Here is a 72,089-nt window from a genome sequence, read left to right as displayed (position 1 = left end):
TGAACCTTGTGTGATTGGAGGAGGGGGAGCCCCGAGAGTCCTTCATTCGATCGATTTACCACGGGGCCGGCGCAAGGCTAGTCGAGAGGCCATGTTGCTTACGGTGGGCCAAGGCCGTGTCGTCGGGAGAGGATGGACGGCGTTGCTTGGAGAGGTAGGCAGAGAGGTGGGCATACTGTACGCATGACCGGCGGGGTGCACATAGATGTACTCCGCCCCGCACACGGGCATCATGTGAAGTGTGTGTGAAGGACAGATTGGTTGCCGCTGCCGGCCTTGTTGCGCTCAAGCAACGTGGTCATGAAGAGAGGGGAGGAGCACCTACGGGGATCTGCCCCAAGCACCATCCGACCACCACGCACGGGAGGGCGCAGATCTGGGCCCTACACAAGCTCCGGCTATGCGAGTGGGTGGCAGAGTGGCCGGTGCCGGCGCCGGAGGATGGTGGAGGGAGGCGGGTGGGGGAGGGCCTCGCCTTATGACCCATCAATCAAAGGCAGGGTGTGGCCCGATTCTGCGGCGAGGGAGGCGGCGGTCGACGCGATGGCCCGGGATGGCTGGTGTGGATGGTGGGCCGCGCCGATGGGGAACCGGTATAGATTTGGGTGGAAATCGGTGGCCCGGGTGGGAGGCTCGTGGATGGGGATCGTGTGGAGCTAGGAGGAAGAAGGTGGGAGGAATGGAGAGATCAGGTGAAATGCACGTTTGCATGTCACCTGTGCCTTGTGGTCTAATTTTAAATTTAATCATTGCGAATTTTTTAAAAAAAATCATACATGTTCACAGCATATATTAAGATAACCCCTACAAAATTAAGATCAAAATTCAAAACATACATCGAGAAACAAAAAAAAGAAGCTCAGATGTGAATTTTCATCTGAATTTTTTAGGGGTTATCTTAATATGTGCTGTGAACATGCATGATTTTTTTCAGATTTTTTCACAATGTTTAAATTTGAATTTAGGCCGCAAGGCACACGGTGACATGCAAACGTGCATGTCACCTCATCTTTGTCCGGGAGGAATGGGGGGAGTGGGCGTGGGGAAGAGGGGTAGGTGGGTGGCGTTTTTAGAGCTTGCTCGCTGTGTGCGCTTCGGTAGCACGGCAGTTTGTTTTTCATGCGGTGCATACCTGGTCAAACGGGCCCCGACACGGCCCGTGCTAAACGTGCCTGGACCAACACGGTTCGCTGAGGCACGTTTAGTAATTGGGCCGTGCCGTGCCAACCCGTGGGCTGCGCCTCCAGGCCCAGGCACGGCCCGGTTACTAAACGGACAGGCCTGTTGGCCCGATTAGCACGCTGGGCTGTATAATTTGTCTCATGGGCTTATTTTTAGGCCTATTAGGTCATATATTATGTATATATATATATTAAAAATATCTAAAAATATGTAAAAAATAAACGGGCCATGTCGTGCCGTGCCGCGTGCCTGGCACGGCCCGTGTCATGCGTGGCCTGCGGGTTGTTGGGTCGGCCCGACTAGCACAACCCGTTTGGTCAGGTATGATGCGGTGGTGTCAGAAGAAGGTTTTGGTGATAAAATAAGGTCTTATGAGGTGATGTTAGAATAGGCCCACCCTATATATATGTTAAATATCTTTGGATTTGATCATCACATACTACATTAAAGAATGCAAGTTCTTACTGTAAGCATGAAATTTAACACTAGCAAAGCATATAATTGGATTCACACACACACGCGCACACACATCCACCCACCCCCCCCCCCCCACACATATATATATATATATACATATAAACACTATGTTGATCACGGGATGAGAATAATATTCCGATAACTACCCCAGTCGTTCGAGCAGTAGGAGTTGAACTTCCTTGAATGCTAGGTTAAACTTTTGCTAAAAATTGCATGAATGGGGATTCTGATATACAGTTGGAAATCTATGAACAGCCTAGGTTGTATTTTTGTCAAAATGTACATGGTTTAATAGAAGTTTATAAACTGTATTTCTTCATACAAAAAACGTGAATTATATTTTCAAGCCTATTTCTAAATCGTTTATCGGAATGAGGCAAATGAGATGGCGTTGGATAGCTGCTGCATATACGCTCATTTCACATGTTAAAAGTTTTTCCAAATTCCCTATGGTTAAAGAAGATTTTCAAAAAATAGCAGAATTTCTGAAACCGAACAGTCGGGTCCATATTTCGAGGTTAATTTGAAAACGGCTACTCCGATCAATGCAAATGATATGGCGTTGGAAAGCTTATGAAAATGTGCATCTTTTCATATAAAAATTTATTTGAACTTGTCGAGACCCCGATCCTAAACCATAAGAATCTAGCATGTAACTTATCACATCACTTTGCGGCCTCACGCACAACTATCCCCACGGCTGCCACCTCACATTGGCCAGGACCGTTTGCGTCTTTTGGCTCACGTATGTGTATATGTCTCTAGCATTAAAATGCCAGAGAACCCGAGTTGACATGACTAGTTATAAACCCAAGTGGCACATTCATACATGAACATGCATACGTAACCTAGCAATGCAGGTGTCGGTCAGCAACTGCGTGTAGATGAGTCATAGCAAGCTACATGCAATCCATTACACCGTGAGACATTTTTGTTATCAACTACGTGTAGACGAGTCATAGCAGGCTACATGGAATCCATTACACTGTGTGACATTTCTCCGTAGAGACAGACATATCAACAAAGAAGGATACACTCGAGTCAATCAATGTGTCCGGAGCAGTAGCAAGCTACCATGGCTCGATGGAAGCACAAAGAGGCATTTTTCTGTAAAGATAGCTACTAAAGGCACAACAGTAGGTGTCGAATCCAACACATACAATTTATTTCAAAACATACACACAATATGCACCACATGTGTAGATACAACATGGTCTCACAACACAACTCTATGACTCAAGTATTTATTAAGGACTCTTAAGAGTGAACATAGTGTAATATTATAAAGAGGGGTCACATGACCCAACACTTAAGTCATACAAGCAATAAGCGGAAGCACAACATGTCTGAGTACAGACATCTACTAAAAGTGGCTAGAGGAGCCTTCAAATCTACAACGACCCTCCCAAAAGGAGCTAGACCTGTGTGTGGGATTCCCAAGCTAATCCGGTCAACATCGAACTTCATGTAGAAAACCAATAGCGAGACTACGGTCTCCTCCACAAAAACATCAATTAAACATCCATGAGTACAAAGATACTCAACAAGACTTACATCAGAACTAATTACATATGCATCATTATCAACAAGGGGGTTGTGGGATTTATTGCAGGAAGCTAGCTTTGACTCTTGGCTAACCTGTACTATGACTACCAGTAGTATCTTTGGGGTAAGAGAACGCACACGAGTCCACATATTCACCAAATCAATACACCACTATGTATTATCTCCTGTCTTCCTACGAGAAGGCCATCCATAGCACTCACACTTATCTTCCGCATTTTACAATATCCATTTAAATTGTCTATGTACCACATAAGTTTTCCAAGTAGTCCATATCTGAGGATGCGTCTATTCGAACAGATTAATTCACCATGACTCAGAGGAACCAACATCCTCGTCCCATCACCAACATTCCCTCCTAGAACACGTATCTGTGTTTAGTCCGGCACATGTGCCATGCCATGTGCCACAACAGGCCACACACGCCAAGCACCATATGACCGCACACTTGACCCACATATGTCCATGTAATAGTGAGGTAGGCTCTGATAAGCACGAAACCCATTTCCTATGAGCCGTATCACAACACAATCCACCATGTTCTCCAACACGAGCTCTCGTCACTATCTTGACCAAAACGGGCCAATACACTTAAGTCTTATTATTAGGACATGATCATTCTGTTGGAAATATTCCCTAGAGGCAATAATAAAATAGTATTATTATATTTCATGTTTCAAGATAATCGTTTATTATCCATGCTATAATTGTATTGAATGGAAACACAAATGCATGTGTGGATATATAGACAAAACAATGTCCCTAGTGAGCCTCTAGTTGACTAGCTCGTTGATCAAAGATGGTTAAGGTTTTCTGGCCAGAGACAAGTGTTGTCAGTTCATAACGGGATCACATCATTAGGGAATGATGTGATGGACAAGACCCAAATTATAAACGTAGTATATGATCATGTCAGGTTGTTACTATTGTTTGCTGCATGTCAATGTATTTGTTCCTAACTTCCTATGACCATGAGATCATGCAACTCCCGGACACCGGATGAATACCTTGTGTGTATCAAACATCGCAACGTAACTGGGTGACTATAAATATACTCTACAGGTATCTCCGAAGGTGTATGTTGGGTTGGCGTGAATCAAGATTGGGATTTGTCACTCCGTGTGACGGAGAGCTATCTCGAGGCCCACTCGGTAATACAACATCACAATAAGCCTTGCAAGCAATGTGATTAAAGAGTTACCACGTGATCTTGTATTACATAACGAGTAAAGAGACTTGCCGGTAATGGGATTGAACTAGGTATAGAGATACCGACGATCTAATCCTGGGCAAGTAACATACCGAAGGACAGAGGGAACATTATACGGGATTAACTGAATCCTTGACATAGAGGTTCGACCGATAAGATCTTCGTATATATGTAGGATCCAATATGGGCATCCAGGTCCCGCTATTGGATATGGATCAGAGAGTGTCTCGGTGATGTCTACATAGTTTTCGAACCCGCAAGGTGTGCACACTTAGGGTTCGGTGACGTTTTCGGTATAGTTGAATTATTGATGTTGGTAACGGAATGTTGTTCGGAGTCCCGGATGAGATCTTGGACATCACGAGTGTCTCTGAAATTGTCTAGAAACGAAGATTGATATATAGGAATATTGCATTTGGCTTCCGGAAAGATTTCGGGCATTACCGGTAAAGTACCGGGAGTGACGAATGGGTTCTCGGGTTTTACCGGGAGGGGCCACCCACCCGAGAGAGGACCTAATAGGCCCATGGGTGACACACCAGCGCTTAGTGGGCCGTTGATGCCAGCCCAATAAGCCTATTTCGGCTGAAAGCAAACTAAAAGGAAAAGGGAAAAGGAAAGGAAAGAGGTGGACAAATTGGGAAGGTGTCCTCCACCAAACCGAATTGGATGAGGACTCCTCCCTCTTGGGCTCAGCCAAACCCTCCTATTTGGATTAGGAGGCATGCCACCCTCCCTCTCGTTCCTCCTATATATAGTGGAGGTTTGAGAGGCTTTTGGCACCCCAAGCCATAGTGCAGCCCTCTCTCCCTCCACCACTTCGTGACACTTTGTAGCTAGTTCGGTATGGCGTGGCGAAGCCCTGCTAGAGTAGCTCCACCACCATCAACGCCACACCGTCGTGCTTCCGGAGAATTCGTCTACCTCTTCGTCTCTCTTGCTGGATCAAGAAGACGGAGATCGTCATCGAGCTGTACGTGTGATGAACACGGAGGTGTCGTCTGTTCGGTACTAGATAGGGACGGAGTTTGTGGGACTCTTGCGATTCGGATCGCAAAGAAGTTTGAGTACATCAACCGCGTTTCTTAATGCTTCCTGCTTAGCGATCTACAAGGCTATTGGGATCCGATCCCCCTCTCGTAGGTGATCATCACCATGATTGGTCTTTCGTGTGCACAGGAATTTCTTTGTTTCTCGTGGGATGTTCGCCAATAGTGGCATCATGAGCTAGGTTCACACATAGATGATATCTCGAGTAGAACACAAAAGACTTTGTGGGCGTTGATGTTCAATTTGCTGCTATCCTTAGTCTTTTCTTGATTCAACGGTATTGTTGGATCGAAGCGGCCCGGACCAACATTACTTGTACTCTTACGAGAGACCGGTTTCATCGAATAACATGCAACTTGTTGCATAAAGATGACTGGCGGGTGTATGTTTCTTCAACCTTAGTTGAATCGGATTTGACCAAGGCGGTCCTTGGAGAAGGTTAAAAAGCAATTTGCATATCACCGTTGTGGCTTTGCGTAAGTAAGATGCGATCATACTAGATACCCATAGCAGCCACGTAAAATTTACAACAACAAATTAGAGGACGTCTAACTTGTCTTTTGCAGGATATGCATGTGATGTGATATGGCCAATTACATGATATGATATATTGGATGTATGAGATGATCATGTTGTAATAGTTAAATATCGACTTGCACGTCGATGGTACGACAACCAACAAGAGCCATAGGGTTGTCTTTAATTATTTTTGCGCTTGATGATGCTTTGCTTTATCGCTAGTAGTAGCTTTAGTAGTAAAAGCATAGTTAGAACGACAACCTCGATGGCAACACGATGATGGAGATCATGGTGTGGCATCGGTTACGATGGAGATCATGCCGGTGCTTTGGTGATGGAGATGAACAAGCACAAGTTCATGGCCATATCATGTCACTTATGATTTGCATGTGATGTTAATCCTTTTATGCACCTTATTTTGCTTAGAAAGATGATAGCATTATAAGGTGATCTTTCACTAAAATTTCAAGATTAAATTGTGTTCTCACCGACTGTGCACCGTTGCGATAGTTCATCATTTCGAGAGACCACATGATGATCGGGTGTGATAGACTCAACGTTCACACACAATAGGTGCAAAACAGTCGCACACACGGAGCACTCGGGTTAAACTTGACGAGCCTAGCATGTACAGACATGGCCTCGGAAAAGAAGAGACCGAAAGATCGAGCATGAATCATATAGTTGATATGATCAACATGGATATGTTCACCATTGAAACTATACTCAACTCACCTGATGATTGATACGTCTCCGTCGTATCTACTTTTCCGAACGCTTTTGCCCTTGTTTTGGACTCTAATTTGCATGATTTGAATGGAACTAACCCGGACTAACGCTATTTTCAGCAGAATTGCCATGGTGTTATTTTTGTGGAGAAATAAAAGTTCTCGGAATGTCCTGAAAATTTACGGAGATTTTTTCTGGAATTAATGAAAAATACCTGCGCAAAGATCCACCGGAGGGGGCGTGCCAGTGGGCCACAAGCCCCTGGGCCGTGACCACCCCCCCTTGCCGCGCCATGAGGGCTTGTGGGGCCCACGTGGCACCACCGCCTCCAAACTCAGCTCTATTTATTCCGTCTCGCCCGGAAAAAAAATCAGAGAGAAGGATTCATCGTGTTTTACGATACGGAGGCGCCGCCACCTCCTGTTCTTCATCTGGAGGGCAGATCTGGAGTCCGTTCTAGGCTCCAGAGAGGGGAAATCGTCGCCATCGTCATCATCAACCTTCCTCCATCGACAATTCCATGATGCTCTTCATTGTTCGTGAGTAATCTCATCGTAGGCTTGTTGGACGGTGATGAGTTGGATGAGTTCTATCATGTAATCGAGTTAGTTTTGACGGGGATTGATCCCTAGTATCCACTATGTTCTGAGATTGATGTTGCTACTACTTTGCCATGCTTAATGCTTGTCACTAGGGCCCGAGTGCCATGATTTCAGATCTGAACCTATTATGTTGTCGCCAATATATGTGTGTTTTAGATCCTATCTTGCAAGTTGTAGTCACCTACTATGTGTTATGACCCGGCAACCCCGGAGTGACAATAGCCGGAACCACTCCCGAAGATGACCATAGTATGAGGAGTTCATGTATTCACGAAGTGTTAATGCGTTGGTACGGTTCTTTATTAAAAGGAGAACCTTAATATCCCGTAGTTTCCATTAGGACCCCGCTGCCACGGGAGGGATGGACAATAGATGTCATGCAAGTTCTTTTCCCTAAGCACGTATGACTACATACGGAATACATGCCTACATTAGATTGACGAACGGGAGCTAGTTACATATCTCTCCATGTTATAGCTATTACATGATGAATCACATCCGTCATACTCATCCATCAACGATCCACTGCCTACGAGTCTTTTACTACTGGTCCTTGCTATGTTACTTTGTCGTTGCTGCTGTTGCTACTGTTGTTACTGTGCTGCTACTGTTGCTACTGCTTTTACTTGCTGCTGCTGTCACTACTTGTGTTACTTGCTGTTGTTGTCACTACTGCTGTTACTTGCTACTTTGATGTTACTTGTTGCAAGACTTTTCTGGAGCCGTTGCCAGGGAAGAATAGTTCCCCATCCACGTGCTATTTACTGGCGCCATTGATACAACAAGTTAGGAATCGTCTGCTGTCAACAAATCTTTTTCTGACACCATTGCTATCATACCACTTTGCTACTGATACCTTGCTTGCAGACACTAATCTTTCAGGTGTGGTTGAAATTGACAAACTCAGCTCCTAATACTTGAGAATATTCTTTCGCTTCCCTTTGTGTCGAATCAATAAATTTGGGTTGAATACTCTACCCTCGAAACTGTTGCGATTCCCTACACTTGTGGGTTATCAATGATTGGACTTGAGTTAGTGAATTTGGATCATGCGACACTCGAATGACTAGAGGGATGTCAATTTGAGTGGGAGTTTATTAGTAATATGATTATCTAAAGTCAATTGTCTTGAACATAGTCTAAGTAATGTTTGCAAAATTTTATGTTGTATATCAATGGCTCGCGCAGTAGCAACCCTGAATTTTAATACGTTCCTAGAGAAAGCTAAGCTGAGAGATGATGGAAGCAACTTTGTTGACTGGGCTCGTAATCTGAGGCTTATCCTCACGGCTGGCCAAAAGCAATATGTCCTTGATGCTGCGCTAGGTGATGCACCACCCGCTACGGCGACCCAAGATGTTTTGAATGCTTGTCAGTCACGTAAGGATGATTACTCATTAGTTCATTGTGCAGTTTGTATGGCTTAGAACCAGGACTTTAAAAAAGTTTTGAATGTCATGGAGCATATGAGATGTTCGAGGAGTTGAAGTTTATCTTTTGAGAAGAATGTCCGGATCGAGAGGTATGAAACCTCCGATAAGTTCTGTGCTTGCAAAATGGAGGAGAACGCTTCTGTCAGTGAATACATACTCAGAATGTCTAGGTACTCTAATCGTCTAGATGAGCTGGGGATTAATCTCCCGCAAGAGGCTGTCACTGACAGAGTTCTTCAGTCACTACCACCTAGCTATAAGAGCTTCGTGTTGAACTATAACATGAAAGGGATGAATAAGTCACTCGCCGAGCTATTTGCAATGCTGAAAGTCGGGGATTCTAAAATCCAGAAAGAACATCAAATGTTGATGGTCAATAAAACCACTAGTTTGAAGAAAAACGACAAGGGCAAGAAGGGTAACTCCAAGAAGAGTGGCAAAGCTGTTGCCCCTCGGACGAAGAAGCCCAAGGTTGGACCCAAGCCGGAAACTGAGTGTTATTATTGCAAGGGGACTGGTCAGTGGAAGTGCAACTGCCCCGAGTATCTGGCCGATAAGGAGGCGCCAACGCCAAACAAGGTAAATTTGATATATGTGCTATTGATGTGTACCTCACAAGCTCTCGTAGTAGTGCTTGGGTATTTGATACCGGTTCCGTTGCTCACAGTTGGAACTCAAAACAGGAACTGCGGAATAAACGAAGGCTGGCGATGGATGAAGTGACGATGCGCGTGGGAAATTGTTCCAAGGTTGATGTGACCACCGTCGACACGATCTCACTTCAGTTACCATCGGGATTAGTGATGAACTTAAATAATTGTTATTTAGTGCCTGCGTTGAGCATGATCATTATATCTGGATCTTTTTTATTGCGAGAAGGTTACTCATTTAAGTCAGAGAATAATGGTTATTCTATGTATATGAGTAATATCTTTTATGGTCATGCACCCAATGTGAGGGTTTTTTTCATGTCAAATCTCAATAGTGATGACACTCATGTCCATAACATTAAGACCAAAAGATGTAGAGTTAGTAATGATAGTTCCACTTTCTTGTGGCACTGCCGCTTAGGTCATATTAATGTGCATGAAGAAACTCCATGTTGATGGGCTTTTCGAGTCACTTGATTTTGAATCACTTGACACATGTGAACCATACCTCATGGGCAAGATGACTAAGACTCCGTTCTCTGGAACAATGGAGCGTGCAAGTGACTTGTTGCATATGATACATACTGATGTGTGCGGACCGAAGAGCATAGAGGCGCGCGATGGATATCATTATTTACTCACCCTCACTCATGATTTGAGTAGATATGGTTATATTTACTTAATGAAGCACAAGTCTGAAACGTTTGAAAAGTTCAAGCAATTTCAGAGTGAAGTTGAAAATCATCGTAACAAGAAGATCAAATTACTACGATCTGATCGAGGAGGTGAGTATCTGAGTTACGAGTTTGGTGCTCACTTAAGACAATGTGGAATTGTTTCACAGTTGACACCGCTTAGAACACCACAGTGCAAGGGTGTGCCCGAACATCGTAATCGTACTTTATAAGATATGGTGTGTTCTATGATGTCTCTTGCCGATTTTCTGTTATCATTTTGGGGCTATGCATTGGAGACAGCTGCATTCACTTTAAATAGAGCAGCATCAAAATCCGTAGAGACAACACCATATGAACTGTGGTATGGCAAGAAGCCAAAGTTGTCATTTCTTAAAGTTTGGGGATGTGATGCTTATGTCAAAAAGCTTCAGCCTGAAAAGCTGGAACCCAAAGCAGAAAAGTGCGTCTTCATACACTACTGGAAATCAGTTTTTTGCCATCTGCCAAATCTTTGCCATGTGCTAGCTGATGGCAAAGAGTGTCTTTGCCATCAGCTGCCACAAAGCAGACGGCAAAGAATTGGCTGATGGCATAGAAGGTCTGTGCCATCAGCCACTTCTTTGCCGTCAGCCACAGATGGCAAAGGGCCGCACAGCAGACGGCAAAGCTGTAGGGGGGGGGGCCCCCACCTGACCGCGGGGACGGTAGGTCAAACTGGAGTCCCTTCTTTGCCGTCTGCTAGCGGACGACAAAGAGGCCAGAGGCAGACGGCAAAGAGTCTAGACTCTTTGGCGTCCGCCAGCAGACGGCAAAGCCCTAACGTCTACTAACGGCCATCTCGCCCCCACCCTGGCCTCTCTCTCTCTCTCTCACCCTATCGCCCACCGCCGCCACCACTGCCCCCTGCCGCCGCACTGCCCCCCACCGCCGCCACCACTGCCCCCCACCGCCACATTGACCCCACCGCCACCACCACTGCCCCCCGCCGCCGCACCACTGCCCCCCGCCGCCGCACAACACCCCACCGCCGCCACCACTGCCCCCCCGCCGCCGCACTGCCCCCGGCGACGCCCCACTGCCCCGTCGCACCCGTCCTCCTCGCTGCCCGGACGCCCCAGCCGCCCCCGCCGGTGAGTCCCCCCATTTTTATTTTGTTTTTCCTTATTTTTATTTATGTTAAATTAGTTAAGTTAGTTTTTTAGTTTATTAGGTTAGTTAGGCTAGTTAGTTAGGTTAGTTAGTTAGCTTGGTTAGTTAGGTGGAGGAGGAGAAGAGGAGAAGAGGAGGAGGAGGAGGACGAGAAGAAGAAGAGGAGGAGAAGAGGAGAAGAAAGAGGAAAAATTGAAAATAAGGAAGAAGAAGAAGAAGAAGAAGAAGAAGAAGAAGAAGAAAAGGAGAAGAAAAAAATAAGAAGGAGAAGAAGAAGAAGAAGAAGAAGAAGAAGAGAAGAAAAAATAAGAAGAAGAAGGAGTAAAGAAGAAGAGAAGAATGGAATAAGAAAAAAATAAGAAGGAGAAGAAGAGAAAAAAGAAGAAGAAGTAGAAGAAGAGGATAAAGAAAAATAGAAATAGAAATAAGAGAAAGAGGAAGAAGAAGAGGATAAGAGGAGGAGGAGGAGGAGGACGAGGAGAAGAAGAAGAAGAAGAGGAGGAGAAGAAAGAGGAAAAATAAAAAGAAGAAGAAGAGAAGAAGAAGGAGAAGGAGGAGGAGGAGAAGGAGCCCTCCTTCTTCTCATTCTTCTCCTTCTTCTTATTTTTTAGCTTGTTTAGCTAATTATCCTCCAAAATGACATAATAAGCTAAAAACCTTGGTTAGCTCATGAATATTATATTCTTAGCTTGTTTTCCTTAAAAATGACATAATTAGACATATTTGTGTTGATCGGGTGGATTTACATGTGATAGTTGTCTCGTCGCTGTGAGGTCTGGTGTGCGAAGACCTGCCCGTGCGTTGTACAACCTCCACCCCTGCATTCATGGGTCAGCACAAATTTCATCTCCTCCTCGCCCCTTGATTTACTGTGGCTCGGTTTCCGGATGAAACTTTCTAGATTTAGGTAATTCAATTAATTTATCAGTATGCGTGACCAGTATGCGTCTCCCGTTCGAAAGGGCGACATCTATAAATATGCATGTCTTTGCATATTTATAACCGCCATCCTTTCGAATTGTCCAACATTATCCATGGACAGCCCGAGTATGTGTAGATTGGGTTCGTTTTCCCGTATGCCGTTGTCTGTATCCGATGCGGAATTTCGTCAGCGCCTCCCTGTTGTTCTCCGGATGCACATCCTCTCTGTTTATTGCGGAGACGTGTATCAGGCGAACAGCTGGGAGGTGCTGCCGAAATTTTGCGTTGGATCCGGAGCAGAGCATGGGAAAACGAACCCAATCTACACATACTCGGGTGGGATTAGGACCTATCTTTACCTATTAGCGTGTAGGTTGCCTGGACGTAATAAAAATGGCGAACCTGATTAACCGATGAATATAAATGCTAAATTATATATAAATATATTTCTTCTGTCTTTAGTAGCTACGCAAGATGAGTGATCGTGCGTGGATGTATACCGGTCACCCTAGTCAGAAAGAGATGACGAAAGAATGGTTTGTAAAAACAAAGGAATTTGTGAAAGCCGCATTCACAAATGGCCAGGAAAGAAACTATTGCCCCTGTCCTGGATGCGACAACTATAAAAAGACGACAGAGGCTGTGATGATTAAACACCTGCAGAGGAGGGGTTTTAAGCCTAATTATACGGTGTGGACATTTATTGGTGAGTCTATACAACGCACAAGAGCTGAGGTGGTCCGTCGTCGCACGGACGAGCATGGTACCGGGATCGAAGACATGGTGCAATACTTTGATGATGCTCGGGATTCGGAAGATGAGATGGAGGAATCTAGAAAGGCCTTTTATGAAATGTTGGAGTCTTCAAAATGTCCTCTCCATGAGCACACTGAGCTCTGTCAGCTGGATGCAATTGCACAAGTAATGGCTCTGAAGGCTCAGTTCAACTTGGGAAGAGAATGCTACGACGCGATGATGACACTATTTGGACGTTTCCTACCCAAAGGCCATGTCATGCCTGCAAACCTGTACGAGTCGGACAAAATACTTCGTGTACTTAAGATGCCCTATGAGAAGATAGATGCATGTGAGAAAGGATGTGTCTTATTTAGGAAGGAGTATGCACACTTGGACTATTGTCCCAATTGCGAGTCTTGCAGGTATCTTGTGGTAGACAACGGTATGGGTGAGAAAAGGCACACCAAAATCGCAGTTAGTGTTCTTTGGTATATGCCAATCGAACCAAGACTTCAACGTATTTTCATGGTCGAAGAGACAGCCAGACAGATGACATGGCACATATCGGGCAAAAGAACCGAACTAGATGCAGATGGGAATAAGATGATGGTACACACATCGGATGGGGAAGCGTGGAAACATTTCGATGGATTGCATCAGGATAAAGCGGTAGATCCAAGGAATCCTCGAGTGTGCGCTGCCACAGATGGTTTTAATCTCTTCGGCATGACGGCAACCCAATACAGTTGTTGGCTTGTATTTGTCATTCCACTCAATCTCCCCCCGGGCAGATTATGCAAAGAAAGAACATATTTCTGACGTTGATAATTCCAGGGCCCAATTATCCGGGGAAGAATATGAATGTGTACCTGCAATCGCTTAAAGATGAATTGGAAGAAGCTTGGGATAATGGGGTCAAGACATACGATGCCGCTAGAAAAGAAAACTTCAAAATGCATGTGTGGTACATGTACTCTATGCATGACTTGCCAGCATATGCGCTATTCTATGGATGGTGTGTGCATGTAAGGTTCCCGTGCCCCCAATGCAAGGCAGCTCTTCACTTTCATTGGTTGCAGGAGGGTCGGAAGTATTCTTGCTTTGACTTGCATAGATAGTTCCTGGATCCTGACCATCAGTTCAGAAAATACAAGAAGAACTTTACCAAAGGTAAAGTTGTCAAAAACTTGGCACCACCTGCGTTCACAGGACAACAGATCCTGGATCAGTTAAACGCCCTCGAGCCTGATCCGGAGCGTCCAGGGTATTTCAAGGGGTATAATTCAAAACACGCGTGGACTCACAAGCCATGCTTCTGGGATCTGCCTTACTTCAAAGACCCCCTTCTTCCACACAATATCGACATGATGCGCACTGAAAAGAATATCGGAGAGGCTATTTTTGGTACATTGTTCAACATAGATGGGAAGAAAAAGGATAATATTAAGGCTAGAGTCGATCAAGAGACACTATGTCATAGACCGTTACAAAACATGCGAGAAGGCAAAGGAAAGCAGAAGTGGTTGAAGCCAAAGGCCTGGTTCAATCTTGGAAGGCCAGCTATGAGGGAAATTATCTTGTGGGTCAAAATGCACTTGATGTTCCCCGATGGGTATGTAGCGAATCTAAAGAGGGGAGCGAGTGTTGAAAAATTAAAAATCTTTGGTCTCAAGAGTCATGATTGGCACATATGGCTAGAGCGGGTAATGCCGGTGATGTTACGTGGCTTTATTCCTGACGATGACTGGCTAGTACTGGCGGAGCTGAGCTATTTCTTCCGTGTTCTTTGTGCGAAAGAATTGTCGCCTGGCGTGGTAGAAGACATGGAGGAGTTTGCACCAGAGTTGTTGTGCAAGTTAGAGAAGATCTTTCCACCGGGCTTCTTTAATCCAATGCAGCATTTGATTTTACATCTACCGACCGAGGCAAGATTGGGTGGGCCCGTGCAAGATCGTTGCTGCTATGCAACTGAGAGGATGCAGAAGATCCTTCGAGCTAAATGTAAAAATAAGCGTAGAATTGAAGCATCGATGGCTGAGGCATTCATTACTGAGGAGGTGGCAAACTTTGTGACAGCACACTATGAAGCCAAAAATCATCATTTGCATAATTCGAAGCCTCGGCACAATGATGCAGACCCTAAAAAAGGTGGGTCCAACCTCAGCCTATTCAAAGGGAAGCTCGCACCAGCCGGTGCTTCGAAACCAATAACGTTGGATGTCGAAGAATGGCGGAACATTTCGTTGTATATCTTCAACAACCTAACAGAAGTGCGGCCGTACATCGAGTGAGTTCTCGGCACATTTTCCCGTAACTTCTAATTCATTTGAACTGCTCTTATTCCCGGATATTTCAAACAGCCGTTATGTCGTCAAATTCTCAGATGGAGCGGTGATCGAAAATGAATCCGTCGAACAGTATGAGCTTCTGGCAAAGACAGGAGGCGGCTATCCCGGTTTCATCTCTTGGTTCAAACAAATGGTAATTATCAATAATGGACCATTTCATTCTTGGTCTAACTTGCGGCTAATGCAACAACCGTTTCGTATTAAACTTGTAGGCTAATTCAGAGTCTATGGACGCCGAATTGAGACAAGTCGCTAATGGTTTTGACTATAAGGTCCATTCATTTGAGAAATACAACATCAACGGGTATCTCTTTCGTACCTTTGGCAAAGAGCTATCTATGCCCGACCGAAAATCTACAAATTGTGGTGTCGCTGCTATCGGCGAAGGTGTTATCGAGTATTATGGAAGAGTTGAAGCAATTTATGAACTTCAATTCTATGGTGAAAACCCACCGAATGTCGTAGTCTTCAAATGTTATTGGTTCTAGCCGAAAAGACTAGAAGGACTCATGAACATATAGGACTAGTCGAAATCAATCCAAACACCCATTTAGATGTTCCCGATGTCTATATTACGGCTCAACAGGCGACCCAAGTTTTCTATCCACCATGGGCATGCCAAACGGATAAGAATCTGGAAGGTTGGTATGTTTTTTATGAAGTGCCGCCACATGTCAGACCACCTCTCCCAAATGAACAGGATTATGAACCTCACATTAACCCAGACACATATGATGGAGAATTCTTCCAAGAAACACGTCTTTCCAAGAAACGTTTCAAGAACCGCCGTGCTTCACCCTAGAACATGGAAGTAGACAGCGACATTGAATCCGACTCCAGCCCTGAGATGGAAACAGAAGACCTGGAACTCGTAGAGGTTACTGATGCGGATGACCTGTCAATGCTTCAACGATTAAAGGAAGGCCTTTCACAACTTCACGCCGTTCAACCCGACGAGCACGTCATTCATGAAGACATGCGTGATAGTGATGATGATGATGCATTTATTGATGATGATTATTAGTTTGTAAGATTCACAACTTAAATTATATATATTAATCTTTATTATTCATGTACATATTATTATTCATGTCAGTTATTCAATTTTTTTTATGTTGTACTAATTTCTTTTAATATTTATCATGGCAGGTCACCAGGTGGGGAAAGATGGTGGGCGCTGGTCCAGATCGCTCGACGGGTTCTTCCCAGGCGCCCCGCACGAGGGGTGGTACTTCCCTTCCACCCCTATCTCTCCGTAGAGCCTTGGCAGATAGTCTGTCGACACCACCCGTGGGTTCTTCTTCGTCGGCGGCATTGCCCACTGGGAGAGGTGCTGGTCGGGTAGGGAAGAAGGGGGAAGGGTACAGGGAGAGGTGGTGGCCGCGGAAGATCTAGGAGGACTGTTGAGCCTTCCTGGCCACCACCACCAGCTCATTCACCCGAGCATAGGACTAGTATGGTCGACCCGTTTGCGGAGGAGGCTACAGGGACTCTGTTCCAGGAGCCTGTTGTTGACGGGCATTCGTCCCATGAGACTCCGGTCCAGGAGCAGCCTCGGGTCGAGGTGCATTCGGCTGAGGAGCAGCCGGAGGAGATTACGGTTCCGGAGGTTTCACCCGACGTGGAGAGGCCCGGATGGGAGACCTGGCCGGATTGTACCGAGTTGCCGGATTGGACCGAGGGTCCGGGTGGCTCAGGGGGCGGGGATGGTGGGGATGAGCTTACGGATAGTGAGGGCGATGTGCAGGTGGACGGGGCCACCGTGTACAAGTGTGGTAGTACACGTCTCCCGGTCGCGCCGGCTACCCGCGAGCAGAGGCCGGTGATTAAACCTGAAGGAGATAGGTAAGTACATTTACTCTGTTTTTAGCTTTTGCCTTCAAGTTTGTTCAAATATCTAATGCATTGACCTTATTATACTGCAGGGGATGGGTACACCCTCTTGGAGTCCGCAGGCCGAACTCCGTCCTTGGTGTGCTTTGCCAGACAAATTTTCCGGGGTTTGTCACGTTGCTTGGTGAGGGTCAGGTTCCTACACTAGTATTTTCCTGGGAGCACTACCAGGCTGCGCATGCCCCGCCGGAGGAGATTATAGATGGTGTCTTGTGCCACCCGAGGGCCGAGATGGTGATCAAGAGCTTTTGGGTAAATTATCCTTTTACAGAATCTAAAATTAACAATATAGCTAATTATTGTACTAATCGATGTTTTCACATTTGATTGCAGACCTTCTATAGGTGTGAGGATGGATGTGAGGAGGAGGCGGCCAGGGTTCTCGAGGCCGAATGTAGGCGGTTACTACAGAACTTGCGCCACGAGGCTCGGCCGCACGCTATTCGAGATTATTACGCCACGCGTGGTATTAAGAAGCAGAAGAAGGATGGCCGCGGAAAGTTTCTGAAGAAGGAGCAATACATGAAGGTAATTACCTATTCTTAAGTCCTTCTACGTAGTTTTCTTGATTTCATTCATAGGCGTAGCGCTGAAAATTCTTTCTAATAACTTACAGGTGCCCCCGAGATGGTGTGCGGATAAGATGGATTGTTGGGAGGCGTTGGTTGATGAGTGGTGCACGGGCAGCTGGCGAGCCGTCCACGAGAATGCGAAGGATCGGCGTAGCCAAATGGTTGGTGTGCCACACCATCAAGGCAACGCCAACTTACTTCAGTTTGGACGAAACTGGGTATGTGATTTGCTTCATGATTCATGCAATTCATTCTTGATGCTAATATTTTGTTCCTCTCTTTTAGGTGCATCACAATAAGACGGAGATGCCACACTTGTACGACCTTTATGGCATGGCCCATACTGCCTCGTACAAGAAGGCGAAGGCATTCTCTGAGTCTGACCTGGATGATCCCAATAACTTCACCAACATATCACCCCACCAGAAGCTCGTGGCATACAGGGACGCGGGGAAGGCTACGAAAGGGGATGACTTTAACCCTAGCGAGGAACCTTTGGATCCAGAGCTGGTGATGATATCTGGTGGATGGAGGCCCCATGGCTCGATAGCCATTGGAGATGGGATAATACGTTGTCCACTCACTCTTCCGAAGATCAAGGCGCGCCAGTCGAGCAGCTGTCCTGAGATAATGCGTCGTCCACGGCCAGTCGAACTTGCCATCGAGGTTAGTTGTACGGACTAAGAACACTTTCATCCATTTCATTATGTGTGTCACCATAGATCATTACTGTGGTAACGAGGAATGGTGTTTCAGGCTGCTCTTCAGAAAGAGAGATTGGCAAACCAGGCTGCTCTTGAGAAAGAGAGATTGGCAAGCCAGGCTGCTCTTGAGGCTGCTCTTGAGAAAGAGAGATTGGCAAGTCAGGCTGCTCTTGATGAGAGGGACCAGACCACGGCACGATTGATTGAGGAGGAGAGGTCCCGGAATGAGGCGGGTCAACGGGCCCTGTACGAGGTTTTTTGTGGTAAGTTTTTTTTCACATTAGCCAAATCATGTGTGTAATGTCCGTTTCATTACTAACTAATACGACCCACTCTTCAGGGTCTGTGCGAGAAGAGCGGTCAAGTCCCTCCGCCGATGCCCGTCTTCTCTTCGATTGGCACTGTGAGTTTCATTATAAACTAGTATTAATAATTTAGTGTCATCATGCTAACTGAAAAATTGCAAAATATCTATTCTGCAAAATAACTCCCGAGCGGCATCGCACGACCCTTCTCCAGGTGTTTCTCCTCCTTGATGACCACTAGGGTAAGTTTCTCTTCTCCTCTTTCATATTCTCCTTGCCTTAATTTCCCCAACAATGACATAGTTAACCCATTGAGATCCAAAAGACATAATTAGCCCATTTAGCTCCAAAATGCCATAATAAGCTCAAAATGGCATAAGAACCTTGGTTAGCTCATGAATATTATATACTTAGCTTGTTTTCCTCTAAAATGGGATAATTAGCCCATTTAACTCCAAAAAGACATAATTAGGTAATTTAGCTCAACCAAAAGGAGAAGAGGAGAAGAAATAGGAAAAATGAAAAGAAAGAAGAAGAAGAAGAAGAGAAGAAGGAGAAGGAGGAGGAGGAGGACGAGAAGGCCAAGGACCTTCTAGTCCTTCTCCTCCTCCTCGTCCTCCTCCTTCTCCTCCTCCTTCTTGATTTCTTCTTCTTCTCCTCCTCCTCTTCTTTCTTCTCCTCTTTCATATTATCCTTGATTTAATTTCCCCAACAATGACATAATTAGCCCATTTAGCTCCAAAATGCAATAATAATCTCAAAATGGCATAAGAACCCTGGTTAGCTCATGAATATTATATACTTAGCTTGTTTTCCTCTAAAATGGGATAATTAGCCCATTTAGCTCCAAAAAGACATAATTAGGTAATTTAGCTCCAACAAGAGGAGAAGAGGAGAAGAAATAGGAAAAATGAAAAGAAAGAAGAAGAAGAAGAAGAAGAAGATGATGAAGAAGAGAAGAAGGAGAAGGAGGAGGAGGAGGAGGAGAAGGCCAAGGACCTTCTAGTCCTTCTCCTCCTCCTCCTTCTCCTCCTTCTTCTTGATTTCTTCTTCTTCTCCTCCCCCTCCTCTTTCTTCTCCTCTTTCATATTATCCTTGCTTTAATTTCCCCAACAATGACATAATTAGCCCATTTAGCTCCAAAATGCCATAATAAGCTCAAAATGGCATAAGAACCTTGGTTAGCTCATGAATATTATATACTTAGCTTGTTATCCTCTAAAATGGGATAATTAGACCATTTAGCTCCAAAAAGACATAATTAGGTAATTTAGCTCCAACAAGAGGAGAAGAGGAGAAGAAATAGGAAAAATGAAAATAAAGAAGAAGAAGAAGAAGAAGAAGAAGAGAAGAAGGAGAAGGAGGAGGAGGAGGAGGACAAGGAGAAGACCAAGGACCTTCTAGTACTTCTCCTCCTCCTCCTTCTCGTCCTTCTCCTCCTTCTTCTTGATTTCTTCTTCTTCTCCTCCTCCCCCTCTTTCTTCTCCTCTTTCATATTATCCTTGCTTTAGTTTCCCCAACAATGACATAATTAGCCCATTTAGCTCCAAAATACCATAATAAGCTCAAAATGGCATAAGAACCTTGGTTAGCTCATGAATATTATATACTTAGCTTGTTTTCCTCTAAAATGGGATAATGAACCCATTTAGCTCCAAAAAGACATAATTAGGTAATTTAGCTCCAACAAGAGGAGAAGAGGAGAAGAAATAGGCAAAATGAAAAGAAAGAAGAAGAAGAAAAAGAAGAAGAGAAGAAGGAGAAGGAGGAGGACGAGGAGGAGGAGGAGGAGGAGAAGGCCAAGGACCTTCTAGTCCTTCTCCTCCTCCTCCTTCTCCTCCTTCTCCTCCTTCTTCTTGATTTCTTCTTCTTCTCCTCCTCCTCCTCTTTCTTCTCCTCTTTCATATTATCCTTGCTTTAATTTCCCCAACAATGACATAATTAGCCCATTTAGCTCCAAAATGCCATAATAAGCTCAAAATGGCATAAGAACCTTGGTTAGCTCATGAATATTATATTCTTAGTTGTTTTCCTCTAAAATGGGATAATTAGCCCATATAGCTCCAAAAAGACATAATTAGGTAATTTATCTCCAACAAGAGGAGAAGAGGAGAATAAATAGGAAAAATGCAAAGAAAGAAGAAGAAGAAGAAGAAGAGAAGAAGGAGAAGGAGGAGGAGGAGGAGGAGAAGGCCAAGGACCTTCTAGTCCTTCTCCTCCTCCTCCTTCTCCTCCTTCTCGTCCTTCTTCTTGATTTCTTCTTCTTCTCCTCCTCCTCCTCTTTCTTCTCCTCTTTCATATTATCCTTGCTTTTATTTCCCCAACAATGACATAATTAACCCATTTAGCTCCAAAATGCCATAATAAGCTAAAAATGGCATAAGAACCTTGGTTAGTTCATGAATATTATATTCTTAGCTTGTTTTCCGCTAAAAATGACATAATTAGCTCAAAAACATCATATTTTGTTCTTCTTCTGACTTTCTTATTCACATTTTTGCAGATTGGATATACCACATGCATGGAAGTTGGCATTAATGGAGTTGAACAATGTCGATGGATGAATTTTATATGTATATCATCTAGTTTTCATTTGAGTTGATGAACAATGTCGAACTATATGTATATGTATATATGGATAAACAGTGCAATACTTTGTATGTTGGTTCTTTCGATATATGGGGATGTACATTGATTTATATGTATATCATATATGTGTGGTGAATTATATATATGTGTTGGCAAGTATATGTGTGGTGAACTATATATCATATATGTGTGGTGAATTATATAAATGTGCTGTCAAATATATATATATGTGCTGTGAAATAATATAAAACAAAAAATAGGTACTATATGGGCTCTTTGCCGTCTACCCGCTGATGGCAAAGACATGTGCCATCAGCTGGCAGATGGCAAAAGTGCCACATGGCACCCAGCTGTGCATACTGGGGTGTCTGTATAGGCTCTTTGCCGTCTGCCTCCAGGGTGGGCAGACGGCAAAGAAGAGGGCACAGAGGAGGGGGGGAGGAGGAGGCAGACGACAAAGAGTGGAGGGGGGGGGGGGAGGAGGAGGAGGCAGACGACAAAGAATAAGGGGGAGCAGACGGCAAAGAATAAGGGGGAGGCAGACGGCAAAGCCTCCGTTAACCCCTAATGGAGGCAACGCCTGTCGGCTGCCGTCTCGAGCACTTTGCCGACTGCTCTATAGAAAGCTGATGGCAAAGAGCTTTGCCGTCCGCTTTTGGGGGACAGACGACAAAGAAGGTCCTATGCCGTCGTAGGCTGACGCAGAAATTTTGCCGGCCGTGAGATTCTTTGCCGTCTGTGGTATTCTCTTTGCCGTCCGGGATTTAGTCTTTGCCGTCTGTGATAGGTTACCCAAAAGAGACAGTTGGGTATACCTTCTATCTCAGATGTGAGGGCAAAATGTTTGTCGCTAAGAACGAAGATTTTCTTGAGAAGGAATTTCTCTCGAAACAATTGAGTGGGAGGAAGATAAACCTTGATGAGGTTGTAGAACCTCTGCTTCAACCAGATGGTGGCGTAGGACAGAAGGAAGTTTCTGACGAGGCTACACCAGTTGAAGAGGAAGCTAATGATAATGATCATGAAACTTCAGATGAAGTTGCTATCGGACCTTGCAGGTCGACAAGGGCACGTACTGCTCCTGAGTGGTACGAAAATCATGCCTTATCGATGTTGTTGTTCGACAACAATGAGCCTGCGAGCTATGGAGAAGCAATTGTGGGTCCGGATTCCAACAAATGGTTAGGGGCCATGAAGTCCGAGATAGGATCTATGTATGAAAACAAAGTATGAACGTTGGAAGTTTTACCTGAAGGCCGAAAGGCATTAAGAACAAATGGATCTTTAAGAAGAAGACATATGCGGATCGTAACGTGGCCGTCTATAAAGCTCGACTTGCGGTAAAGGGTTTTTCACAAGTTCAAGGAGTTGACTACAATGAGACTTTCTCACCCGTACTGATGCTTAAGTCCGTCAGAATCATGTTAGCAATAGCTGCATTTTTCGATTATGAAATTTTGCAGATGGATGTCAAAACAACGTTCCGTAACGGGTTTCTTAAGGAAGAGTTGTATATGATGCAACCGGAAGGTTTTGTCGATCTAGAGAATGCCGACGAAGTATGCAAGATCTAGCGATCCATTTATGGACTGGTGCAAGCATCTCGGATTTGGAATCAGTGCTTTGATGAGGTGATCAAGGCATTCGGCTTTGTACAAGTTTTTGTAGAAGCTTGTATTTATAAGAAAGTGAGTGGGAGCTATATAGAGTTTCTAATATTACATGTGGATGATATATTGCTGATTGGAAACAATGTAGAACTTTTGGAAAGAATAAAGGATTACTTGAATAAAAGTTTTTCAATGAAGGACCTCGGAGAAGTTGCTTACATATTGGGCATTAAGATCTATAGAGATAGATCAAGGTGCCTGATAGGACTTTCACAAAGCACATACCTTGATAAGATTTTGAAGAAATTCAAAATGGAACAATCCAAGAAGGGGTTCTTGCCTGTGTTACAAGGTATCAAGTTGAGTAAGACTCAATGCCCAGTAACTACGGAAGATAGAGAAACGATGAGTGTCATCCCCTATGCTTCAGCCATAGGGTCTATCATGTATGCAATGTTGTGCACAATACCCTTGCCATAAGTATGGCGGGCAGGTTTCAAAGTAATCCAGAAATGGAGCACTGGACAACGGTGAAGAATATTCTGAAGTACCTGAAAAGGACTAAGGAAATGTTTCTTATTTATGAAGGTGACGAAGAGCTCGTCGTAAAGGGTTACGTCGATGCAAGCTTCAACACCGATCCAGATGACTCTAATTCACAAACTGGATACGTATTTATTCTTTAAGGGGGTGCGGTAAGATGGTGCAGTTCCAAGCAAAGCATCGTAGCTGATTCTACATGCGAAGCGAAGTACGTAGCTGCCTCGGAGGCGGCTAAGGAGGGTGTGTGGATGAAGCAGTTCATGTCAGATCTTGGAGTAGTGCCAAGTGCGATGTACCAAATCAATATGTTTTGTGACAACACTGGTGCCATTCCTCTAGCCAAGGAACCAAGGTTTCACAAGAGGACCAGACACATAAAGTGACGCTTCAATGCCATACACGATTACATCAAGGAGGACATAAATATTTGCAAAGTGCACACGGATCTGAATGTTGCAGATCCGCTGACTAAGCCTCTTCCACGAGAAAAACATGATCAACACTAGAACTGTATGGGTGTTAGATTCGTTACACTGTAAATCACATAGAGATATGAAGCTAGATTATCGACTCTAGTGCAAGCGGGAACCTGTTAGAAATATGCCCTAGAGGCAATAATAAAATAGTTATTTTTATATTTCTTGTTTCAAGATAATCGTCTATTATCCCTTCTATAATTGTATTGAATGGAAACACAAATTCATGTGTGGATATATAGACAAAACAGTGTCCCTAGTGAGACTCTAGTTGACTAGCTCGTTAATCAAAGATGGTTAAGGTTTCCTGGACATAGACAAGTGTTCTAAGTTTATAACGAGATCACATCATTCGGGAATGACGTGATGGACAAGACCCAAATTATAAACGTAGTATATGATCGTGTCAGTTTGTTACTACTGTTTGCTGCATGTCAATGTATCTGTTCCTATGACCATGAGATCATGCAACTCCCGGACACCGGAGGAATACCCTGTGTGTATCAAACGTCGCAACGTAACTGGGTGACTATAAAGGTGCTCTACAGGTATCTTCGAAGGTGTGTGTTCAGTTGGCGTGAATCAAGACTGGGATTAGTCAATCCGTGTGACGGCGAGGTATCTCGGGGCCCACTCGGTAATACAACATCAAAATAAGCCTTGGAAGCGATGTGACTAAATAATTAGCCACATGATCTTGTATTACAGAATGAGTAAAGAGACTTGCCGGTATCAGAATTAAACTAGGTATAAAGATACTGACGATTGAATCCCGGGCAAGTAGTAGACTGAAGAACAAAGGGAACAATATACAAGATTAACTGAATCCTTGACATAGAGGTTGGACCGATAAGATCTTTGTAGAATATGTAGGATCCAATATGGGTATCCAGGTCCCTCTATTGGATATTGACCGGAGAGTGCCTCGGTCATGTCTACATATTTCTCGAACCTGCAGGGTGTGCACACTTAAGGTTCAGTGACGTTTTTGGTAGAGTTGAATTATTGATGTTGGTAACCGAATGTTGTTTGGAGTCCCGGATGAGATCCTGGACGTCACGAGTGTCTCCGGAAACGAAGATTGATATATAGGAATGTTGCATTTGGCTTCCATAAATATTTCGGGCCTTACCGGTAAAGTACCGGGAGCGATGAATGGGTTCCGAAGTTTTACCGGGAGGGGCCACCCACCTGGTAGATTACCTAATAGGCCCATGAGGGGCGCACCAACTCTTAGTGGGCTGGTGAGGCCAACCCAATAAGCTTATTTCGGCTGAAAGCAAAAGTAAAAGGAAAAAGGAAAAAGGAAAGGAAGGAGGTGGACAAGTTGGGAGGAGTCCTCCACCAAACCTAATTTGAGGAGGATTCCTCCCTCTTGGGCTCGGCCGAACCCTCCTACTTGGAGCAGGAGGCAAGCCACCCTCCCTCTTGTTCCTCCTATATATAGTGGAGGTTTGAGAGGCTTTTGGCACCCCAAGCCATACTGCAGCCCTCTCACCCTCCACCACTTCGTGACACCTTGTACCTAGTTCGGTACGGCGCGATGAAGCCTTACCGGAGTAGCTCCACAACCATCACCTCCACGCCGTCGTGCTGCCCGAGAATTCAGCTACCTCTGCGTCTCTCTTGCTGGATCAAGAAGGTGGAGATCGTCATCGAGCTATACGTGTGCTGAACGCGGAGGTGCCGTTCGTTTGGTACTAGTTCGGGACGGGGTTCATGGGACGCTTGCGATTCGGATAGCGAAGACGCTCGACTACATCAACCGTGTTTCTTAACGATTCCCGCTTAGCGGTCTACAAGGGTATGTGGATCCGATATCCCCTCTCGTAGATGATCATCACCATGATAGGTCTTTCGTGTGCATAGGAATTTTTTTTCCCATGCGACGTTCACCAACACATTCCAATTCATCACCTAGATGGATCAGACCAACCCAACTCTAAGCATAGCAAGCGAGCATGAATGAGTAGCACAACAAGGCTCAAGTAGTTGCTACTCATGCTAAGTGGTTTCAAATATTTACCGTGTCAAAGACAGGCCATGCAAAGGAATGGGTTCAACTACTCAGAATATGTAATAGTTGAATCGTTGTTGTCATAATACAGTAAAAGAGAGCAAGTGTGATAGAGTGGGTTTGTACCAATATTCTCAAGGGGGTTGCTTTCCTAGAACTTTTGAAGATAACAGTGACTCTTCATCACTGACATCGATCTCAACGTCGGAACCATCGTCTACCGAGAAGGAATAACACCGACAAACAGAAAAGAAACAACATTAAATTCATGCAATGCACAATCATGATGGATGACATGACAAATTTAAATTATTGAATTCACCTAGAAGGATAATTAATCAAGTTAATTGAAGTGGGGTTCAAACAAGTTTTAGTTCCAACTCCAAATGTTATTTCATACATTGCCCTAATCATGAATTGTCCTACTTGGTGATGTTAAGGGTGGGCAAAAACCCAAGAACCAAGGATAGGAGCCAAAAAAACCAGGACCAAGGCTAAAAAAACCGAGGACCGAAACTATAGTCATCTACTCGGTTAGCAAATGTCAATAACCGAAACTACTTTGGTGATTTTGGTTACTAGACTCGGTTCATCGAATTAACCGAATAGTTTATTAAAGCCCAGCAACACTAAGCCCAATAGATCATCCATGAACCTTCTCCCAACCTTTTTGCAACCCACGTACTCAACCTCAACAACAACCATATCTTTTACTAAAAATTAAAAGAAGATGCATCTCAAACCTCCAGGCTTCACGCAGACATGCCTGCACATCACACAACACCGCCGCGCCTCCATTTGCGGATCTACACACCACCCATAATCTTAACGATGTCGGCCTGTGCATTATATGACCCCCATGCAACGGAGGTGGTTGTATGGCTCCCGTGCAACTGCGGCGGCTAGCGCTCATAGCACCCACGCGGCGGCGGTCATGGCCCCACGAGCGAGCAATCATCGCTCCTTCATGGCCTGCGGTCCGCATGTGATAATATACTGCGACATTTCGTTCCTCCAACCATTCCTCCGCAACCCCTACAGCGTACGGATGTTTTACTTGATTTCTGTTGGGTCGTTCATCAATCCTTTGCAAAGATTTGACTCAATGATTTTTGCCCCCATCAATATCTCGGTTTTCTTTGGTTACACCGAGGGCCGAACCAAAATCTTGGTTGACCGAAATCTCGGTGCTTGATTTCTTGAGAGACCGATCAGTTAGCAAAAATATGAAAATCGAATTTCAAACTAATCCAAGGCACCAAACCGTTTGGTTTGGTCTAACCGAATACCCAGTCTGAGGTGATGTTAACTTGATGAATTATGCATAAACATGGCATAAACACATTCTTCATATTATTTGATCATTTTTCATATATAATTTATTTTCATCGGCATTATGGATTATTATCTATGATTTTCAAAGTTTTCAGCATTTTTTTGGAATTTTTAGAATTCTTTAGAATTTGATTTAATCCAGAAAAAGATTTATTGCATGAGCACAATGTCATGGTGACATCGGCAGGTCAACTAACCCAGACTAGGTCAAACCTAACTAGTGGGTCCCACTGGTCAGCGACCCAGTTAATTAACACTCGTTAATTGAACTAATTAGGTGACTAGCTAATTAAGCTTGGGAGCTGGCCCCACCTGTGAGTGACTCTGGGAGGTCAAAACTTTAGTTAGCAGCGTCAAACCCATCGGCAGCTCAATGACAGCGAGGTCTAAAACAACACGGGGCTTCGGAATATGTCCATAGGACAACATTTAGTTCTTGGTTTGCTCCTAAATGTTGTGGGAATGATACGCATCAACTAGCGGTGGTGGACGGAGCTCCGGTGGTCGTAATGGACGGCGACGACCAAAATGGCGGTGGTCAGAGTTCAGTTGCTCGGGGGTTTCAGCGGCATCTTGCAAATGAACAAACCAAACGGCTGGAGGGGCTCCACACGCTGACGCGAGCTTGTTAGACCGCAAGGGTGACCTTATGTTCACTGGAGCTGCGTCGGCGGTGAGCTCAGGCGCGTGCAGTTCGGTCATTGTCAAGTCAGGGCTAAAGGATGAAATTGATGACGGGGGAAAGGGGGTTTTGATCAGAGGCTCACAAATGAGTCGATGGGCTTGTCAGCGAGCGGGGCACCCTGGAGATGGGATGGCAACAACGGCGATCTCAGATGCCTGAGGTTGAAGACGACGTTGATGTAGACGATGGAGAGCTCCTCCAATTGCTTGGTTCTGTGAAGAGGTCGAGGAAGACGAGGCGGAGCTCGTGGAGGTATCAGAGGAGCAAGGGGAGCACAATGGCCGTAGTGGTCAGGGCGAGCGGTGATCGCTAAGTCATCCAAGAGAGTAGAGGTGAGGGAGAGAGGGACGGCGTGAAATGGAGAGGAGGACTCAATCCAGACAGCTGTGGGAAACCTATCCCTGCATCGCGCTGGCGAAGGCAAGCAGGAGGTGGCGAGAAGCTCTACGCACTCTCCACGCCTCTCGTGTGCCTACTGGAGTGGTGCTGGTGGGCTGGGACACCACTTTGCATAGGAAAGAAGCTGATATGTCTCCAACGTATCTATAATTTTTGATTGTTCCATGCTGTTACATTACCATTATTGGATGTTTTACAATCATTTTATAGCAACTTTATATCATTTTATGGGACTAACCTATTGACATAGTGCCCAGTGCCAGTTGCTGTTTTTTGCTTGTTTTTTTACTTCGCAGGAAATCAGTACCAAACGGAGTCCACGCAGCTAAACTTTTTGGAGAATTTTCTGGGCCAGAAGACATAGGATGGGCCAAAGAAGTACCAGAGGGGGGCTCTGAGGGGAGCACCACCCACATGGGCGTGCCAAGGAGCCCAGTTGCGCCCTGGTGGGTGGTGCCCTCCTCGATGGCCTCCTGCATCGCCTCTATGCCCTATAAATGTCCCAATATTCCAGAAACCCTAAGAGAGTCGACAAAAAACAATTCCATCCGCCGCAAGTTCCAGAACCACGAGAACCAATCTAGAGCTCTATTCCGGCACTCCATCGGAGGGGAACACAATCACAAAGGGGTTCATCATCCTATTGGTGCCTCTCCGATGATGTGTGAGTAGTTCATATCACACCTACAGGTCCGTAGTCAGTAGCTAGATGGCTTGTTCTCTCTATGTATCTCAATACAATGGTCTGTTGGAGATCTATTTGATGTAATGCTTTTCTATGGTGTGCTTGTTGGGATCGATGAACAAGGAGTTTATGATCACATTTTTCCTTGAATTTTATATCCAATCTTGATTATTATAGCCTCATTTCATCTCCGAGATTTGGGTTATGTTTGGCCAACTTGATATATTTATTATGCAATGTGAAGAGGTGCTTCGTGATGGGATCGATGTTGCGGTGTCTTTTCCGAGTGACACAATGGGCAGCAAGGCACACATGTATCCTTGCTATTAAGGATAAAAAGATGGGGTCTATTCCTACATGAATAGATCCTGTCTATATCATGTCATTGTTCTTATTGCATTACTCCGTTTTCCATGAACTTATTATACTAGATGCATACTGGATAGCGGTCGATGTGTGGAGTAATAGTAGTAGATGCACGCAGGAGTCAGTCTACTAATCTAGGACGTGATGCCTATACACATGATCATTGTCTTGGATATCGTCATAATTATTTGTTGTTCTATCAATTGCCCAACAGTAATTTGTTCAACCACCGTTGCTATTTTCTTGAGGGAAGCCACTAGTGAAATCTATGACCCCCGGGTCTATTTCATCATCATATACTTTCAGATCCATATTGCTATTTGACTTTTCATTTATTTGCAACTTCTATTTTCAGATCTATATTGTCAAAAAAAATAAATACGTAGCTGCAGTTTTTTTGTTATTTCTTTTATTTTGCGTTTACAAGAGATCTGTTTATCCAAACTATCATCAAACTATCTATCTTTTTACCCGTGAGGGATTGACAACCCCTCTCTTACGTTGGGTTGCAAGTGTTTGTTATTTGTGTGCAGGCATCGTCTACATAGTGTTGCGTGATTCTCCTACTGGTTCGATAACCTTGGTCTCATCACTGAGGGAAATACCTACTGTTGCTATGCTGCATCATCCCTTCCTCTTTGGGGAAAATACCGACGTAGTTCAAGCGACATCAAAAGCCTAGGTGAGCACTCCCTTTTCTAGTTCTTTTATATTTTTGTCTATTTTCTAATTTTCGCTTTCTGTTTTATTTGCTTGGACAAAAACCCTAAATACAAAAACTATGAAATTTATTCTGAGGTATAGGTATAATATTTCTAAGCCCCACAATAATTTACAGCATTTTTTGAGCAACTAAAATAAATATAGCCATTTAATAGAAATTTTCGCGTGCATGTCTGTTATATTTTAAAATGCCAAATGAGTTACTAAAAAGTGCATCACCTCTTTTATGTTGTTCCAACATTTATCAGAAATGGTGAACTTTTTCGAAGGCCATTTTGTATTCACTTAAAATCTAAACCATTTGAATTTGTTTCGATAATGAAGTGCTAGGGTTTGTTCTTCCCCATTTCAAGTTTAGGAGAAATTTAAACATGATGCAACACTCATGCTAGCACAAAGCAAGGGGTAAACAAGGGATGTGACAGAACTATGAATGGTTTAAAAGTAATTTAGAAAATGGCAGAAGTTGTATCGAGTACGTATTTTTGTGTTAATTTCTCAATGGTTTGTCGGAATGGAGTGAATGATGCGGCGTTGGAAATCATGAACAAATGGCAAACTTTTAAATGTAGATTGATTTTTTCCAATTCTTTACAGTTTTAAGTGAATTTTAAAAATGGCTAAATTTTTTTTGGTTGTAATTCTTAATTTTTTTATCTGAATGGGGAAATAATATACCATTGAAAAGCTATGTAAAATCCAATTTGTTTTCTTCTAGATAGTTATCTCTGATTCTTAGCCGTTTTCAAGTGATGTTGAAAATAGCGAGATCATGCGTTATGCTTTTAGCGCTAAACAAAGTGTTCGAAAATGCACCGGGTGAAGAACTTGAACTTCTCGGCTTGTCTACTTGTACTGCACTCTGTGTTTCACGTGCTATTTTTTGCTCATAACTCTCCATCCACTCATTGGAATTGAGCAAATGATATATGGATGGAAAGTAGCTGTAAACATGAAACTTTTATGTGTTGATCTTTTTTTTCATACTCACGATGGTTTAAAAGATTTTCATGTAACATTCATCGTGTATAGTAGTTTAATTTCCCTGAGTGCTAGGTTGAACTTCCACTGATATTGTCCAAATGGGGCTTGCGATATATTGTTGCAAAGGTGTGGACACCGCGATCAAAACCTAGGTCGAATTTTTGGAAAAATCTACACAGTTTTAGAGGAGTTTTGAAAATCCATTTTCTTCATACAAAAAAACATGAATCATCTTTTCAAGGCTATTTCTAAACTGTTTATCGGAATGGGGTAAATGAGATGGCATTGGAAAGCTGTTACAAATACGCTCATTTCATATGTTGAAAGTTTTCCCAAATTCCCTATTGTTAAAGAGGAATTTCAAAAATAACGGAATTTCTAAAACCGAATAGTCTGATTTGTAGTTTGGGGTTAATTTGAAAACCACTAGTGCATTTCATGCAAATGATATGTCATTGGAAAGCTTATGAAAATGCGCATCTTTTCATATAAAATTTTTTGTTCCAACTTCGAACAGTTTAGAAGTACTTTAGAAAAGGCACAAGTTGTACCGAGTTTGCATTTTCGTGTTAATTTTTTAATGGTTTCTTGAAATGGAGTAACTGATGCGGCGTTGGAAACTTGAATAAATAAGGAACTTTTATATTTAGATCTTTTTCCAATTCTTTATGGTTTTAAGTCATTTTTAAAAATGGATAAAATTGCCCTTTGGCCATATGTTTTAGAAACTTTATAGGAATGTGTCGAATAATATACCGTTGAAATGCTACAAAAAGTGCGATTTTTTTTCATGTAGATAGCTTTCTCTGATTCCAAGCTGTTATAAAGCAATTTCGAAAACAATGAGATCATATGTTGTGCCTTTATCGCAAAACAAAGCCTTCGAAAATGCACCGCATGAAGAATTTGAACTTCTTGCCATGTCTACTTGAACCTCACTCTATTTTTCACGTGCTATTTTCCTGCTCGTAACTCTCCATCCACTCAGGAGAATTGAGCAAATGATATACCGGTGGAAAGCTACTGCAAACACGCAACTTTTCTGTGTTGATCGTTTTTTCATACTTGCGACAGTTTAAAATATTTTTCATATGAAATTCATGGAGTGTAGTAGTTGAACTTCCCGCTATATTCATGCAGAACTTCTGTGATGTATTTTCGTTTGTAATTTCTCATTCATTCGTCGGTGTTACACAAATGATATTCCTTTTGTACAAACCTCTCTCACAATATTTTTTAACTTTCTCCAACCGAGGACTTGAACTTATAGAAAAATCCTTTACAATAAATAATTCTTTAAGATAAAATTGCGCCTTTTTGCGTGTCTTTTGCACAAGTAAATACACGGTGAATCTCCCTTATAAGAATTTTTGAACTTCCTGGGTCGACCACATGAACATCTAGCAAAAGTCTTTTTAGACTTCACCTTTTTAATTCCTTTTTAATATGGAACACACTCTATGTAGTAGTTGAACTGCTAGTTGTTTTCAATTTGAATTTCTAAAACATTAATTGAAATAAGAGTTAGAAATCCATCAAAAAGGTGCAACTTTGCGCATTGCGAAGTTTTTCTAATTCGTGTCGGTTTAGGAGATTGTTTTTGAATATGTTAAAACTTATTATTTCGATTGATATAGACCAACATTTTAATCCGTTTAATGCAAGAGATCATATGATATCCCGTTGGATAGAGTTTGATTGGCGAACCTTTGGTGTGTAGAGAGTTTGTTCAAACTTCATCAGCATTTATGAGTTATCCTTAAAAAGCCCAAATTGATATTTTTGTGCTTTAATAAGTGCGGATATCTAATGTCGGGACCCCAATCCTAAGCCATACAAATCCAGCATGTAACACATCAAATCACTCTGCGGCGTGACGCACGGTAAACTCCACGGGTGCCACCTTACCTTGGCCGGGACATATTGCATCTTTTGGCTCACGTATATGAATGTGTCACAGAAAATCATATGTCAGCGAACCCGGGTCGACATGACTACTTATAAACCCAAGTGGCACACCCATACAAGGACAGGCATACATAACCCAACAAAGCAGGTGTTGGTCAACATCGAGTGTAGACGAGTCGTAGCGAACTACCTGGACTCCATTACACTGCGTGAGATTTCGTCGAAGGGACACACACAACAGCAAAAAAGGATACATGCTGGTCAACCAATGTGTTCGGAGCAGTAGCAAGCTACCAAGGCTCAGTGGAAATACAAAGTGGCATTTCCCTTTAAAGAGTACTACTAAAGGCACAGAACTAGGTGTCGAATCCCATACATACCGTTGTATATCACACGCACGCATGACATGCCTGATATGCATAGATACAACAATGGCATCACAACATAACCATACAACATAACAACATTTATTTAGAAGGCTCCGAAGAGCCAACATGGTATAATGTTACAAGTAGGGGATCACAAGATCCAACATTCAGAGCATACAATCAACAAGCGGAAGTTACATGTCTGGGTACAAACATCTACTAAAAATGGCTGGAAGAGCCTGAAAAGTTACAATGACCCTAACAAAGGAGCCAGACCTCTGTCTGGGATTCCCAAGATATTCCGGACAACATACATCACATCATGTAGAACCAATAGTCAGACTAATGTCTCCTCTGCAGCAAACGTGAGTACAAAGGTAGTCAACAAGACTTACATCAGAACTAACTACATATGCATGAGTATCAATGAAGGGGTTGTGGAGTTTAATTGCAGCAAGCAAACTTTGATTCTTGGCTAACCTGTACTATAACTACGAGTAATTTATTTGAGGTGGGATGGCACACACGAGTCCACATATTCACCAAATCAATACACCACTATGGATCCACTCTCGTCCCCCTATGAGAAGGCCATCCATAGCACTCACACTTATCTTGCGTATTTCAGAAAATCCATTTCAAGTTGTCTATGTACCACATAAGTTTCCAAGTAGTCCACATCCGTGGACGCGGCTATTCAAATAGATTAATTCACCATGCACTAGTATACTTGTTCACGCACGCTCTCACCACTTACCACCATATGCACGTCATGCATCTTGGCAACCTTCAAGCGGAAGCACTAGCATGGGCGTCGGCCATGACCTGACTAACCACACATGACTCTAGTCCAGGTTTATCGCCTATTTGGGACTGAACCAGCGAGGAACTCCGACCGAAGTTTTCAATACGACCCCAAACAATGTGTACAAGGTTCCGAATCCCACCTCGACGGATGGTTCTACGCTTGGTACACCCGGCCACTGGTGTATCTACCGCGCCATAGCCTACCCCTTCGATCATCGCTATGCATGAACACCAACACATCCTACAAATACGAGAAACTAGTTGCAACTCCTCGATAGAGATCAAGGTGATTAATAAGTCGAGAGAGTCAATTAAGGATCCCAATGTGTGGTAGTATGTTGTCTTGGATAACATACACATAACTCAGTTCTTAAGGACGGTCCCAATGAGACAAACCACCATGTACTCCTACATGTCCTCTCATCACTACCTTCACCAAATCGGATTAACATAATTATCTCTCACACAACAGGACATGTTCACAACCATTCAGATTCATCACCCAGATGGACCAGACGTGACACGTATCTAAGCATAGAAGGCACAATAAGCAAGCATGGATGAGTAAGCACAACAAGGCTCAAGTAGTTGCTACTCATGCTAAGTGGTTTCAACTATTTACTGTGACAAGGACATGTCATGCAAAGGAATGGGTTCAACTACAGAGAATAAGTAACAATTGAATCGTTGTTGTCCTAATGCATTCAAAAGAGAGCAGGACCAAGAGAGTGGGTTTATATCAGTATGCTCAAGGGGGGGGGGTTGCTTGCGTGACAGTTCTGAAGATAACCATGGTTCTTCATTAATGCCAACATCACAACGTCGGAACCATCGTCTACCAAGAGGAACAACACCCGCAAACAGAAAAATATAATATTTACTTCACAGAAAGGCAACACTATGATGCATGATCATGACATGGCAATATGCTATTGATTGAGCTAATGCATCTAGCAACAATATTAAATGAAGTTGGTTTGAACCAAAGACTTAATTTCATACTCCATATGTAGTTATTTAAATGTCATTTATTTGATTCGTCCTAAACAAAGGACATAGGTTGCTCTAACATGCACTGGTATGCCATAAACAGATTCCTTGCATTTTTCTGATAATATTTCATATATAAAATATTTTCATTGGAGATACGGTTGCATTTCTATGATTTTTAGAAGTTTTGAATATTTTCTGAAATTCATAAATCATTTTCTGATTAATTTTAATTCCATAAAGAATTTATAACGCCAGCATGATGTCAGGATGACCTGAGCAGGTCAACAGGGCTGGTCAGTGTCAAAGCTGATCAGTAGGTCCCGTATGTGAGTGGTTCGACTTTAGTTAAAAGGTTTAATACTAAACTAGGGCTTTATTAGACCGTGGGGTCTAGTGTTAGTGGCTCACAGGGAGTTAGTTAGCCCCATCATTAGCACTAATGATAGTCCAACATCGGACATGCACACGGTTAGGTGGCGACGCCAAATAAAGGCGTCGAAGTTGCTTGTCCGGTCAGCTCCGACGACCGATGGATTTGTGCGGGGGCTCTGTGGATCAGGTGCAGTGCTGGGCAGGGCTGTGGTGACGGCGAAGACAACCAGAGCGTCGGTGGTGCTTGGAGGTGAAGTCAGAGCTCGCTATCGAGCCGGCATAAGCATGCGCTCTGGAGCGCGCTGATACGTCCGGAATGCATCACTATTTTGTATCATAATTTATCTCTATTCGTTGATATATTTCACTTTATGATGATGTACTTATGATGTTTTGGCTTATTTTACAAAGTTTCCAACTTTCCGCTGCCGAAACAGCAGACGCAGGATTCAACGGAGAAAGTAGCACGAAGAGTTGCAATATGAGAACATCTCCAATTGAGCTGAAATTTTGAGGGAAGAAGTTTCCGAACGGGTCCCGAAGACAGGTCAAAGAAGGGCCGGAGGGGGACCACAGGTCACCCAGGTGACCTGCTGGCGCCTCTAGGACGAGCCAGGACGCCCCCTGAGTGATGGGGCCCACCCCCGACACTCTCCTTAGGCCTATATGTCCGTCTTGAGCTAAAAATGCTGGGGACAAAAGAGTTTTCGCGATTCCGCCGCCGCTCCGTGGCATAAACCTATAGAGAAGAAAAGACCTTCCCGGCGGACACATTCCACCAGGGAGAACTCCTCCCGGAAGGGGAGATCGTCCTCATCGTCATCACCATCGTCACCGGCATCATCGAGATCATCATCACCATCATTACCAACACCAGCACCATTTCCACCTTCATCCCATCTACTTCACCATTGCAATCGGAGTTGTACCTTGCACTATTCATCCCCTCTACTCTACCGGTGTTGTTTACTCGTTTGTGGTGAATGCTATTGAGTTTTGTTGGAGGATTATTGTTATGACCAGATTGTTAATCATATTTTCATCACCTCTCATCATGATCTCTTTTATGTCTTCTGAGTAGTTCCGTTAGTTCTTGAGGACATGTGAAAAGTGTAGATGCTAGTAGTCATATGATGTTCAAGTAATATGTGTTGATTGATATATAAGTTATGGTGTTATTCTTCTAGTAGTGTTATGTGAACGTCGACTACATAAGACTTCGCCTTTTAAGGACCTAGGGAAATGCATCGTGTATAAAGAATGCTTATGGTGGGTTGCCGGAGTGACAGAAACCTAAACCCCAGTTTGCATACTTTTGCATGAGGGAGTATTGGATCCTAAAGCTTATTGCTATGGTTAGGTTTTGCGTTAATTTCTCTCTTGTATTTGCGGACGCTTGCAAGAGGTATTAATCATAAGAGTGTACTTGTCTTAGCCTAGATGGTGCATTAGTTAAGATCCACCCACATAACACTTATCAATACAAAACGTAGTACCAGACGGAATGTGACGAAAGCACTTGACTATCCCTCCCGTGTGTCCTCAGGAATGCCTTAGTCTTTATAAGTTTAGTCCCTCGGCTTATCCTTTGTGTTCAAAAGGATTGGGACACTTGCTGCACCTTGGCACCATTTACTTTACTTGCATTTATTTCTTTGTTGCTTATACTAGAAAACCGATAAAAAGCTACCTTTCAGTACTTGAAGTTATTCCTGGCTCAAGATCACTTGTCAAGACCTTCTACTCCTCGTTGTGCTCGACACTCTTACCTATGAAAAAGGCTACGATAGATCCCCTCCACTTGTGGGTCATCAAGACCATTTTATGGCGCCGTTGCCAGGGAGTGTAGCGCTATTGGTAAGTGAAATTGGTAAGGAAACCTTTACATTGTACGTGTTGTTTTTGTTTAACTGTTTCCACCTTTTGTCCATGTGGACAACTCTGCTCTTGGTTTGTTGCTTGTGGGGAACCTCCCCAATGCTATTGTGGTGGAGAGGCCTCCCCCACCTACTGAAATTGTGCCTTTTAAAATACCAACTGGTATTGCTGATTGTGTTTTGGCTAATCCATATGTAGGAGATAGACATCCACGTGTACACTTGCTATATCTTTCACAACTATGCTCCTTATTTAAGTTTGCAGGTATATCGATGGATTTTGTTATGAGAAAGTTATTCTCTCTATCATTAATAGATAAGGCTTTTTATTGGTATAGTCTTCTTGATGACTCTCATTTACTAAATTGGCAAGATTTTATGCCTCTCTTTTATGCAAAGTTTTATCCTCTTCATGAAATACATCGAGACAAGAAATATATTTATAACTTTTGGTCTCCTGACGGAGAAAGCATCGCTCAAGCTTGGGGGAGATTGAAATCCTTAATGCTCAAATGTCCCAATCATGAGCTCTCCAAAGAAATTATTCTTACAAATTTTTATGCAAGGCTTTCTCGTCACGATAAAGAGACGCTTGATGCTTCCTCTAGTGGGGCATTCTCCAACAAAAGCACTGAAGCTAAATGGGATCTTATTGAAAGTATTCACAAGAACACTGAAGGCTGGGAGATTGATAAAGGTATTGAACCCGTTATAAATTACGAACGTTATTACATTGAGAGCTATGTGAAAACTGATTACTTCAATACCTTTTGCGCTAAGATTGGTCTTGATTCCTAGGTTTTAATTGATTTTTGCAATGACTTTCCTCTCATATTGACTCTTCTGAGAAGAAGGAGGATCAAAACCATAAACCTTTGAAGGATTTACCTGTTGATATTAATGTTGTTGACCAATCTTGCCCGCAGTTGAATATGAAAAGGCCCCTTTTCCCGCAAGGATGAGGGAGCATTCTTTTGTCACATGCACCCTGAATAAAAGTGAAAGAACGACTGATGAGCATGGGGACCTGATTAAAGTCGATCCTCAAGTTGCATTAGTCAATGATCTTGTTACTAGTAATATTGAGGATTCCAATATAATTTTTTGTGCTGTCTCCACTAACCTTATTACAACCAAGAATAAAGGCCCAATTTCAGGTACTCCAGTTGTATTTGTTAAAATAAGGGATCATAATTATTATGGGCTAGATTTGGGATCCAGTGCTAGTGCTATTACTTTTTCACTTTATCAAGAGATCATGAATGAGATTCTACCTTGCGAAATTGAAGAAGTTGATGTCACAATCCATCTTGCAAATAAAGAAACTATCTCTCCTATTGGAATTGTGCGAGATGTTGAAGTTCTATGTGAAAAGGTAAAATATCCTACCGACTTTCTAGTACTTGGTTCAGTACAAGATAGATTTTGCCCTATTATCTTTGGTAGGCCTTTTCTCAAAACTTGTGGAGCTATTATAGATTGCAGGAAAGGAAAAGTATCTGTTGAATTTAATAGTGAGCCATATGAATTTAACTTTTCTAAATTCTCGACGCAAACTCGTGGTACTGATCTACCTAGTAATGATAAAATTATTGAAGAGATTGCTTCTATTGCTATTCCTCATAACGATCCTTTGCAGCAATTTATGGAAAACCATGAGAATGATATGCATATGCAGGAAAGGAATGAGCTAGATGATATATTCTTGAGACAACCTGCTATCCTGAAGCACAACCTTCCGGTTGAACCTTTGGGAATTTTATCGAAACCAAAAGAAGACCCGATGTTTGATCTTAAACCTCTTCCGAGTACGCCTAAGTATGCTTATTTAGATGAAAAGAAAATATATCATGTTATTATCAATTCTAACCTTTCAGGATATAAAGAAGAGCGATTATTGGAAGTCCTTCGTAAACATCGAGGTGCTATTGGTTATACCCTTGATGATCTTAAGGGGATTAGTCCATCTATTTGTCAACATACTATCAATCTTGAGCTTGATGCTAAACTATTTGGTGATCATCAACGACTGTTAAACCTGAAGATGAAGGATGTTGTGAGGACCGAAATCCTCAAACTTCTAGCTGCAAGTATTATCTACCCTATAGCTGATAGTAAGTGCGTAAGTCGAGTACATTGTGTTCCCAAGAAAGGAGGTACGACTGTGGTTCCTAATGATAAGAATGAGCTAATACCTCAAAGAATTATCATTGGATATAGAATGTGTATTGATTATAGGAAGCTGAACAAGGCAACCTGGAAGGACCACTACCCATTGCCGTTCATCGACCAAATGCTCGAAAGGTTATCCAAAAACACTCACTTTTGCTATCTTGATGGGTACTCTGGCTTCTCTCAAATTCATGTTAATACTGCTGATCAAGAGAAGACCACTTTTACTTGACCCTTTCGTACTTATGCTTATAGATGTATGCCTTTTGGTTTATGCAATGATCCTGGTACTTTACAAAGGTTTATGTCCGCTATCTTTCATGGTTTTTGTGAGGAAATTGTGGAAGTCTTCATGGACGATTTCTCTGTGTATGGAACCTCTTTTGACCATTGTCTCCACAACCTTAATAAAGTTTTGCAGAGATGTGTGGTGACGAACTTGGTACTCAACTGGGCGAAGTGCCACTTCATGGTAAATGAGGGATTTTTTCTTGGCCAGAAGATTTCTGAAAGAGCAATTGAGGTGGACAGGGCAAAGATTGAAGTAATCGAGAGAATGCCTTATCCAAAAGACATCAGAGGTATTCGTAGTTTCCTCGGTCATGCTGGTTTCTATAGGCGATTTATTTAAGACTTTTCTAAAACTTCAAAACCCCTTACTAATCTTCTCCATAAGGATATTCCTTTTGTGTTTTATGAAGATTGTAAGGAAACCTTCGAAGTTCTTAAGAAAGCCTTGATAACCACCCCTATAGTCCAACCACCTGATTGGAATTTGCCTTTTGAAATCATGTGTGATGCTAGTGATTTTTCTGTTGGAGCTGTGTTAGGACAAAAGTTTGATAATAAATTGAATGTTATCCATTATGCTAGCAACACACTTGACAGCGCTCAAAAGAATTACGCTACTACTGAGAAATATTTTTTAGCGGTAGTGTTTGCTTGTGATAAGTTTAGGCCTTACATTGTTGATTCTAAAGTCATTATTCATACTGATCATGCTTCCATTAAGTATCTTATGGAAAAGATGTTGGAAATATGCCCTAGAGGCAATGATGAAATAATAATTATTATATTTGCTGTTTCAAGATAATCATTTATTATCCGTGCTATAATTGTATTGAATGAAAACATAGATGCATGTGTGGATATATAGACAAAACAATGTCCCTAGTAAGCCTCTAGTTGATTAGCCAGTTGATCAAGGATGGTTAAGGTTTTCTGACCATATGCAAGTGTTTTCACTTGATGACTGTATCACATCATTAGGAGAATGATGTGATGGACAATACCAAACTATAAACGTAGCATGTGATCGTGTCATTCTGTTGCTATTGTTTTCTGCATGTCAAGTATTCATTCCTATGACCATGAGATCATGTAACTCACTGACACCGGAGGAATACCTTGTGTGTATGAAATGTCGCAACTTTAGTGGGTGACTATAAAGGTGCTCTACACGTATCTCCGAAGGTGTCCGTTGAGTTAGCATGGATCAAGACTGGGATTTGTCACTCCGTGTGACATAGAGGTATCTCGGGGCCCACTCTGTAATACAACATCACATATAAGCCTTGCAAGAAATGTGGCTAATGTGTTAGTCACGGGATCTTGTATTACAAAACGAGTAAAGAGACTTTCCGGTAACGAGATTGAAATAGGTATAGGGATACCGACGATCAAATCCCGGGCAAGTAACAAACCGAAGGACAAAGGGAATGGTATACGGGATTATATGAATCCTTGGCACAGAGGTTCAACCAATAAGATCTTCGTAGAATATGTAGGATCCAATATGGACATCTAGGCCCGCTGTTGGATATTGACCGGGGAGTGTCTCAGGTCATGTCTGCATAGTTCTCGAACCCGCAGGGTCTGCACAATTAAGGTTCGGTGATGTTTCGGTATAGTTGAGTTATAGGTGTTGGTGACCTAAAGTTTGTTCGGAGTGCCGGTTGAGTTCATGGATGTTACGAGGGTTTCTGGAATGGTCCGGAAACGAAGATTGATATATAGGATTGTTTCATTTGTCCTACGGAAAGATTTCTGGCATTACCGATAGTGTACCGGGAGTGACGAATGGGTTCCGGGTTTTTACCGGGAGGGGGCCACCCACTCGGGAGAGAACCTAATAGCTCATGAGTGGCGCACCAGCCCTTGTTGGGCTGGTGAGGCTAGCCCAAGTGGACTATTTCGGCCAAGGAAAGAAAATCAAGGAGAAAGGAAAAAAGGAGGGAGGTGGGAAGGAAGGAAGGGACTCCTCCTTCCCAAACCGAATTGGAGTTGGAGTCCCTCCTCCTCCACTTCGGCCGACTCCCTAGGGGCTCCCTTGAGCTCCAAGGCTAGCCCCTCCCCTCCTCCTATATATACTAGAGGTTTTAGGGTTTTTAGACACAACTTTGCTGCGTGCAACCCTAAACTTCTACTTCGTAGTTCTTCCTCTAGATCGGTTTTCTGCGGAGCTCGGGCGGAGCCCTGCAGGGATAGATCATCACCATCACCGCTGTGCCATCACGCTGCCGGAGAACTCATCTACTTCCCTGTATCTCTTGCTGGATCAAGAAGGCGGAGATCGTTATCGAGTTGTACGTGTGCTGAACGCGGAGGTGCCGTCCGTTCGGTACTAGATCGGGACGGATCGTGGGACGACGGTGATTTGAATCACTAAGCTATTCCACTACATCAACCGCATTTCTTAACGCTTCCCACTTAGCGGTCTACAAGGGTATGTGGATCCGATCTCCCTCTCGTAGATGAACATCACCATGATAGGTCTTCGTGTGCGTAGGAATTTTTTTGTTTCGCATGCAACATTCCCCAACAGTGGCATCATGAGCTAGGTTCATGCGTAGATGTAATCTTGAGTAGAACACAATAGTTTTTGTGGGCGTTGATGTTCGATTTGCTGCCCTCCTTAGTATTTTCTCGATTCGGCAATATTGTTGGACCAACCTTACTCGTACGCTTACAAGAGACCGGTTTCATCGAGTATTATGCAACTTGTTGCATAAAGATGACTGGCGGGTGTCTGTTTCTTCAACTTTAGTTGAATTGGTTTTGACCGAGGCGGTCCTTTGAGAGAGGTTAAATAGCAATTTGCACATAACCGTTGTGGTTTTGCGTAAGTAAGATGCGATCATACTAGATACCCATAGCATCCACGTAAAACATGCAACAAAAAATTAGAGGACGTCTAATTTGTTTTTGCACGGTATGCATGTGATGTGATATGGCCAAAGACATGATGTGATATATTGGCTGTATGAGATGATCATGTTGTAATAGTTAAATATCGACTTGCACGTCGATGCTACGACAACCGGCAGGAGCCATAGGGTTGTTTTTAAACTAACGTTTGTGTTTGCAGATGCGTTTAATATATTGCTAGGTTGTAGCTTTAGTAGTTATAGCATAGATAGCATGACAACCTCGATGGCGGCACGATGATGGAGATCATGGTGTGGTCCCAGTGACGATGAAGATCATGCCCGTGCTTTGGTGATGGAGATCAAGAAGAACAAGGTGATGGTCATATCATGTCACTTATGAATTGCATGTGATGTTAATCCTTTTATGCACCTTATCTTGCTTAGAACGACGGTAGAATTATAAGGTGACCCCTCACTAAATTTCAATATAAAATTGTGTTCTTCCCGACTGTGCACCGTTGCGACAGTTCATCGTTCTCAGGCACCACATGATGATCGGGTGTGATAGACTCAACGTTCCCATACAACGGGTGCAAAACAGTTGCACACACGGAACACTCGGGTAAAACTTGGTGAGCCTAGCATGTACAGACATGGCCTCGGAACACAAGAGACCAAAAGGTCCTGCATGAATCATATAGTTGATATGATTAACATAGAGATGTTTACGAGTTAAACTACACTCAACTCATGTGATGATCGGACTTGAGTTAGTGAATTTGGATCATGCCACGCTCAAATAACTAGAGGGATGTCTATTTCAGTGGGAGTTTATTAGTAATATGATTAGCTGAACTCTAATTGTCTTAAACATAGTCTAAGTCCACTTTTCAATATTTTATATTGTAGATCAATGTCTCACGCAGTAGCAACCCTGAATTTCAATACGTTCCTAGAGAAAGCTAAGCTGAAAGATGATGGTAGCAACTTTGTAGACTCGGCTCGGAATCTGAGGCTTATCCTACAAGTTGGGAAAAATAATTATGTCCTTGAAGCAGCGCTAGGAGATGAACCACCCGCTACATCTGAACAAGATGTTTTGAACGCTTGGCAAGCACATAAGGAGGACTACTCAATAGTTCAATGTGCAGTCTTGTATGACTTAGAACCGGGACTTCAACGACTCTTTGAACATCATGGAGCATATGAGATGTTCCAGGAGTTGAAGTTTATCTTTCAGAAGAATGCCCGGATCAAGAGGTATGATACCTCCGATAAATTCTATGCTTGCAAAATGGAGGAGAATTTGTTTGTCAGTGAACATGTGCTCAAAATGTCTGGGTACTGAAAACGTCTAGCTGAGATGGGAGTTGAACTCCCGCAAGAGGCTATCACTGAGAGAATTCTTCAATCACTGCAACCTTGCTATAAGAGCTTTGTGTTGAACTATAACATGCACGGGATGAACAAGTCACTCGACGAGTTATTCGCGATGCTGAAAGTCGCAGAGTCAGAACTCCGGAAAGAACATCAAGTGTTGATGGTCAATAAGACCACTAGTTTCAAGAGAAACAACAAAGGCAAGAAGGGAAACTGCAAGAAGAGCGGCAAAACTGTTGCCCCTCCGACAAAGAAACCCAAGGCCAGACCTAATCCGGAAACAGAGTGCTATTATTGCAAGGGGATGGGTCACTGGAAGCGCAACTGCCCCAAGTATTTGGCTGATAAGAAGGCAGCCAATGCCAAACCATCTATATGTGATATACATGTTATTGATGGGTACCTAACCAACTCTCGTAGTAGTGCCTGGGTATTTGATAACGGTTTTGTTGCTCACATTTGCAACTCGAAGCAGGAACTGCGGAATAAACGAAGGCTGGCGAAAGATGAAGTGACGATGCGCGTGGGAAATGGTTCCAAGGTTGAGGCAATCACCGTCGGCATAGTCTCACTTCAGTTACCATCGGGACTAGTTATGAACTTAAATAATTGTTATTTAGTGCTTGCGTTAAGCATGAACATTATATCTGGATCTTGTTTATTGCGAGACGGTTACTCATTTAAGTTAGAGAATAATGGTTGTTCTATTTTTATGAGTAATATCTTTTATGGCCATGCACCCAATGTGAGGGGTTTGTTCATATTGGATCTTGATTGTGATGACACACATATCCATAACATTGAGACCAAAATATGTAGAGTTAACACTGATAGCGCCACCTTTTTGTGGCACTGCCGCTTAGGTCATATTTGTGTAAAGCGCATGAAGAAACTCCATGCTGATGGGCTTTTGGAGTCACTTGATTTTGAATCACTTGACACGTGCGAACAATGCCTCATGGGAAAGATGACTAAGACTCCATTCTTTGGAACAATGGAGCGTGCAAGTGACTTGTTCGAAATCATACTTACTGATGTGTGTGGGCCAATGAGTGTGGAGGCACGCGGCGGATATCGTTATTTTCTCACCTTCACTGATGATTTGAGTAGGTATGGATATATCTACTTGATGAAGCACAAGTCTGAAACGTTTGAAAAGTTCAAACAATTTCAGAGTGAAGTTGAAAATCATCATAACACGAAGATCAAGTTCCTACGATCTGATCGAGGGGGCGAATATTTGAGTTTCGAGTTTGGTGCTCACTTAAGACAACGTGGAATCGTTTCACAGTTGACACCGCTTGGAACACCACAGTGTAATGGTGTGTCCGAACGTCGTTATCGTACTTTGTTAGATATGGTGCAATCTATGATGTCTCTTACCAATTTGCCATTATCGTTTTGGGGTTATGCATTAGAGACAACTGCATTCACTTTAAATAGGACACCATCAAAATCCGTTGACACGATACCATATGAGCTATGGCATGGAAAGAGGCCAAAGTTGTCATTTCTTAAAGTTTGGGGATGCGATACTTATGTCAAAAAGCTTCAGCCTGAAAAGCTGGAACCCAAAGAGGAAAAGTGCGTTTTCATAGGTTACCCAAAAGAGACAGTTGGGTACACCTTCTATCTCAGATCCGAGGGAAAAGTGTTTGTTGCTAAGAACGGAGCTTTCCTTGAGAAAGAGTTTCTCTCGAAAGAATTGAGTGGGAGGAAGATAGAACTTGATGAGGTTGTGAAACCTCTTATCCAACAGGATGGTGGCGCAGGGCAGAGAGAAATCTGTGTCGAGGCAACACCAGTTGAGGAGGAAGCTAATGATGATGATCATGAAGCTTTAGATCAAGTTACTATCGGACGTCGCAGGTCGACAAGATCACGTACTGCTCCTGAGTGGTACGGGAATCCTGTCTTATCTATCATGTTGTTAGACAAGAGTGAGCCTGTGAATTATGAAGAAGCAATTGTGGGCCCGGATTCCAACAAATGGTTAGAGGCCATGAAATCCGAGATAGGATCTATGTATGAAAACAAAGTGTGGATTTTGGAAGTATTACCTGAAGGTCGCAAGGCTATTTAGAACAAACGGATCTTTAAGAAGAAGACAGAGACGAACGATAATGTGACCGTTTATAAAGCTTGACTTGTGGCAAAGGGCTTTCACAAGTTCAAGGAGTTGTCTACGATGAGACGTTCTCACCGGTAGCGATGCTTAAGTCCGTTCGAATCATGTTAGCAATAGCTGCATTTTTCGATTATGAAATCTGGCAGATGGATGTCAAAACGGCGTTCCTTAATGGTTTTCTTAAGGAAGAGTTGTACATGATGCAACCCAAAGGTTTTGTCGATCCAAAGAATGCTAACAAAGTATGCAAGCTCCAGCGATCCATTTATGGACTGGTGCAAGCATCTGGGAGTTGGAATAAGCACTTTGATGAGGTGATCAAGGCGTTTGGGTTTATAAAAGTTGTTGGAGAATCTTGTATATACAAGAAAGTGAGTGGGAGCTATTGAGCGTTTCGTATATTATATGTGGATGACATATTGCTGATTGGAAACAACGTGGGGTTCTTAGAGAGTGTAAAGGATTACTTGAACAAATGTTTTTCAATGAAAGACCTAGGATAAGCTGCTTACATATTAGGCATTAAGATCTATAGAGATAGATCGAGGCGCCTAATAGGACTTTCACAAAGCACATACCTTGATAAAGTTTTGAAGAAGTTCAAAATGGAGCAATCCAAGAAGGGTTTCTTGCCAATGTTACAAGGTATAAAGTTGAGTAAGACTCAGTGTCCAGTGACTATAGAAGATAGAGAAAAGATGAGTACCGTCCCCTATGCTTCAGCCATAGGGTCTATCATGTATGCAATGTTGTGCACAAGACCGGACGTCAGCCTGGCCATAAGTATGGCAGGCAGGTTCCAAAGTGATCCAGGAGTGTAACATTGGGCGGCGGTCAAGAATATTCTGAAGTACCTGAAAAGGACTAAGGGAATGTTTCTCGTTTATGGAGGTGATGAAGAACTCTTCATAAAGGGTTACGTTGATCCAAGCTTTGACACTAATCCGGATGACTCTAAGTCTCAAATCGAATACATATTTATTCTTAATGGGGGTGTGGTAAGCTAGTGCAGTTCCAAGCAAAGCGTCGTAGCAGATTCTACATGTGAAGCGGAGTACTTGGCTGCCTCGGAGGTTGCTAAGGCGGGTGTATGGATGAAGCAGTTCATGGCGGATCTTGGAGTTGTGCCGAGCGCACTAAATCCAATAACTCTGTTCTGTGACAACACTGGTGCCATTGCTCTAGCCAAGGAACCAAGGTTTCACAAGACCAGACACATCAAACGACGCTTCAACCTCATCCATGATTATGTCGAAGGAGAGGACGTAAATATTTGCAAAGTGCACACAAATCTGAATGTTGCAGATTCGCTGAATAAACCTCTTCCACGAGCAAAACATGATCAACACCAGAACTATATGGGTGTTAGATTCATTCCAATGTAAATCGCATAGCGATGTGAGACTAGATTATTGAATCTAGTCTAAGTGGGAGACTGTTGGAAATATGCCCTAGAGGCAATGATAAAATAGTTATTATTATATTTCCTATTTCAAGGTAATCGTTTATTATCCATACTATAATTGTAAGATGCATGTGTCGATATATAGACAAAACAATGTCCCTAGTAAGCCTCTAGTTGACTAGCCAGTTGATCAAGGATGGTTAAGGCACTACAAGAAATATGCTCATACATGACGTTTTTTAAGATGTCGTTGATGAATTTGTCATAAATCTATGACGATTTCATCCGAGATCCTCGTAAACCGTTTGATTAGATCAAATCTACATATAAATTACGACGATGTGAGTCAAAAACGTCGTAACTTCATAAGATGAGATCGTCATAACTTTTACGATGATTGTAAAAATGTCGTACATGTTCTAACTATGTTGACATGTCACTCGTGGGTCCATTCTATCCCACCTCATCCTAGTTTGTGAAGCAACCTACTATTATGTCATTCCAAAAATTCTTGCAAAATTCTCATAAATACTTTGGATCATATATTTCTCAAATATGTGAAAACCCTTCCTTGCATAGTTCAAAAATAATTCAGCAATATTCATTTTCCTATTTTGTTCCGAATAGCACATTGTGAAGGAAGTGCTATTTCTATTTATTTGATTACCCTCATATTTTTTGGGCACTCTTTCCTATCCAATCATTGCCTCATGAAAACTTTCGTAACGATTTGCCTAGTAAATCTTTCTTAGCAAATTTCCAAAGTTTGTGTTCAGCTAACAGCTTTGTGAAGGAAGTACTAGATAGGAATATCCTGATGAGTTGAATTTTTTTCACATCATCTATGTGTCCAAAACATAGCTCTCCACAAATTTTTAGCCACATATAACAATCCATGTGAGCTCATCATCCAATCTTTGTTTCTGGTAATATTTTCATTTTGTGAAGCAACTACATTTTATATTGCTTTATAGTTGATGAAAATTTACCACAGGATGATAGTGACCATATAACCTCACTCCACCAAATTTTAGCTCATTTAATTCAGACAGCTTCCCTCAATATTTTTCCCAATATTCTTTTCAGTAGAGAGCATTGTGAAGGAAGTATAGTTTGTAATGGAAAATGGATTTTTTGTGCAAAGAAAATGAAAAGTCCCTTTGGCAACATTGTTTGTAATTGCAAGATGCAAGCTTGTCTACTCCAAGAGATCATATTTGTGTTTTATCATGTGAAAAAGTAGAAGCAAAATAATAGAAAAAATACAATTGCATATGCTTTATTCTAATTGGTGGAATTGGTTGTGGCATGGATCGATGACATGGCGTTCATCCATCCATCCATCTCTCCATCCCCATACATCCATCCCTCTCTCTTGCGCACAGGAACCCTATCCCTCTCCCTGATCCAGATCCTCCACCCACCTCCCTCTCCCCTCGCCGCGGCCTCCCACCACGGCTCCCCGATCCAAATCCTTTGTTGGGGGGGGGGCATCTGGCTGGCGTCGCGGGTGAACACCACCGACTGCATCCGCTTCCTGCAGTGGCCAATCATCAACATCACGCTCGCCGTCATGGTCGTCTCCCTCATGGGCTTCACCGGCGTCTGCTACCGCCAGACCTGGCTACTATGCATCTACCTCTTTGCCATGTTCTTCGTCGTTGTCGCCCTCCTCTTCTTCATCGTCTTCGCCTTCGCTGTCACCGACCGCGGGGAGGGCCAGGTGGTCATGTATCGCCGCTTCCTCGAGTACGAGCTCTCCGACTACAATGGATGGCTCCGCGGCCGCGTCGCCGACCTTGACTACTGGGCCACCATCAGCGCATGCCTCCGCGACGGCCATGCCTGCCGCTCCATGCGCCGCCCCGCCCGCGACCCCAACACCGGCATGCTCGTCCCCGAGCCCGCCATCATGTTCTACGGCTGCGACCTCTCCCCGATTCAGGTCCCTTCTCCCTCCCAAGATTCACTTCCATCATCTTACCTCGCGCACCATTTCCATGCGATTCTTGGCTAATTCCCCATTGCCAAGCAACCCGCGAGTAGGAATGCCATCTGGCCAAAGGAGAATGATGCCGACAATGGCGGAGGCGGCCCTGGAGGCGGAGGCGGGCTGGGTGGACATGACGGGCAGCTGACGGGGTTCACCAGCAAGCCATGGAGGCCGCTCACTCGGAAGCTATTGATCCCTACATGCATCCTCAACCCATACAGGTATTGCTCAACTTCACTTCACTTGCATATCATTTGTTCATGTTCTGATTGATGTGGATGTTGGGCCTGGTTGTCCCCTGGTCACATGGGTGATGAACTATGCCATGATACACCTGACTTGATTAATCTTAAAAGTGCTTCTAAAGTCAAACTTTGATTCAACCTGGATCTATAGATTAGCTCCAACGGCTATGATTCAATAAACAAGTTAGTTTGGTTGCCCAAAGAGCTTCAGGCTTAACACTAAACAGAACAGCCCTGCCAAGCAAATGGGCCACAATCAGGGAGCAGCTCATGACTTGTTACTTTGGTTGCCCAAATAGCTTCACGCTTATGTGTGCACCTTACAGGATAAGCTTACTAGCTCACAGAAATTGAATAGCACAAGAAAACATACAACCAGCTAAATTACTAGATATTTAACTGTCTAGTACAGTCACTTGTTTCATGAGTTAAAGGAGTTTGACAGTAGAAAAAGTAAAACATTATCTTTGCTAGGGACAGATCTTCCAAGAATCAGACACTCCCCATGGAACAATTGAAATATTGAACACCTAGACGATTTCAAAGTTGGACATCTATGTGGCATGCGTCTGCCTTCAGTCCAGGCCACCAAAAAGGTGCCCCGAATAATTATTCCCTTTGCGCTGTTGTGTGTGTGTGTGTTGTCCAGCGAATTAAACCCCTGTCACTGTCAGCCGCCCGGTTACGCGCCGACATCCCGGCAAATTCATCTTTGTATTTATGCACACGACTACACATGCTATTTTTTAGAAAAGGGACTACACATGCTATTTGTTTAATTGTAGTTACCCAAGAACCTAAAGGTTCAGTACATGCTGTTAGTCAATTCAGTAATGAACGTAGATATATTTTAGTTCTAGATAAATTCAGTACATGTTGTTAGTTTTCTTGATTATCCATTTTAGTCATGTCAACATATATTATGAAAGATTGCCACAAGGTAAACATCCAAAATTATGAATGATACATGTTGTAGTGTGTGCTTTCAAGCAAGAACTCAAAACTAAGCTATACCCAATGACGCGGGTATATGGTGACATGCTTTCACAATACTTGAACAGGTACTGAGATAAAGTGTCCAGAAACATGCTGTCGCTGCAAGCTTCCAAACCTGATAGAAAAAATTGAAATTCATTGAATCTTTTCGCCACCAAGACAAATAGTTGGATAAAATAAAATTCCTGATCCATTACATGAAAAAATTCTAGAAAATGAATAAAATAATATTATTGATAAGTCATGCTTTTTCTTGCAAGAGTTGCAGATTTCATGATGCACAATCTGTATGTATGTCATGCACATTCATGACTCCTTTTTCTTGGCCCTTCTTTATTCTTTTACTTCTCCCTACCGAACGAACATCATTTGGAGGGTGTATGCTGAATTCAGTAGGAATATTGCAACCAATAAATGCCTCATATTCCTCTTGCCTAGTGTGCCTGATGGCTGGAACCTTTTGGTTCAGAGGCTCCTCAATGCTCAACACACTTTATAGTAAAAAGTCTATGCCTTCATCTGATTGTTTTGTTGTTTGAATTAGATCTTCCAACTTGTTGCACACTCTTGAAATCTTCTTCCTTGTAGCTGCATCCAAGGAGTCAGCATGCTTCTCTTCTAGAATATTCATCCTAACTTTTTGTCTAACTTCTTCTGCTGTCCAACACGAACTCCGAAACCGGATTCATGTGCATGGTCTACCCGAGCTGGTAGGGGTGCTTGTGCAAATTTGCATGGCTGAGTTAGGGAGGCAGCGGGCGTGTTTTCAGAAAAGTGACATCAAAGCATTTTTAATGCTAGGATTTTAATCGGGTGGTGTGAAACATTTTGTTAAGTGTACTGAACCTGTTCTTTATTGAATTTAGTGTTTCTAGTCCGCGCGTGTGTGCCCGAGCGGATCTGATCCGCCTGTAGTTTCTACAGTAGTTTGTGTGTGCCCTGCTGATTAACAGCTTGAATCATGGCTCAGTTGAGTGTAGTTTAAAGGCCCCAATACTTAAGCATGTGAGCCTCTGCTGCAAGTGTGTACTTGACTGCTCTAAAAAATTTAACCATCCAGTGCTTTGATTTTTGGCCAGAGGAGTGCCACCAACTTTTTGGCTTTTTATCCTGAATGCCACCTGCTGCCGTTGTTCGGTAGTTGCTGAATATTTTAGTTAACTCCTTGATAGTCTGAATATTGTAGGAGGATTTGCACTCTGTTTTGCTGTTTGAGCCTGCCTGAAATGCACTTGCTTTCACACGAACATGATTAAAGTGTGTTCTCCCATCTTAGTATTTTATTAAAAGGCCATAGAAGGATCTATTAATACCAAAGGTTGTGTCTGCATTCTTTGCATATACAGAAACTGCTTTCTTATTTCATTGGCATATACAGGATCTATTCAAGTGTGTTCTTTCTGTTCGTCTCATCCACAGTATCACTTGTTCGCCCTCCTGAACAACACAAATAAAACATAGAAATAATTTTGTTACCAAATATGTACTCACCATTTAGTGCCTCATTTTAATTTATTTTATTAAAATGCAGGGTGTTCATCCCTGTGACAAGAGGAGCAGCATAACAGAATACCGTGCTCTCTTTCCTGCCACTGATTTTTCCTTGGCAAGTACCTAGCGTTGCTAGCTCACGAGTTCAGTTTCAGAGACGGTGTCTCGATAGTTTTTTACATATATGTGTGCTCGTGCTTTTTGCAGATAGACGATGATGAAGATGCTCTTTGGGAACCCGATGAGAGAGAAGCAATTGATGTTGTTGCTACCAGGGGCATGAAGTTCATTGACTGGTAATTTTCCATTCTAACTTCACCTATCTTATTCAACTCTGTTTGTGACCACTTAGACCTTGCTTTGTTTTGCAACATGTAGTTAACATCGTCTTTGTACTAGCTGTATGTGATAAAGCAAAACTAATAATTCAAAATTGTAAAAACTTACGCACCAGAATTTATGTTAGTAATTAATAGATGTGAGTATGAAAATATAAATATATCTGCTTAAAGGTTTGTGGCCATCCATTTGCAAGTAGAGAACAAGGTTTTAACTTGCTTGCTTTGAAGTTCAAGATGGAAGTATAAATTTGTTGCAAACAGAACGTATGCCCATGTATAAACTTCTTGATTCTTCTAGACTAGATACAGTGGTCATTTTAGCCATTCTTAAGATCACATTAGTTAATTGATTGATATGCTATTTGTTTGATTTACTGAATCACCAATGTCTATGTCCAAGTTACATTGTTAGGAATAAACAAGCCTACACAAAGTATAATTGATACATATATTTTTGTTCTAAAAAACTATATATTCATGAGAGCAGTTTATCGTTACTTGTATGATCCGTATTACTGCAGCTCCAGTCAATTGTCCTATAATCACTTTAACATACCCGTTACTTTTCTATGTGTTATTGTATTAAAATGTGTAGTGTCCATATAGTGTGAAGAACTTTGCCTACTCAACGACAATTAAAAGATCCATTTAAACCTTTTCTGGACACCTATTTTATTGGAATCTTGAACTGGCAGAAAATTATTTCGACTAATGTCCTCTTCATGCCTGATATTGAATAGCCATAAAGGAATCAACTCTCGTTTATCTATGATGCTTATTCATACAAGTTAGCATATTTGCTCAATTGGCTGATATTTTTCTATATATTGTAGGTGGATCTATAAAATTAAATTCAAGTTCATACTCATACATATAATGGTTTTTTATAACTAGCAGGTTTTATACAACTCTGACATCTAGTATAATGGATATATTTTGTGATTTGAAGTTCCTAATCTGTGCTTTGGTGTAATATTACGATCTAATGTTTTTTATTTTGTCTCTTTCTTTGTTGCTAGGAAAGTGGTGAGAAGATGTCGATGATGCCTACTTGGGACATTCAAATCAACACAACATAAAAATTTCTGAACCTATGTCTCATAAGACAGTGGAATGAACTCCATTGTTAGCAGATGTGTCATTGTTCTATTGTGCAATTTTGTCCGTTCTTGCTATATTCCTGTGTAAGGAAATGTATTCATGAGATGAGATATTGTGTTATGTAAACGTGGGAGATGTATTTTGTGATTTTATATGATGGATGATTTTAATTCGAATTGGAGTTTTCTTGATTTGAATTTGAAATAGTTTTGGGTTTAGTACTGGACAAATAATTGGGTTGAAAAGGCCCACAAATAGAAATGAAACCAAGTTCTGGAACAAAAAGTTGCTGAATTCAAAAATGGAAAAAGGCCAAAATTGAAATTGGATCAAATGTATTTGGGCACTAAAAGGCCAGGGCCCAAATTTTAATGATTAAATTTTTTCGGAAAAATAATACTAAAGTGGGTGTAAATAGGCTAAGGCCCAATAAGAAAAAGCCCAATAAAATAAAACCAGCCCATGTGATCAATTGAAATGGGTTGGGCTGATTTCAACCATGACATTTTGATTTCGTCGTAATTTTGCCACATAGGACTGCCACGTAGGACTGGGTTTGATTGCCAACGACGATTTAGGATCGTCGTAAAGGTTATGACAATCCAGGAATCGTCGTAAAGTTACGACGATTTCGATCAAAACGTCGTTGCTGTTCATTTGTGACGCTCCGTTTTCGACGCTTGGTTTTTCGTCGGGAGATCGTCGTAAATTAAAAACCGTGATGATGTAGCAACGAATAAATAGCGTCGTGTATTAGCATATTCCTTGTAGTGAGGTTTTATGACCATATGCAAGTGTTGTCACTTGATGACTGGATCACATCATTAGGAGAATGATGTGATGGACAAGACCCAAAATATAAACGTAGCATGTGATCGTGTCATTTTGTTGCTATGGTTTTCAGCATGTCAAGTATTCATTCCTATGACCATGAGATCATGTAACTCACTGACACCGGAGGAATACCTTGTGTGTATCAAACGTCGCAACGTTACTGGGTGACTATAAAGGTTCTCTACTGGTATCTCCGAAGGTGTCCGTTGAGTTAGCATGGATCAAGACTGGGATTTGTCACTCCGTGTGACACAGAGGTATCTCTGGGCCCACTCAGTAATAGAACATCACATATAAGCCTTGCAAGCAATGTGGCTAACGTGTTAGTCATGGGATCTTGTATTACAGAACGAGTAAAGAGACTTGCGGATGGAATTTTGAGGAGATGCATACCGGAGCATGAGCAGAAGGATATCTTGAGATAATGTCATAGCAGTCCTTATGGAGGACATCATGCCGGTGAGAGGACCGCACACAAGGTTCTCCAATCAGGTTTTTATTGGCCTAATCTCTTTAAAGATGCTAGAAATTACGTTTTATCCTGTGATATGTGCCATAGAGTTGGTAATATTAGTAGGAGGAATGAGATGCCTATGAATTATTCGCTAGTCATTGAGCCTTTTGATTGCTGGGGTTTTGATTTTATGGGTCCTTTCCCTCCTTCACACAAGTACACTCACATCTTAGTAGCTGTAGATTATGTGACCGAGTGGGTTGAAGCAATCCCCACTGAAAGTGTCGATCATAAGACATCTTTGAAAATGCTCAAGGATGTAATATTCCCTAGGTTTGGTGTACCTAGGTACCTCAGGACCGACGGAGGATCACATTTTACACTTGGTGCTTTTAGAAAAGCTCTAGCCAAATATGATGTTAATCATAGAATTGCTTCACCGTACCATCCTCAAACAAGTGGGCAAGTTGAGCTCACAAATAGAGAGATCAAGTTGATCTTGCAAAAGACAGTGAACATTTATAGGAAGGACTGGTCCAATAAGTTAGGAGATGCCTTGTGGGCGTATAGAACTGCTTACAAAAATCCCATGGGGATGTCCCCGTATAAGATGGTTTATGGCAAGGCATTCCATCTACCTCTAGAGTTAGAGCACAAAGCTTTCTGGGCTGTTAGAGAGCTTAATGTTGATCCAAATCTTGCTGGTGAAAAGCGTCTCGTGAACTTGACTCCTCTAGATGAGTGGAGAAGTGAAGTTGACGAGAGCGCAAAATTTTTCAAAGAAAAGGCATGACAAGAGAATTTTGAAACATGAATTTAATATTGGTGACAAAGTTTTGTTGTATAGATCTCGTTTCAGGTTTTCTCCAGGTAAATTACTTTCCAAGTGGGAAGGACCATACCTTATCGAAGAGGTCTACCACTCCGGTGCAATCAAGATTAATAATTTTGAAGGCACAAAACTACATGTTGTGAATGGGCAAAGACTCAAGCATTACATGACTGGAGACCCCATCAATGTAGAGGTGGATGTGATACAGGTAGCCACTCACGAAGAACATATTGCAACATTGTATCAAACACCAGCAGAAGCAGAATAAGAAAAGGTATGAAATATGAAAAGAAAACTTCGCGAACATTTATAAAAGTTCCGTATTATGCGTTTTTGTAAATTAGGAAAATTGCAAGCCGAAGCAGAGCTGGAGAGGAGCTCCAGGTCACCCAGGCGACCTACTGGCGTGGGCTGGCTCCTTGCTGCGCCAGGAGGCCACCTGGACAACCTGGAGCCCATCTCTGACTCCACTTTGGCTTGTTACCTTCCTTTCTGTGCAGAAGTTTAACCTATATATTTTCCCGGATCGTCCCGACTTTGTATCTTGCGATTCCGTGCGATTTGTCTTTCGATCTTTTTCTATCAGGATAAGAAGCTATTGTTCAAGATGTCTTCTTGTGACTCAAGCGGGGAAGACTACACGATTCGTTGTCTCCGCCATATCCAGTAAGATATGAACCAAGGGAAGGTCACCGGATGGGCTACTAATGAAGAGATAGATGCAAGACAAGCGAAGATGGAGCACTTCGTGAGAGAGGAAGTCAAGATGGTCACCACCCAGCAAGAAGGAGATCCTTCAGCACGAGGATCCAGCTCCAACAACCCCATCCTCGTGGGGTTTATTACCCCTCAACATGATCTTGCTCTGAACCTTCCAGAAACTACCCCTCCACCAGGAGCTCCACCTGTGTCATCTACTATATCCAAAACTTACAGAATCACTAACCAATTGTGTGAAGACTTCCGTGTGCTTAAGTACAGGTGGCTATACTGGAAGCTGAAAACAAAACTCTTCGGCGCATAATAGAGGACTTGAAGAACAACAAGTAGGATGAAGAGTAAAATCTTCATGTGTAATGGAATTCCTTAACTTGTTCCAAGCTTGGGGGAGTGCCCGGTATCTTTATTTTTATCATTTACTTATTTTTGGTCAAATTTAGTGTCGTATCATGTCTAGGGAAGTTATCTTATGAAATAGGTGTTTGCATTGAGGTCTATCACTCCTTTGTGGAGAGTTGTGTCCGTGAGCATGAAGTGTGTATGATGGAATATTAATGAGAAGTCTATTGGTTTCTTTTATGCACTTGGTATTCTCTTCATGCAATCGATCTTATATGCTGATTCTTATGGGAGTATTTAGCTTACATATCAGGTATGGCTTTGAAAACTTTATTTAATCTTGGCAAACATAGCATTGGTCATAACAACAGGCATGATTTTTTCGGGTAGCTCCATAGCCAAAACCTTTATGTTCTTATGCTTGAAGTGTTATCCTGACAAGGAAGACAACTTGATGTTTTAGCCAATTCTTTATGTTAAACTTTATATTGTTTTGCATCCAAGTCAACATTATTTGTGTGCTCTCAAAAGACTATGCTAGCCAAACCATGCACTAAACGGGAATACTTCTTGTGCATCCATACCTTGAAACATCAACCTTTCCAAGAGTCCACCATACCTTCCCTCCATGTGGTATTTCACCGCCACTCCTAAAGTATATTACTCATGTGCTATCTTTAAAGCTTCAAACATTACTCCCTGTTTTGTGCCTCTGCCTTAGATCATGAGGAAGTAGTAGGTAATTCGTGATCTTCTCATACTGGACAAGTTTAATCTTGGGTTTGCATGTGATCTGCGAACCCCTAATACGAGGAGAAACTGGCATGAGCGCGCCCAGCTCGCAAAAGATAATAAAAACAAACCAAACCTCCTTCATGCTTTGTTGATGAGAAATCAGAAAACTTTGGTAGTGATAAACGAAGGAGACTAAGAGGATGTGATCGTCCCCACTTTGGGAGTCATTCCTCAAAACTTGTCCAGCATGAGAAGTATTGGTCTATCTACTAGCATTCATTGACAAATTATGCACCTCTCAAAAGCTTGTTTTACAATCTTGTTGATTTCAAACTCCCTAAAAGCTCTAGCACATGAGTTTTACCTACTTCCCTCTACGAAGGGCCAAACTTTTACTTTTATGTTGAGTCAGTAAAACCAACTTCTTTCTATCCTAAAAAGAGCACACACTTTATCTTGATGAAGATGCATGCATTTATATTGTTTCATTGAGAATTGTCATATCACACCTTTGTTGACATTATCGTTAAGATAAGTGAGTTGTTTCTTAAACCTAGCTAAAGCAAACGTCTTCCTTTGTGTTAGCACTTTCACTTCTTGACTAATAACATGTTCTTTCAAAAAGCTGCAATTGATCTCGTCAAAATATAAGTGGAAGAGCAAAAGTTAAAAAGTTATTAGTTGTTCTTTGACCAAGGACATGTTTGCCATGGTTTGATGAGTTTTCTTAGCTCTACTTTTGTTTGTAATTGATATTACTCTTTCATAAGGGCCTTATGAGTTGAGATTGCTGCTGAGGATGGTTGAGTTTAGTAGAGAAATTATGATGCTTCTTGTCCAAATTCTTATTTATCGACACTTCACTCTCTAAACTTGTGGACAGGTTTCCCGAACTCATTATTCGCTTGGGGACTAGCAAGGTCTAAGCTTGGGGGAGTTGATACGTCCAAAATGCATCACTATTTTGTATCATAATTTATCTCTATTTATTGATATATTTCACTATATGATGATGTAGTTATGATGTTTTGGCTTATTTTACACAGTTTCCAACTTTCCGGTGCCGAAACAGCAGATGCAGGATTCAGCGGACAAAATAGCACGAAGAGTTGCAATATCAGAACATCTCCAATTTAGCTGAAATTTTGAGGGAAGAAGTTTCCGAACGGGCCCCGAAGACAGGCCAAAGAAGGGTCGGAAGGGGGCCACAGGTCACCCACGTGACCTGGTGGTGCGACCCCCCCTATGCCGCGCCAGGAGGCCTCCTGAGTGACGGGCCCCACCCTCGACACTCTCCTTTGTCCTATATGTCCCTATTGACCTAAAAATTCAGGGGACACAAGAGTTTTTGCGATTCCGCTACCGCTCGGCGGCGGAAACCTACACAGAAGAAAAGACCTTTCCGGCGGGCAGATTCCGCCGGGTAGAACTCCTCCCGGAAGGGGAGATCGTCCTCATCATCATCACCATCGTCACGGGCATCATCGAGATCATCATCACCATCATCACCAACACCGACACCATATCCCCCTTCATCCCATCCACTTCACCATTGCAATCGGAGTTGTACCTGGCACTATTCATCCCCTCTACTCTATCGGCGTTGATTACTCTTTTATGGTGAATGCTATTGAGTTTTGTTGGAGGATTATTGTTATGACCAGATTGTTAATCATATTTTCATCACCTCCGACGATGATCTCTTTTATGTCTTGTGATTAGTTCCGTTAGTTCTTGAGGACATGGGAAAAGTCTAGATGCTAGTAGTCATATGAAGTTGAAGAATATATGTTGATTGATATTTAAGTTATGATGTTATTCTTCTAGTGGTGTTATGTGAACATCGACTACATAACACTTCGCCTTTTTAAGGACCTAGGGGAATGCATTGTGTATAAAGAATGCTTATGGTGGATTGACGGAGTGACAGAAACCTAAACCCCAGTTTGCATACTTTTGCATGAGGGAGCATTGGATCCTAAAGCTTATTGCTATGGTTAGGCTCCGCCTTAATTTATCTCTTGTATTTGCGGATGCTTGCAAGAGGGATTAATCATAAGAGTGTACTTGTCTTAGCCTAAACGGTGCACTAGTTAAGATCCACCCACATAACATTTATCAATACAAAACATAGTACCAGACGGAATATGACGAAAGCACTTGACTATCTCTCCCGTGTGTCCTCAGGAACGCCTTAGGGCGGAGCGCACCAACTCGAAGGTCCTGTGGGGTCTCAAAGTGAGAAGTTTCAAGAAGAAGCTTGAAGGTTGTGGCCGAGGTTGGGTCGATGAGCTCCCGTCGGTACCGTGGTCCATCCGCACCACTGCCACGAAGCCCACCGGCGAGACCCCATTCTTCCTCGTCTACGGCGCAGAGGCGGTTCTTCCCCATGAAATGAAGCATCGCTCCCCGCGGGTCCTGGCGTTCGATGAGGAGCGTCAGGCGGCTGCGCAGGGGATGGACCTCTGATCCTGCAATCTATAGCGTTAGCTAGACGAATGCTTATGACAACAAACCTTCTCCTGCAACGGCACCAGAAGAATGCTGATAGCACTCCCCAGTAATGAAACTAGAAGAATGTTGTTGACGGCCCACCAACGGGTGGGTTCGCAGCAGTTTTCGAGGGTAGAGTATTCGACCCAAATTTGTTGGTTTACCAGTCAGGAGGTGAGAGTATACTCTCAAGTATTAGCAGTTGAATTTGTCAGATTCAACCACACCTGAAAGATTAGTATCTTCAATCACAATAGTAACAGCAAGGTAACGAGTAACGGTAGTGTAAAGAGCAATAGCAGCGGCAAGGAACAATAGTAGTTACAGCAGTAGAAAGTAGCAACAGTAGCAAGCGACAGTAGTAGCAACAGTAGCAGTAGAGCAAGACAATTAACAATAGTAGCAACAGTAGCAGCAACAGCAGAGCAAGACAAGTAACAACAGTAGCAACATTAGGAACAACTCGTAGGCAATTGGTCAGTGATTTGTTTGGATGATATTCATCATGCTACAGCTATAACACGGAGAGATATGTGGCTAGCTCCCGTTCGTCTATGTGATGTAGGCATGCATTCCGTGTGTCGCCATACGTTCTTAGGGAAAAGAACTTGCATGACATCTATTGTCCATCCCTCCCGTGGCAGCGGGGTCCAAAAGGAAACTACGGGATATTAAGGTTCTCCTTTTAATAAAGAACCGGACCAATGCATTAGCACTTGGTGAACACATGAACTCCTCAAACTATGGTCATCACCGGGAGTGGTTCCGGTTATTGTCACTCCAGGGTTGCCGGATCATAACACATAGTAGGTAACTACAACTTGCAAGATAGGATCTAAAACACACATATATTTGTGACAACATAATAATTTCAGATCTGAAATCATGGCACTCGGGCCCTCGTGACAAGCATTAAGCATGGCAAAGTAGTAGCAACATCAATCTCAGAACATAGTGGATACTAGGGATCAATCCCCATCAAAAATAACTTGATTACATGATAGATCTCATCCTACTCATCACCGCCCAGCGAGCCTACGAATAGATTACTCACGAACGACGAAGAGCTTCATGTAATTGGAGAGGGAAGAAGGTTGATGATGACGATGGCGACGATTTCCCCTCTCCGGAGCCCAAGACGGACTCCAGATCTTCCCTCCAGATGAAGAACAGGTGGTGGCGGCGCCTCCGTATCGAAAACGCGATGAAAACTTCTCTTTTTATTTTTTCTGGGACAAAAGGCAACTTATAGAGCTGGAGTTGAGGGCGGCAGGTGCCTGTGGGCCCCACAAGCCTGCCCACCGCCACCAGGGGGGTGGTGGCGGAGCAGGGGCTTGTGGCCCACTGGCCCACCCCCTGAGGAGGAACTTAGCGTAGATATTTTTGATATTTTCCAAAACCGCTCCCCGTAAATTTTCAGGACGTTTGGAGAACTTTGATTTCTGCACAAAAATAACACCAAGGCAATTCTGCTAAAAACATCGTTAGTCCAGGTTAGTTCCATTCAAATCATGCAAATTAGAGTCCAAAACAAGGGCAAAAGAGTTTGGAAAAGTAGACACGATGGAGACGTGTCAACTCCCCCAAGCATAAAACCTTGCTTGTCCTCAAGCAACTCAGTTGACAAACTGAGAGAGAAAGAAAAACTTTGACAAACTCTGTTTGATCTTGTTGTTATAACTATGTCTAACTCATAACCAGAATTTCAGCAAGATCACAAGTTAATCACATAAGCAAATGACACAAAGGTCTCATGGTAAACTAATATCAATGGCATACTCAGCTAACGAGAAAATAATAATGAGTTTCAAATACCAACACTTCAATCAAAACAAGCATGAAGCAATATGAATAGGTGGTATCTCGCTAGCTCTTTCTCAGACCGCAAAACATAAATGCAAAGCACTTTCAAAGATCAAGGGCTGACTAAACATTGTAATTCAAAGCAACGAAGATCCAGTCATAGTCATACTCTATATCAATCAAAAGCAAAGCATAAAAATGACAGAGGTGCTCTCTAATTGGTGCTTATATAAGAGGAGGATGACTCGACAGGAAAATAAATAGACAGGCCCTTCGCAGAGGGAAGCATTGATTTGCAGAGGTGCCAGAGCTCAAGCTTTGAAAATAGAGATAATAATTTTGGGTGGCATGCTTTCATTGTCAACGCAATGACCAAGAGTTCTCAATATCTTCCATGCTACTCATGCTATAGGCGGTTCCCAAACAGAAAGCAAAGTTTTAACGCCGCCACCACCAATCAATCACACTCCACGGCTAGCCGAATCCTCGGGTACCGTCCATACTGACATCAATCCGTGGGGGAGTCTTGTTTTACAGTTATGTTTTCGATTTAAGCGTGGAACTGGGCATCCCAAATACCGGCCCCTTTCTCGAGAATGACTGTGAATAAACACATGTCGAGGATAACACTCCTAACATGGAAGATACCAATAGCCCTCTATCACCACATGAGCGGTTCGGGCATGCAAAACAGATTATTTCTTGAAGGTTTAGAGAATGGCACATGCAAATTTACTTGGAACGTCAGGTAAATACCACAAATAGGTAGGTATGGTGGACTCTCAAGGAAAAACTTTTGGGTTTATAGAAGTGGATGCACAAGCAGTATTCCGCTTACTACAAGTGAAGGCTAGCAAAAGACTGGGAAGCGACCAACTAGAGAGCGACAACAGTCATCAAAATGCAATGAGTTTGACTAACATTGAATGCAAGCATGAACAGGATAGAAATCACCATGAACACGAACATCATAGAGGCTATGTTGATTTTGTTTCAACTACATGCATGAACATGCGCCAAGTCAAGCCACTTGAAACATTCAAAGGAGAATACCATCCTATCATACTACATCTTAGTCATCTCAAAATCTATGTTGGCATTCAAGACAAATCATTATAAGCTCTCAGCTAAATAAGCGTGGCATCAGAAACTATGATCTCTAAGTTGTCATTGCAAACATGGTTCTCTCACAACAAAGCTAAATCTGGGTCGACAAGCTAGTCATATTTACAAAAACAAAATAGATAGAGTTCATACCAGCTTTTCAGTCTCAGTCACTTCATCATATATCATCATTGTTGCCTTTCGTTTGCACGATCGAATGATGTGAACAATAATAAGAGCATTGGACTAAGCTGAATCTACACGCAAACACAAAGGAGAAGACAAAATAATATGGCTCTCTGAAAGCTAAACAGGTAAGCATGTAAGAACCACTAAGCATTGTAACCAATATCTTCTACCTTGACACAAAGAAAAAGAAAGCTATTTACACGGGAGAGCTCCCAACAAGCAAAAGAAGAAAGAAAAATCCTTTTGGGTTTTCTCAAAAGGACACAAAACAAGAAAACAAGAAAACAAAAAGAAACTAGCATGTATAATACAGTGGCAAAGTGTAAACACCGGCTAACAAAGTGGAAGCATAAGCATGAATGTAATGTCGGTGAGAACACGTACTCCCCAAGCTTAGGCTTTTGGCCTAGCTTGGTCTACTCCCATGGTGGGAAATCACCAGTTCCAGGATACTCCGGAGCAGACTGTGGATGCCACTGCTGTGCGAGCTCCTTTGGCTCCCACTAATAAACTGGCGTCTGGTACTCGACTCGCGGCTCGGGCACGGGCGCCTGTGGTTGGGCCAAGCCCCAATATGGGTAGATGTCCGCGGGCATAATAGTGTACCTGCCTGCATGAAGATCAAACAAAGAAGGAGCAGGCAAAGTAATAGTCTCTCGAGTACCCTGACTAAACACCAGGTTATAAATCATCCGTCTACTAGCATCTCTATCCAGAAAATCATGGCGAACCATGCTGTCATAATCCAGATATCTCTCAGGGAGAAGCATCTCTCCTTCCTCTCCCAGTCTAATGGGTATCTCAAAGTGTCTGGCAAGACGGGTAGCATAGATACCTCCGTAGACAACACCTTTAGAACGGTTCAGGTTCAACCGTTGAGCTACTATAGCGCCCAAGCTATAAGTCTTATCGTTGTAAAGGCCTTCGCGCAAAACCGCAAGGTCTGGAGAACTAAGTGATCCAGACTCCCCACGGTCAATCAAACATTTTCCCACAAATAGTGAGAAGTACCGAAGCACAGGAAAATGTATGCTAGCAATTCTAGCGCGAGACACTCCACTCTTCTCTCCAACAGCAATAGAACCAATGAAATCCTCCAAGTCCCGTGGACGAGGGTCACAGATATCCCCAACATACGGTAATTTGCATACATTGCAAAAATCCTGCAGCGTCATGCACTGGGGGACATCGTATATCATGAACTCAACCATGGGAGGATTCTTTCTCGGATAAAAGTTGAAGCTTTGAACGAAAATATTGGTGAGGAGGAGGTATTGTGGGCACTTATCTTCAACGAACGCAGTAAGACCTGCGTTCTCCACCAAGTAATAAAAGTCTTCATAAAGTCCGGCGGCGTGCAAAAATTCATCACTTGGCCACTGGCACGCTCGAACTTCGAAGACTCGAGGGACTACGTACTTGGGGTGGTTTTTCTCATCCTTCTTGTGGTTACGGCTTGAAGATCCTCTCAAGAACCTCCTCATATTTTCCCTTTTCTAGATCTAAAAAATTCTAAAATTTTTAGAGACTTCGAAAGAAAAGTGAATAAGGATTAACCCAACTTGTAGCAACTACTCATACTAGTGCCTAGAGACCGTATCACGCGCTAAAACTACTTGGGACCAGCTAAAATTAACTTTTCTGGCTCAAGAACAGGGTCACCAAGGTAGCAAGAATACGCGATGGATAAAGCACTAGAGCAAAAAATAATTAGACCAATGGAGGAGTCACTTACCAAGGAGTAATTTCCCCAAAACGGTTCGGAGAATGGTGCTTTGAGCAAGGAGATCGAAAATCACAGCCAAATGAGCAAGAACACGGGTTTAAGCTGCGAAACAATTTTTTCTGGAGGTGGAAGAAGAGGCTGGGAGCTGGAATGAGTGGAGGGGTTGCCAGTGGGCCCCACATGCTTGCACCCAGCCACTAGGGGGGTAGGTGGCGGTGGAGGGCTTGTGGCCCACTGGTCAGTCCCCCACGCCAGCTCTCAGGCCCAAATTTTTTCAAAAATTCCATAAAAAATCATACTAAATATTCAGGACCATCGGAGAACTTTTATTTTCGAGGTATTTTTCTCCGAGACGCTAAAACAGAAAACAGGAAAAGCTAAACTAATTCCATCATTTTTCTTCTAAGCAACAAAAAAAGAAAACTCAAAATAGAGGTATGTGACTCTCTGATTCATCCGTTTCATGGTCATCGAGAGAATTCCGTCAATGGGGTTGATCAAGTCCTTATGACAAAACCTTGTTGAATCACAAGAGAGAACGGAGAATTTTAGAATAGCCACTAAGTCACCTCAATGGGGATATGTATCTCCCCAACAAGCAAATCATACTTCATCTTGACACGAGGAATAGGGCATTCAAAGCTCCCAATGAGAATCGATGAAGTCTTTTCGGTAGCATTGATGCAATGTACTGGATATCGTTTCTTTGGAAAGTGCACTGTGTGCTCGTTACCGTTGACGTGGAAAGTGACATTGCCTTTGTTGAAATCTATAACAGACCCTGCTGTGTTTAAAAAGGGTCTTCCGAGGATGATCGCCATGGCATCGTCCTCGGGAATATCCAAGATAACAAAGTCTGTTAAAATGGTGGTGTTAGCAACCACAATAGGCACATCCTCGCAAATGCCGATAGGGAAAGCAGTTGATTTGTCGGCCATTTGCAGAAAAAATTCAGTAGGTGTCAACTTATCCAACTCAAGTCTTCGATAAAGAGAAAGCGGCATAACACTAACACCGGCTCCAAGGTCACATAAGGCAGTTCTTACGTAGTTTCCTTTAATGGAGCAAGGTATAGTGGGCACTCTGGGATCACCAAGTTTCTTAGGAGTTCCACCCTTGAAAGTATAGTTGGCAAGCATGGTGGAGATCTCAAGATCCGGTATCTTCCGTTTATTAGTCACGATATCTTTAATGTACTTGGCATACGGAGACATCTTGAGCATATCAGTTAACCGCATCTGCAGAAAGACGGGTCTTATCATCTCAACGAAGCGCTCAAAATCCTCATCATCCTTTTTCTTGGATGGCTTAGGAGGAAAGGGCATAGGTCTCTGAACCCATGGCTCTCTTTATTTACCATGCTTCCTAGAAGTGAAGTCATTCTTGTTGTATCTCTTAGGTTGTGGATTATCAGGATTAACCGTAGGTTCAGTCTCCACATCCTCGTCATTGCTAGGTTGAGCATTATTGTGAACATCACTGTCCATATTGTCACCAGGTTCATGTTCATCACCAGATTGTGTTTCTGCATCAGACGCAGAAATATCATTAGGTTCTTTAGGTGTGACAGTATTTGGTGAACTGGCATGTAGGTTTCTATCATCCTTCTTCTTCTCCTTAGGATGACTGGGTGTATCAGCATTGATTCCTTGAGAATCTTGATCAATTCTCTTAGGATGACCTTCAGGATACAAAGGTTCCTGAGTCATTTTGTCTCCTCTAGTAATGACTCTGATAGAGTTGTCAATTAATTCATTGAGCAAGTCATTCTGTGCTTTAAGTACTTGTTCTATCTGAGTAGTAATCATAGAGGCATGTTTACTCAGAAGCTTCAGAGCATTGACATTTCTGTCTACACAAGCACTTAGATGGCTAAGCATACGAGTACTTTGTTCCAAATGTCTGCTAACATAATCATTGAAACTCTGTTGTTTGGAAACAAAGTTGTCAAATTCATCAAAGCATATGCTAGCAGGTTTATCAAAAGGAATATCACCCTCATCAAACCTACGCAGAGAATTCACTTCTACTACCTGTATCGGGTTATCGAGACCATGGATCTCTTCGATAGGTGGTAGATTTTTGACATCTTCAGATCTAATGCCTTTCTCTTGCATAGATTTCTTGGCTTCTTGCATATCTTCGGGACTGAGGAATAGAATACCTCTTTTCTTAGGAGTTGTCTTAGGAGGTGGTTCGGGAATAGTCCAAGCATTATCGTTGATCAAGATGTGATTCAGTAGGGTCTCAGCTTGTTCTACAGTTCGTTCCCTAAAAACACAACCGGCACAACTATCTAGGTAGTCTCTAGAGGCATCGGTAAGTCCGTTATAGAGGATATCAAGTATCTTGTTCTTCTTAAGAGGGTGATCAGGCAAAGCATTCTATAGCTGGACGAGCCTCCCCCAAGCTTGTGGAAGACTCTCTTCTTGGAGTTGAGCAAAGTTGTATATTTCCTGCAAGGCAGCTTGCTTCTTATGGGCAGGGAAATATTTCTCACAGAAGTAATAGACCATCTCCTAGGGACTACGCACACATCTAGGAGCAACAGAGGTGAACCAGGCTTTAGCATCATCCTTTAGAGAGAAAGGAAACATCTTAAGGATATAGTAGCGGCGGATCTTCTCCTCATTAGTGAAGAGGTTGGCTATTTCGGATAGTTTGGCAAGATGGGATATGACCGTCTCAGACTCATACCATGAAAAGGATCAGATTCAACTAGAGAGATTATCTCAGGGTCGACAGAGAATTCATAATCCTTATCGGTGACAAAGCTAGGCGAAGTGGCAAACTTCGGGTCATTTTTCATCCTAGCTTCCCGAGATTTTTCATTCCACTTGAGAAGTAATTTCTTAGCGTCATAGGCATCCTTCCACGCAAGAAAATCCTCAGCTATCTATCCCTCCATAATGTAACCCTCTGGTATATCAGGCAATTCATATCTAGGAGAGCTAGATCTAACAGGAGCAAAATCAGGTTCTATCTCAATAGTATCGGTAGTTACAGAAGCATCACGAGCATTGACAGTAACTCTAGCAATATGAGCATCAAGGAACACTCCTAGTGGAACATCAGGCAAGGTAGCATCTCTAGCAATATCAAGCATAGTATCATCAGGCATAGTATCAAGCATAACATCTCTAGTAGTATCAGGCATAGTTTCAAGCATAGCATCATCAGGCATAGTATCAAGCATAGCATCTCTAGCAGTATCAGGCATAGTATCAAGCATAGCATCATCAAGCACACGCGACATATCAAGATTTCTAGCAGGAGGTGTTGTCGCAAACTTACTCATAACTGAAGGTGAATCAAGTGTAGAGCTAGATGGCAATTCCTTACCTCCCCTCGTAGTTGAGGGCAAGCCTTTGGTCTTCGGATCCTTCAGATTCTTCATAGTGATCAGCAGATATAAATTCCAAGTGACTCAGAGAATATAGCAATATCTCCCCGGCAACGGCGCCAGAAAAATGCTGATCCTGCAATCTCTGGTGTTAGCTAGATGAATGCTTATTACAACAAACCTTCTCCTGCAACGGCACCAGAAGAATGCTGATAGCACTCCCCAGTAATGAAACTAGAAGAATGTTGTTGACGGCCCACCAGCGCGTGGGTTCGCAGCAGTTTTCGAGGGTAGAGTATTCGACCCAAATTTGTTGGTTTACCAGTCAGGAGGTGAGAGTATACTCTCAAGTATTAGCAGCTGAATTTGTCAGAGTCAACCACACCTGAAAGATTAGTATCTGCAAGCACAGTAGTAATAGCTAGGTAACGAGTAAGTGCAGTGTAACGAGTAAGTGCAGTGTAACGAGCAATAGCAGTGACAAGGAACAACAGTAGTGACAGTAGTAGCAAGTAGCAACAGTAGCAAGCGACATTAGTAGCAACAATAGCAGCAGAGCAAGACAAGTAATAGCAGTAGCAACAGTAGCAACAGTAGCAGAGCAAGACAAGTAACATCAGTAGCAACAGTAGGACAAACTCGTAGGCAATGGGTCGGTGATTTGTTTGGATGATATTCATCATGCAACAACTATAACACGGAGAGATATGTGGCTAGCTCCCGTTCGTCAATGTGATGTAGGCATGCATTCCGTGTGTCGTCATACGTGCTTAGGGAAAAGAACTTGCATGACATCTATTGTCCATGCCTCCCGTGGCAGCGGGGTCCAAAAGGAAACTACGGGATATTAAGGTTATCCTTTTAATAAAGAACCGGACCAACGCATTAGCACTTGGTGAACACATGAACTCCTCAAACTATGGTCATCACCGGGAGTGGTTCCGGTTATTGTCACTCCGGGGTTGCCGGATCATAACACATAGTAGGTAACTACAACTTGCAAGATCGGATCTAAAACACACATATATTGGTGACAACATAATAATTTCAGATCTGAAATCATGGCACTCGGGCCCTAGTGACAAGCATTAAGCATGGAAAAGTAGTAGCAACATCAATCTTAGAACATAGTGGATACTAGGGATCAATCCCCATCAAAACTAACTCGATTACATGATAGATCTCATCCTACTCATCACCGCCCAGCGAGCCTATGAATATATTACTCACGAACGGCGAAGAGCTTCATGGAATTGGAGAGGGAAGAAGGTTGATGATGACGATGGCGACGATTTCCCCTCTCCGGAGCCCAAGACGGACTCCAGATCTGCCCTCCAGATGAAGAACAGGTGGTGGCGGCGCCTCCGTATCGAAAACGCGATGAAAACTTCTCTTTTTATTTTTTGTGGGACGAAAGGCAACTTATAGAGCTGGACTTGGGGGCGGCAGGTGCCTGTGGGCCCCACAAGCCTGCCCACCGCCACCAGGGGGGTGGTGGCGGAGCAGGGGCTTGTGGCCCACAGGCCCACCCCCTGAGGTGGAACTTGGCGCAGATATTTTGGATATTTTCCAAAACAGCTCCCCGTAAATTTTTAGGACGTTTGGAGAACTTTGATTTCTGCACAAAAATAACACCAAGGCAATTCTACTGAAACAGTGTCAGTCCAGGCTAGTTCCATTCAAATCATGTAAATTAGAGTCGAAAACAAGGGCAAAAGAGTTGGGAAAAGTAGATACGATGGAGACGTATCAACCTAGTACTTGGAGAAGAGATGCGCTGCTGGGCTTCTCTCCAAGCCGCGAGGTACCAGCAGGCCTTGTGGTGCTACCACTGCCGCAACATCCGCTCCAGGACCCTCGAAGTCGGCGACCTCGTCCTGAGGCGAGTCCAATCCATGGAAGGCTTGCATAAGATTTCGCCCATGTGGGAAGGACCATTCAAGGTCGTTTACGTCTCCAGGCGTGGCTTTGTGCGTCTGGAGAGTCAATATGGAGTCCCCATCTAGAATGCGTGGAACATCCAACATGTAACACCCAATTTTTTTAATTTCTTCATTTCCTTGGATTTTTAAATTTTGTCTTGACAAATTTTTTGAAGCTCTCTTGCTAACCTTCATGAGAAAAACCGTTTTGGAGCTTCTTTTTCCACCAAACATTTTCAAAGATATTATTTTTGGCCCTTTCTCAAAATGAATGGGTTGAGAGAATATTCTTTCTTTAGCAAATTTGGAAATCTTTCCCTAAACCTTCTATTATTCCTTCAGAAAGAATTACTCACCACCTTCTGTTTTAAATATTTTTACTCCTTCCCTGGCCCCAATGTTTTAATTTGAATGTTTTCCAAAACTTTAGAAGGGATGGATCACCCTTAATTCTTTTTATTTGAAAAAAGGGATTTTCTGTAATCAGTTTGAGCCCCTGCCATTTGACAAAGGAACTCATCTATTCCTTTGGATTCTTGCCCCCAAACTCTTGCAGTTTGTAGACCTTAGTTTGTCCACTCAGTTCCCTAAAAAACTTTGGGTTCACAAGTTTGAAAATTTCAAATTTTGTTTGACTCAAGTTTGACCCCAGAAACTTATTTTCTCTGCAAACCTACCTCAAACTTCTCCAAAAATTCTGATTTTTTTGCAGTGCCTTTTCTTCCAATGAGAGTGCTCCCCTCAAAATTTCAGCTCCAAATTCAACCAGCAGCTATGTTTTTCAAATTGTCGAGCACCTCATGTGCACTTTGACTCAACCTGTGTGAATTTAATTCAGACCAAAGTTCAGTAAGAACCGCAAATCTCTTACCCTTGCCAATCTCGCTATTATCAGCGTGCGCACCGTCGATCCTGTGCGTGAGCATATCCGCAACGCCGCCCGCAGCTTGGACGCTTCTCCCCGTCGGTGGCTAGCTGACAGAGCCGGCCAAGCTTAGGCAGCGGCTCTACAACAGCCGTAGCATCCCCCTGCTGCAACCCCGCGCCGCCCGGCACCGCCCTTTGTCCCTGCTGCCTCCACGTGTCCTCCTGCGCATGTGCATGCCGCAAGACCCATTGCCATGCTCCGGCCTGCGCAGAGCGCGTTTTCTGCTGCTACAGCAAGCAGCGGAGGCCGCGTCATCGCCGCACCTCCTCCGTCAATGACCAGTTGGGTTCCCCGGAGTAGTTAGGTACGACCCGGACCACAAACCGCCTGCTCAAGCCTCTGCATCACCGGAATCGCTCGCCGAAGTTAATGCCGAAGCTCCTCCCACGGCGCCTATATATAGAACCTCTTCCCAAGCTTCTGACCTCACCTCGCACCTCTCCACACTTCACCTCCACCCCACAGCACCAGTCGATCCAGGAAGGGGTCCTCAAGGGGCCTTCTTCCCCAACTCTGGCCGCCCCGATCCTCTTCGGGATCGGGCTATTCCCGAGCCGTGTAAGAAACGGTAGGACCCCGTGAGTCCTTCGTTTGCATCTAGGAGCTCCTCCCCTTCTTACCCCTCATCTAATTTGGTTGCAGGAACTCTGTGTCATCGATCTCCACACCTTACCAGAGCTGCCATCCGCCGGAGCCTTGCTGCCATCGACGTGGGGCATCATCTCCAACCTAATACTCCACCACCCGACGAGCGAGTCAACGGTGAGTGCTGCCGCACCCTCAGCTGGCTCTCTCCTCCCTCCTATC

General features: G+C 43.0%; 1 protein-coding gene across 1 annotated transcript; it reads left to right on the top strand.

Moving 5' to 3' along the window:
* The first annotated feature begins 35,669 nt into the window (after window positions 1–35,669).
* On the top strand, window positions 35,670–49,710 carry LOC123441598 (tetraspanin-4-like). The gene is made up of 2 exons (XM_045117958.1): window positions 35,670–35,832; window positions 49,079–49,710. The coding sequence occupies exons 1-2, from the start codon at window positions 35,670–35,672 to the stop codon at window positions 49,708–49,710; spliced, it is 795 nt and encodes a 264-aa protein (XP_044973893.1).
* The last annotated feature ends 22,379 nt before the right edge of the window (window positions 49,711–72,089 follow it).

This window comes from Hordeum vulgare, chromosome 3H, assembly GCF_904849725.1.
Source record: "Hordeum vulgare subsp. vulgare chromosome 3H, MorexV3_pseudomolecules_assembly, whole genome shotgun sequence".
Lineage (NCBI taxonomy): Eukaryota > Viridiplantae > Streptophyta > Magnoliopsida > Poales > Poaceae > Hordeum > Hordeum vulgare.
This window is presented reverse-complemented; position numbering and strand designations above follow the sequence as displayed.

Coding starts and splice junctions, on each gene's coding strand:
- LOC123441598 (XM_045117958.1), top strand. CDS start 35,670: ATGCACACGGTTAGGTGGCGACGCCAAATAAAGGCGTCGAAGTTGCTT. Junction 35,833..49,078: donor AGCGTCGGTGGTGCTTGGAG/GTGAAGTCAGAG, acceptor TCTTGCGCACAG/GAACCCTATCCCTCTCCCTG.